General features: G+C 37.9%; 5 protein-coding genes across 6 annotated transcripts in view; 2 read left to right on the top strand and 3 right to left on the bottom strand.

Moving 5' to 3' along the window:
• LOC125254260 (E3 ubiquitin-protein ligase TRIM35-like) overlaps window positions 1-4,968 on the bottom strand; it is a 12,760-nt gene extending 7,792 nt beyond the window's left edge. Inside the window, exons 1-5 of the mRNA XM_048168810.1 lie at window positions 4,344-4,968; window positions 4,151-4,246; window positions 3,430-3,660; window positions 3,330-3,352; window positions 3,130-3,248 (exon numbers count right to left, since the gene is read on the bottom strand). Coding sequence (XP_048024767.1) covers window positions 3,130-3,248; window positions 3,330-3,352; window positions 3,430-3,660; window positions 4,151-4,246; window positions 4,344-4,739 — 865 coding nt within the window. The 5' untranslated portion in view covers window positions 4,740-4,968. The remainder of the gene's footprint in view (window positions 1-3,129; window positions 3,249-3,329; window positions 3,353-3,429; window positions 3,661-4,150; window positions 4,247-4,343) is intronic.
• A 6,017-nt stretch (window positions 4,969-10,985) lies between these two features.
• On the bottom strand, window positions 10,986-16,533 carry LOC125254271 (zinc-binding protein A33-like). The gene is made up of 5 exons (XM_048168823.1): window positions 16,069-16,533; window positions 15,030-15,260; window positions 14,930-14,952; window positions 14,730-14,848; window positions 10,986-12,088 (listed from the first exon to the last, which is right to left on the bottom strand). The coding sequence occupies exons 2-5, from the start codon at window positions 15,135-15,137 to the stop codon at window positions 11,619-11,621; spliced, it is 720 nt and encodes a 239-aa protein (XP_048024780.1). The 5' UTR covers window positions 15,138-15,260; window positions 16,069-16,533; the 3' UTR covers window positions 10,986-11,618.
• Window positions 16,534-20,018: 3,485 nt separating this feature from the next.
• LOC125254253 (gastrula zinc finger protein XlCGF26.1-like) lies at window positions 20,019-28,273 on the top strand. Of its 2 annotated transcripts, none has more exons than XM_048168801.1 (3): window positions 20,019-20,080; window positions 20,618-20,747; window positions 24,713-28,272. In XM_048168801.1, the coding sequence occupies exons 2-3, from the start codon at window positions 20,663-20,665 to the stop codon at window positions 26,203-26,205; spliced, it is 1,578 nt and encodes a 525-aa protein (XP_048024758.1). In that variant the 5' UTR covers window positions 20,019-20,080; window positions 20,618-20,662; the 3' UTR covers window positions 26,206-28,272. The 2 variants fall into 2 exon arrangements, with proteins under 2 accessions (XP_048024758.1, XP_048024759.1); XM_048168802.1 differs by having other exon boundaries at window positions 20,026-20,080; window positions 20,623-20,747; window positions 24,713-28,273.
• A 12,458-nt stretch (window positions 28,274-40,731) lies between these two features.
• stac3 (SH3 and cysteine rich domain 3) lies at window positions 40,732-53,554 on the top strand. Its single transcript, XM_048168817.1, has 13 exons — window positions 40,732-40,919; window positions 42,578-42,638; window positions 42,718-42,796; window positions 42,863-43,019; window positions 44,152-44,249; window positions 44,348-44,408; window positions 44,950-45,047; window positions 45,141-45,207; window positions 48,334-48,380; window positions 51,638-51,729; window positions 51,868-51,919; window positions 53,075-53,212; window positions 53,346-53,554. Exons 2-13 carry the CDS (start codon window positions 42,622-42,624, stop codon window positions 53,442-53,444), a joined length of 1,005 nt encoding a protein of 334 aa, XP_048024774.1. The 5' UTR covers window positions 40,732-40,919; window positions 42,578-42,621; the 3' UTR covers window positions 53,445-53,554.
• Window positions 53,555-58,262: 4,708 nt separating this feature from the next.
• Window positions 58,263-60,191, bottom strand: LOC125254275 (CD209 antigen-like protein 2). The gene is made up of 4 exons (XM_048168828.1): window positions 59,261-60,191; window positions 58,995-59,122; window positions 58,792-58,898; window positions 58,263-58,693 (listed from the first exon to the last, which is right to left on the bottom strand). The coding sequence occupies exons 1-4, from the start codon at window positions 59,373-59,375 to the stop codon at window positions 58,561-58,563; spliced, it is 483 nt and encodes a 160-aa protein (XP_048024785.1). The 5' UTR covers window positions 59,376-60,191; the 3' UTR covers window positions 58,263-58,560.
• Window positions 60,192-65,244: the final 5,053 nt, after the last annotated feature.

Below are 65,244 nucleotides of genomic sequence, written 5' to 3'. Positions count from 1 at the left end.
GGTTCGGAATTAGGGTACCATTCACAACTTTTGACAATGGAAACGGCAAAAATTGCGTACCGTACCGTACCGAACCGAACCGTACCGCTCAGTGGAAACGAGCCATTATATGTTTATGTACATTTTCTATACAGAGGAGTAATATTTATTCAATATTTATTGTCATCACTATGAGTGCTGGATACTGTGCTTTCAATTCATACTTGCAGCCGGAGGGCGCTCTGTACACCTTTAGTCCACAAATTAATCTAAAGAAGAACAGGAACCAGCAACTAACAGCATGTCTTCTAGAGGTCGCTAACCATGGCTTTAACATCCAGATAAACACTTTTCAAGACAATAAATACACGATTGAGATGATGTATACAAGTATTGCCTCAGAATTTGCCTCTGAATAGCGCTGGCTCCGTGGGCGTGGCCGCATTAGCGGATAATGAACTGAATCACAGACTTCTGACATGGCTCTCTTCATACAGATTACATAAACACAGAATATTTGTTTTTGATTTGACTTGCACGATTTAAAACCTGACATTTCAACGTTTCTTTAGACACAAGTCTAATTTTTGTGATTAGTATTCACTAAGTTACAGTTAATTTTCTGAGAACTATCAGATTGGACTTCGTTCAGAGGGAGACGACAGATCACGCATCATGTTTGTTTTCTTTATTTTACAAAAAGCACAACATTGTGTTTTTACTCTGAGTGTGCACAAATAAAAGAAGACATTCCATAATTTCAATTGATATATTACTTATGTCTCTATGACGGAGTATTTTAAGTCTGTTTTGCCGCAATGTGAAAAAATCCTGCAAAACGCACCGACGCGTTACCCGACTCCAGAGAGTTAATGGAGAAGGCAGTAGGGGACATGAATCAGCTTGAGGTACTTAGACAATCTCATAGTGTTCAGTAAAACACTGGAAGAACATGAGGAACGTCTGTTAAAAGTGCTTGATAGACTTGAAGAAAGTGGTTTAAAAGTCTCACTTGACAAGTGCCAGTTCTGTCAGCCTTGGGTAAAATATGTGGGGCATATAATCTCAGAGAAGGGTATTGCCACCGATCCAGCTAAAGTCGAAGCTGTGACCAATTGGAAGCAACCCACTGACTTAAAATCACTCAGATCATTCTTGGGATTCTGCAGGTACTACTGGCTCTTCATCGCTAATTACTCCGCAATTGTCAGACCCCTTACTGAACTTACCAAGGGATATTTACCTACTCAGCATGGTAAGAAAGCTGTGAAGAACAAAGGGATGTACTTCAAGGAGTCTGAAGCTTTTGGGGATAGGTGGACAAAAGAATGCACAGAGGCATTCCAGAAAATCATCCAGTGTCTTACTAACACCCCTGTGCTGGCAGGGATTGACAAGCCAGAGGGCTAATCATTTACGTGTAAACGATTGGCTGATGTTTTTAAGGCCCTACCTCGTGCACAGATGATGTATATTAATATTATTCCTTTCAGTGCACCTAATAAATAGTCTTTTATCAGTTAGTAAAGACAGTTTCAAGTAATATTGCAAAAATATATAAAACAAAACATCCTCTTTAGCACCTTTAACACCTGTGAACATATACATTTGGTTTATTTTATTTTAAATTTTCCTTTAAAAAGATTGAATTGTATTTATTTTGGGTTTTTTTTGCTTTATTATTTGTTTCCATTTCAATGGTTGTCTATTTCTACACCTGTTACTGAGGTGTGTTAGTGGCTTTATAAAAAGCATATCCAAGTGGGGCGCTTTGATTCATCACCTGTGTGCATTTTGTGTGGGCAGAAAAGGTCTTTCGGCTAATTTTTTCCTGACGCATTCTCCTGGGATGTGTGTATGAAGTGACGAGCACAGATCTGTTTTATAAACCTGTTTCATGTTGCTGGTTCACCATCTTGTGAACAACTGTGTGGATGTTGCGGTTGTGAACCGCTGATTTACAGAGTGTTTTTTAAGATTATTCTGCCCAGTTGATCTGTACGATATATTTGAGTAAGCACTTGGACATTTGTCTTTGGTGCAAGTATATTAAACTAACATGCTTAGTATTCTTGTACAGTGAAGCAGTTTGGACGATTTTCAAATATTAATCATTAAATACCTATTGATTTTTTTGGGTGTTTTTGTATTTTTTTTTTTTCTCTTTCTTTTTATTTATTTTTTTACAAGTGCCTGTTACCATATATATCCACATGTGACTATCTGATGAGCTATTTTGAGGCTTAATAGAAGGGGAGAGTATATTTGTCTTTTTTTTTTTTTTTTTTGGTTTTGTCTTTTGTTTTTGGTTTATCACTTGTTTTAAGAATTATGCACTGATTTGCTGTGTGGTTTGTCCCTTCTGTTAAAATGGATTTAATATAGTCTCTATTAATCTATTAATTGTGGATAAATAACTGGTAAATAAAAAAAATTTAAAAATAAATTTGTACTATTTTGTAAAGTCACGTCTCTGTCTTTAATCCCATCCGAACCAGCAGGGTCCTTCATATTATTGTAATTTCTTTTGGTTTAATTATTTTGGGGGTTTTATCTGATTTTCCTGGGTGAAGAAATATCCTAGGTGGCGTAATCGGCTTTTTCTTCCAATACTTTTAGCCAAAGGTTACATGTGTCTGATCTTCAGCAGCATCGGATCATCTCCATTTTATTGGCTCTTATAGTCTGTGTATTTGTTTAAAATATTTTTTTCTTACTGTCTGTTGTGTTCGACTAACTAATTATGATGGCTTGAGAAATTATTATGATTCTGAAATTCAATTTTTTAATTATAACTCTTCCTAACAACCACCAAACTCAAACCCTCAGACTGTTCTGACTCGGGTTGCTTTATCTTTTATATCTGATCAGACTTACGGTTTTCCTAAAAATCCCACAGACTGTCATTGACAGAAAGTTCAAATGAGACAAAACTGTTCAAACTCCAACTGACAAAAATTAAAATCTAAACTGACAGAATCCCATTAGACTCAATTAAACTGCCATTATATCTATCTATCTATCTATCTATCTATCTATCTATCTGTCTGTCTGTCTGTCTGTCTGTCTGTCTATCTATCTATCATGAAGCACCTCTAACTCTCCACCCCTCCATTATTTCCAGCTCAGATCTTCTGCAGTCAGACTCACTGTTTTGGATGATGTCCTGCATCTTCTTCCAGACTCTGAACGGTAGGTTGCCCAAGTAACGTGGCACATGAATCAAAGCTCCAGAAGCCATCTGTGGATCCGGCTGTGAGCTCTGGACTCTGGAAGAACATTCAGGAGTCAGAACTGCAGTGGCTTTGGATCAGAACCAGAGAGACCAGAGACAGGAGCAGATCACTCACCTTTCCTTTGAGACTGGAAACTCCTGCAGAACAAACACACCATTTATCATCAAGAACTCAATCAATGAACCAATGATCAACCAATGATCTGAAATCAGACCTTCAGAAAGCAGACGTCACTGGCTTTCATCATCTCCTCCATGTCTTCGATTGTGTGTGAAAGAGCTGAGATGTGTCTGTTCATCTCCTCCAGCTTCTCCTTCATCATCTGCTTCTTCTGCTCCTCTTCCTCCCTCAGTGCAGTGATTGTAGCTTCTTCTTCATCTCTGAGAAACTGATGAAGCTTCTCAAACTGCTGTTTAATCTGACGCTCTGTGTGCTCAGCTTGAGACTGAAATCAGATCACATTCACTTCAATCATCTCAAAGACCAACTGATTCTGGAGCAGCATGAAGAGTGAGTGAGTAAATGTGGGTTAGTTCACTACAACTTTAATTTCTGAAGCACTAGTGCTGTAGTAGTAGATGTTCTGTGTCTGTAGGGTGAAAATACACATTATCAATCACATCCTCAGGCAGATTCATAATGTCAGCAGTTCAGTTCAGGGCTCATGAATATTAATCACTTTGTGTTCAGCCAAATGAAAACACAGAAGGTGAGTGCTAGCCAATGGGATTAGGACTGACATATTATTCCCGCCAACTGCTGAATAACCAGCTGACAGAGATATACACACTTGATCACCGATATACACGAACGACTGTGTGTGTGTGTGCGTGTGTGTGTGTTCCAGTCAATAAAGGAACATGTAATTATATCACACAAATCAATTTAGCTCTTCTAATCAAACTCTTGAATATGTCAAAAGAATCAATCCTCACCTTGATGTGTTGAACTGTTTTCTCAAACTCTCCTTTAATGTTTTCATTGTGTTTAAGTTTCTCTTGTAAGGACTTCAGTGTTGTATTGAGATCCTCCTAGAATTTAAAGTGAACATCTATAAAACACCAGAGATTTCTGTAATATGTTCATATATGTAATACATAAGCTGAAACAAGTGTTTATCCGTCTTACCTTATATGATGAAACCACTTCACCGATGGGTCTGAATTTATGATTGTCGTGTTGTTTTGAATCTCTGCACACTAAACACACAGGCTGTTTGTCCTCCAGACAGAAGAGTTTGAGTTTTTCACTGTGTAAACTGCAGATCTCCTCAGATCCTGATGAACGCCTCTCATTTCTCTCCTTCAGGATCGACTCACACAAGTTCTTTAACGCAAGATTAGGTGGAGGTTCTTCTTTTGAGGATCTTCTCCTGCAGACAGGACACTCCCGAGTTTCCCTGATTCTCCAGAACTGTTGAAGACACTCTTTACAGAAACTGTGACTACATGATAAAATAACAGGAACACTGAAGATTTCATGACACACGGGACAAGAAAGATCATCTTCAGATAGTGAAGCCATTTTCACTGTTTGAGCTCCTGCAGTCTAAACTTTACTTTCACTTTCTGAATGATGGTTTCAAAAATGAATAACCTCAAAGATCTGCTGTCTGTTCAGAAACAAACTTCTTGAAAGTTTTTCTCTTTGTTCTTCATTAATAGCCGATTCTTTTATGCTTTTGTTGAGATAAAGTCAGTATGACAGAAAGGAGAAATAACAAGTCAGTCTCTTCCTGGTATGTGTTGTAAGAGGGTGGAGATTCTGATCATGTGGGTGTGTTTAAACAGGGCAAAGTACAATACAAGGGTTTTTTCCAAGTACAGGTCTCTGCAGGACATTAATGATTGATGGGCAAAAGGGCATTTTTGAGAGCGTTACCTGATTTGCTTGTGTGGGTAGGGTTTAGGGGTGGGGTCGGGTGAATGGGTTTGTTTTCACTGCATGACATATAAACACCCACCAGTTTTGAAAACACCCACAAATACAGAAATGCCCACTTTTGTTCTGCAGAGACTTCATACTCATTTTTCAGGTTAAATTTAAACAAAATGCATTGAAGCTATCAAATATAATGCTATAAAACCTGAAGTTCCAGTGATAAACACACGTCTGATCATGTTGCTGATCGTCAGTGTTTGGAGACGTGAGTAGAGGTGGGTAGAGAAACCTGAAAACTGTACTCGAGTAAAAATACAAGTATTTAAAGAAATACCTGTGGATCACACTGAAAGATGGCGCCTGTGAATGTGGCATGCCGTCTGTCGCTCTCTATCATGTCCTGTATGTGGTTATTAATATGCTCTCTCTTGCCTTCTAATTACGTTGAATCTCTCGTCTACGATCGTCAGACCCTTCTTGGCATTTGCAATAGCTACATGGATGTATTTGAAGCGAAAATAGGAACTTTCGCCGACTACACACAAGGGAGTATCTTACGCGATATTCCAGATTTTCTTCGCCGTCAGCCGTTGGATATTATCCCGAGAAAACGCCGGAGACGACGTGGGAAACGCGGCGGAGTGGTCGTCAGATTAAAGATCCACCTGCGCGCTGGCCTTCCACTCAGCTTCACTCAGGATCTGAGCCGCTTTGCGGCCTGGTATTCGCCGATCCTGTCATCTCGATGTCTTACATCTATTACATCTATTCCAGCTGACTATCCTGCTCCTCCCGATTCTCCAGTTCGACTTCTACAGGACTCTGTTTCTTGGATTGTCATTCGACCTCGTCCGGAGGGAGTAAACACTGCCAATCTTCGCTTTCTGAGCAAAGCCCCGGTCTCGCGCAGCACTCTAACGTTACATTCTCCAAAAATGGCGCTGATAAACGCTCACTCCCTGGTTAACAAGACTTTTATTCTCAACGATTTTATCTCTTCTCACTGCCTGGACTTCCTGTTTATCACCGAAACCTGGGTGAAGGTAGGAGATTTAAGCCCTTTCTCAGAACTTGTTCCTACTGACTACTGTTTCTATAACTCTCCCCGTCCTGTTGGAAGAGGTGGAGGTCTAGCTATAATCACAAAGAAAAACTTTAGTTCCCGATGTCGGACGTTGCCGTCCGCAAATTTCACGAGCTTTGAAGTCCAGCTATTACTACTTGATTGGTATGACCCCATTGTTTTAGCTCTGATATATCGGCCACCGCATTCAACTAAAGGCTTTATAGCAGAATTCACAGAGCTTATAGGGGATCTCATCACTAATTATGATCGGATTATTTTACTAGGTGATTTTAATGTCCATGTGTGTTGTCCATCGAAACAACTAACGTCAGAGTTCTTGAACATCATTGACTCTTTCAGTCTAAGACAATGGGTTACACTCCCTACACATACCCAAGGTCACACTCTGGACTTAATTCTGTCTCTTGGCCTGTTGATAACTGACAATGAAGTGATTGAATCTCTCATATCTGATCATTTTCCTATCATATTTAAAATGTCTCTTCCTGCCATCTCCAATAAAGCAGCATCTGACACAAGACAGACCCGTGTTTACTCACCACCGTTCTGCGAGGATTTTACTAAGCTTTATAATGAAGCCAGCATTTCTATGTCACTTGAATCCTCATTAACTGAACTAGATGCTGAACAACATTATCAAGTTTTAAACACTGTATGGCTGGATGTCTTGAATGTTGCTGCTCCTTTTAAGTCTTTTAAGCCAAAACCTAAATCCGAGCCATGGGTTGATCAAAATATTCGCTCTCTAAGACAATCATGTAGGAAAGCTGAAAGAAAATGGAAAAAGGACAAACTGCAAATTTCATTCGATATTCTTAAAAACTGTTTGACTTTGTATCAGTGTGCTGTTAAGAAAGCCAAGTCTCTCTACTTTTCTAACTTGATTGACAAACACCACCACACTCCTAAAATTCTTTTCTCTGTTATAAATTCAGTGTTAAATCCTCCTGTAAACACTTTTCAAAATCCTACCTCTGCACTCTGTGAAGGTTTCTTAAGACATTTTAGTGACAAAGCGATGAGTCTGAGGGCCCAGATACAAGCAACTGATCGTGAAATCTTGACGCTTGAAAACCCACCTGCCTTTTGGACTACTTTTAATGCTGTCTCTCTACAATCAGTTAAGGAAGTAATTGTAAAACTTAAACCTTCCCTATGTCCCTTTGATACAATACACCCTCGTTATTTGAAGCAATTGATTGACATTATTGGACCGGGACTGGTGTCCCTGTTAAACAAATGTCTGCATTCAGGGTCTGTCCCGGACAGCTTAAAAATGGCCATGGTCACTCCAGTTTTAAAGAAACCTTCACTGGATGCATCTGTCTTAGCCAATTTCCGGCCTATATCTGTTTTACCATTCATTTCTAAGGTGATGGAAAAAATTGTGTTTTTACAGCTCCAATCCTTTTTAGCTAATAATCACATTTATGAGACATTTCAGTCTGGGTTCAAAACAATGCACAGTACCGAAACTGCCCTTGTTAGAGTCCTCAATGACATCCTCATGGCTACTGATTCAGGCGATTCTGTTATTTTAGTTATGCTTGACCTGTCCTCAGCCTTCGATACTGTTGATCACGAGATTCTTGTCTCTCGCCTGGAATCCTGTGTCGGGCTACGGGGGGAGGTCTTAAGTTGGTTTAAATCTTTTTTAACTAATCGAAGCTTCTCAGTTAAAGTCGGTAATTTCACCTCCTCCTTAGGCAATCTAAGCTGCGGTGTTCCTCAGGGTTCTATTTTAGCTCCCACCCTCTTCTCTCTTTATTTACTTCCTTTGGGCTCCATCTTTAGGAAACACGGCGTTTCTTTCCATTGTTACGCAGATGACATGCAAATCTATCTGCCTGTAACAAGAAAAGAAAAATCTGCTCTCCATACTCTATTAGCGTGTCTGGACGATGTTAAATCATGGCTTTCCAATAATTTTCTTTTCCTGAACTCAGATAAAACAGAAGTCATTGTCTTCAGCCCCTCTGACTCCAGAACACAAAATCAAATTGATCTTGAGTCATTAAGTTTGTTTATCTCTCCCCAAGTGAGGAATCTGGGAGTGGTTATTGACAACTGTTTGAAATTTGACAAACAAATAAGTACCGTTGTTGGTTCAAGTTTTTTCTATCTTCGCTCTCTCTCAAAAATTAAATCCTTCCTTTCGGAGGGCTCTTTAGAGACTGCAATCCATGCCTTCATTACATCACGACTGGACTATTGCAATTCCCTGTATTACGGGATCTCAAAGACCCAAATCTCTAGATTACAAGTAGTTCAAAATGCTGCAGCTAGATTTCTGAAGAGGCGTAATATATTCGATCACATTACGCCCCTCCTGAGATCTCTACACTGGTTGCCTACCCAGTTTAGAATTGAATATAAAATCCTACTACTTGTTTATAAATCTTTAAATAATCTAGCTCCCTCCTATCTGACCAATCTTCTTCACCCTTACACTCCTGTGAGAGGACTGAGATCGGAGGGAAAACTACTCTTAAAGATCCCCAGAACCCGTCTAAAGACAAGGGGAAATCGAGCTTTTGAAGTGGCTGGCCCCACGCTCTGGAACAATCTTCCAAACTCTGTCAAAATGGCTTCCAGTTTATCTGAGTTTAAATCATGCCTTAAAACTCATCTTTTCTCTCTTGCATTTGGTATATAATATGTAGGTATTTGAGTGTATTTATGTATGTGTATATGTTTATGCATGTATGTGTATGTCTATATATGTGTATATAATGTGTATTTATGCATGTGTATGTATGCGTATGTATATATCATGTATGTCATACATGTGTGTGTACGTGCATATATCTGTATATATATACGTAGGTGTGTATGTATGTGTATATATATATGGATGTGTATATATATGTGTATATGTAGATATGTGTGTATATAGTGTCTATATTTCTCTGCCTTCTGTTTCTTTGTCTTTTAACTGTTTCTTTCATACTTTATGTACACTCCTCTTCTAATTGTTGTACAGCACTTTGGTCGGCCTTTGGCCGTTTTTAAATGTGCTCTAGAAATAAACCGAACTTGAACTTGAACTTGAACTTTTTCATCCAGAAGTGAAAGTAAAAATGTTAATAATTACTTGAGTAAGAGTAAAAAGTATCCAATGACTGATCAAGTAGCAAGTTTCTAGTTGTGATAGATGTGATTCAGATCAAGAAAGATAATGATGGTGAATCAATGAAGCATGTTTAACAGTATGAATGTTTTCTCCCTATAATGTCCAAGTGTGAGAGATTGTGTCAAAATATTGCTGTAATTTAAAAAAAACCTTACAATGCCATCTGTTTGTCAGTAGATAAACATCAACATAAATATCATTTTAGCCATTTATCACAGTACAGACATAATAAATGTGATAAAAGTATTGACAGTGACATTTAGCTCCAGATAAATTCTTTTTTTTTTTTTTTTTTTTAGGTTTTTAGTTTTTTTTTCTTCAGTTGTGTTGATTCACATTGTTTCTAGATTATTGTTCAGAGAGATCAGACACATTTTAAGTAATTGCAAAAAGCTTTAAAAATTAACTATATCACACAAAAAAAAGAAAATTTCACTTATATTGTCAGCACGTGAATGAACAGTATTCAGTTAAAATCACTCTATCATTCTGACTGGATTATTAGAGCATAGCGATTGCTATAAAAGGAGTGAAGAAGTGCTTTCAATCATTGTGTTCTTGTGTTAGCAATGGTTCCCTCCAAAGAAAGACATGTAGCCATCATCACTTTGCATCAAAATAGCCTCACATGCAAGGAAATTGCAGCAAAGATTATTGCACCTCAAAGAACCATTTATCGGATCATGAAGAACTTCCATGAGAGAGACTCAACCTCAGTGAAGAAGGCTTCAGGACGTCCCAGCACCAGGACCATCAGCTACAGAATCGAATCTCCGCCAGTGGAAAGGTACTCAATGTTGGCAGCAGGTCATGTGATGCATTTGACACACAGTGAGGTCAAGACTTTTGGACAACACTACCATGAGTCCTGTGTTGAGCCAACAGTAAATCATCCAAAGTCAACACTTTAAATACTGACTCTCTGCATATATTGAATGTTTTTGCCAATAAAAGCCTTTAAAACCTATGAAATGCTTATCATTGTTTTCCAGTGTACCATAGAAACATTTCAGTTGGATCACCTAATCATCTATAAGAGCCACTGGGCCTTGGACAGTGATGACTGATTCTTGAGCTACATCCATATTTTTATCATTATTTTATTGCCGTTGCTGGCACTCTTTTTCTTCCTGTCACTGCTTTTATCGTGTGTATTGATGGTTTGGCAATATCATACAAATAAATGTACTTTATTTGTATGATATTTATTTGTATAAGATTTTCATACTTTCATACTTTTCATACTGTAAACTTTGTTACAAATTATATTGTTATATTACAACACTTTTATATGATGTGCAGGGAATTAGGTTGTTTTATTGTAAATAAAAAATCATGACAATAACACAGCTGAATAGCCTATCTTAATTATTATGATATTTTGCCACATTTCTTACTGACACGCCCCCAACTCATAAAGTTCAGGGCTTAAAGGGAAATCCTGAGCTTTCCACTCGTATTTGAGCTCATGGTGGCGTTCATGTGCGTTTAATTTAGCTTATTTGTTGCGATGATACAAAAACCTATGGGAAAATCCTGTTGGGTTTTTGTTGAGGGAACCAGCGTGATGGTAACTGCTGATTGGCTACAAAATGACGTCACAGTCCCACCACTCTATTCTCAGTATTTATAGTGGTCAAACATTACCTGTACACAATAATGTTAAAATAAATTTTACCTACAATATGGAAACTTCAACTTTGCAAAAGCAAAATATTTTATTTTGCATATGTTATACAGTCATACACATATGCACACATAAACGTGTGTATTACACACACACACACACACACACACACACACACACACACACACACACACACGGTGTACAGTGCATAAACACACCTGAATAAACTTTCTGTGGAGAAGTGATCATCATTCTCTGGCTCAGACAATGTTTGTGTCGTACAATCTGCTTAAAAAAAACCTGTGCTTTGTTTCAAAACACAGTCCCTATACATGGAATAAATCTGAACAAACTCCAGTTTTCATTGACATTTCCACTGATTGTCTTTCGCCATTAAAACATACAAGGAATTGCCTGATGCTTGTTCTTCTGGTCTTCCCACTTGTAGGGAAAATTAAAGTAATTGTTTACTGAACTGTTCAAGGAAAGATATATTAAAGTCAATAAGAGAGGGTGAGTGTTGCTGTAGTGCTGGATATCAGTCATGTGATCGGCTGTGGACCAATCACAGCCACTGTACTGATATTCAGATCAACAGCACTCTTACTCATGTGATCTGGATTAAATACTGGAAACATGATGAAAGCAGAAGATCCAGACCTACAGGAGTGACAATTACTGACTATTGACCGGTAAGATCCTCAGAGAGCCAAAAAAATTGAAGAATGGAAAGAGTGTGTGAGTGAAGGTGGTTGTGAGTGTGTGTAGATGTGTGTTAGTTACAGGATCAGAGAATGACACCGTTCCTCTGTCATAGTCCAGATTCACTCTCACACGATCAAGCTTCTGATCAAACTGACTGTGCACCACAAACCAGACATTATCAGTGTTATAGAAATCACGTCCCTTCCTCTGGTTTGATGCTGTAGTTACTCCAAGAGTCCAGTCTGAACTCTCTTTAACCTCCACATCCCAGCAGTGTGTTCCTGAGTTAAATCCCTCTGAACCCAGAACACAGGCATAACTGTCAAATCTCTCTGGATTATCAGGAAGAGGTTGATCGACCCCACTGAATCTCACACTGGTCAGATCATCAGACAGGACAAGACGTGGATGAGCCGTGTTTGGATCCAGAATCACAGGAGCTGATGAGACACAATCAACAGATGCTTTTATTCTGATGTTCATATAATGATCAAGAGTGAACCAACACAGATTATTATGAATTATGACATTGTTGATCAAACACACTTTCCTCTGATCACTGTCAGTGCTGTTATCAGTTTCACACTCATTTTATCATCAACTACAAACATTAAATGTGTGATTCAGACATTTGTGTCCATCAATTAAAATCACAATAAATCAATGAGATCTGATGAGATTTATGGGTAACACTTTACAATAACAGTACATGAATAACCATAGTTAAGATATGAACTAATGAGGAGTGATCCTTAACTACAACAGGAGTCATAGGGATTCATGCATGAAAACAGAAGTCTTAACTATGCGTTAATACATGTTTGATAATTAATGCATTAATTAACATTTAGGGTAAACTAAATCAAACAGTCTCTATAAGAAGGAATAATACATATTTGGACTTTGAAATAAATTTAAACAATTTATTATTGTCAGAATTTAAACTACTGACATCAGCAGCTTCATTATAAACATTACTGAAAGGCACATGATTAGTTTGTAATTATTTTCACTGACCCTCCTTATCAAACATATAAAATACTAAATACACTATTTAAATACACTATCTTAAAAGGTCTTAATCTGTTTTGTGATATTCTTTTCTATCAAACTAAACTACTGTGACTAACATCAGTTCCTGAGGAATCGGTTCCCAAAAAAATAACCAAACAGGAAACATGAACTAAGGTCAGGGAGCGTTTGCTGGGATCAGATTCAGAAGTTCACTCTCCATCCAGACGCAGGCCGTGATCATATACTGTACCTCCATTCTCTGACTTTTTGAAAAGTCACACAACATCACTTAACTGGGCTGAATACTTATATAGTTGTGTTAGTACATGTGTATTTGATAGTAAGTTAATGATAATCATGAGCTGAATTTGGTAAGTAGTTAACAGTGAATTAATTGTGATGTGCCCCCTCAAGTAAAGTCATGACATAAGTATACATTAACAAACCATTAGTTGATGTTAGTATATGCTTAGTTAATAATGAGTTAATTATGATTGTGCCCCCTCAAGTAAAGTCATGACATGATGCACATATCACACATCATTAACTAATATATGAATAAACACTATAGAGTGCCATCCTTATTCCTTTACACCCGGTACACAAAAACTAAAATAAAAAGTATTTGTATTTTATTTTTATTTATATAATTAAACATATATGGACTTGAAGCAAGCCATAAACATACCTGTAAAGACACACATAAGGCACATTTACATGTAAAATAGCGCACGTCCACAAGCTAATGCTAATCAAAGCATATACATTTAAACGACAAAATACAAATACAGTTAATAACTGCACATAACCTCCTGAAAACCCCAATAAAACATACATGTAAATATGTCTTTAATTATTAATTCGGCTTACCAAAGCAGTCAACATTTATTAGTTTAAAATGCCAGCAACACAACAAACGCGCCAAGAGAACACCTAGCGTGCGCCACTAATGAGTGTCCCACCAGAAACAAACCCTACATACTTTAGTTCCTGGAATAAACTATGACTATTTAGCTATGACTAAATATAAATGAACTGTAAAAATCAGAAAACAGTTTAGATCAAATTAAATTTATTAGTGGTAGTTAGTCTATTTTCCACATTTGATTAGACAGATCTATGTAATTAATGGCTAAATAATCATGTGCCGTTGCAATTATTTGTCACAAAGCTGCAGATGGCAGATTATGATATTACAGTGTAAATTATGACAGTATTAAATCATGTTTAATTCAAATTCAGAGTACTTCTTGTTTACTCTTATGGAGGCTGATTTATTTAGTTTACCCCTAAATGTTAATTAATGCATTAATTATCAAACATGTATTAACGCGTAGTTAAGGCTGCTGTTTTCATGCATGAATCCTTATGACTCCTGTCGTAGTTAAGGATCACTCTTCATTAGTTCATGATTAGTTCATATCTTAACTAATCATGAGTTCAAGTGGAAGTAACTATTAATTTAGGTATTAGTTCATGGTTATTCATGTACTGTTATTGTAAAGTGTTACCGATTTATGCTGTAGATGAAAAACTGTAAGTGTGTGTCTGATCTTCAGCAGCATCTGATCATTTCATTATTCTCACTGTCTGTTGTGTTTGACTAACTATTTATGTTGGCTTGAGACATTATTATTATTATTATTATTATTATGATTCTGAGATTAATTTTTTTTAATTGTAACTCTGAACAACCACCAAACTCGACTCTGATCTTCAGACTGTTCTGTTCTGACTCGGGTTACTTTATCTTTTATATCTGATCAGACTTACGGTTTTCCTAAAAATTATGATCAAAACTCTGAAAAATCCCACAGACTGTCATTTAAAAGAAAGTTCAAATGAGAAAAAACTGTTCAAACTCCAACTAACAAAAATTAAAATCTAAACAGACAGAATCCCATTAGACTCAATTAAACTGCCATTATCTATCTATCTATCTATCTATCTATCTATCTATCTATCTATCTATCTATCTATCTATCTATCTATCTATCTATCATGGAGTATCTCTAACTCTCCACCCCTCCATCATTTCCAGCTCAGATCTTCTGCAGTCAGACTCACTGTTTTGGACGATGTCCTGCATCTTCTTCCAGACTCTGAACGGCAGGTTGCCCAAGTAATGTGGCACATGAATCAAAGCTCCAGAAGCCATCTGTGGATCCGGCTGTGATCTCTGGACTCTGGAAGAACATTCAGGAGTCAGAACTGCAGTGGCTTTGGATCAGAACCAGAGAGACCAGAGACAGGAGCAGATCACTCACCTCTCCATCGAGACTGGAAACTCCTGCAGAACAAACACACCATTTATCATCAAGAACTCAATCAATGAACCAATGATCAACCAATGATCTGAAATCAGACCTTCAGAAAGCAGACGTCACTGGCTTTCATCATCTCCTCCATGTCTTTGATTGTGTGTGAAAGAGCTGAGATGTGTCTGTTCATCTCCTCCAGCTTCTCCTTCATCATCTGCTTCTTCTGCTCCTCTTCCTCCCTCAGTGCAGTGATTGTAGCTTATTCTTCATCTCTGAGAAACTGATGAAGCTTCTCAAACTGCTGTTTAATCTGAAGCTCTGTGTGCTCAGCTTGAGACTGAAATCAGATCACATTCACTTCAATCATCTCAAAGACCAACTGATTCTGGAGCAGCATGAAGAGTGAGTGAGTAAATGTGGGTTAGTTCACTACAACTTTAATTTCTTTAAAAATGCATTAAGAGTCCATTTTTTTCTTATTTTGTAAAAAAAAAAAAAAATTATATATATATATTTTTTTCATTTAGTACTGCCCTTCAGAAGTTCTTTTAGTACTGCCCCACTGTTCCTTCTGGAGCATCAGTGAATGTCTGAACCTTTTGTAATAGTTGTGTTTGAGTCCCTCAGTTGTCTTAAGTGTGAAAAGATGGATCTCAAAATCATACAGTCACTGCTGGAAAGGGTTCAAATACACAAAAGATGCTGGAAAACTGAAGAATCTGCAGGACCTGGAGGATTTTTCTGAAGAACAGAGCTCAGCTTAACTGCTCAGAACAAACAAGAGACTCATGAACAACCATAACAAAACAAAAAAGCAGTCATGGATCATCCAGGTAACCACACATAGTATGAAGAATCAAGGGTTCCCAAACTTTTGAATGGGGTCGTTTTAATAAATTCAGCTATTTTTTTTGTCTTTTGGATTATATATATAAACATATTTTTTGTAAAATATCTTACTCAGGACAGGACTAAATAAAAAATAACATGCATTTTGTATGATTTCTCTTATTTTGATAAAATTATTCACATTTTCACAGATTCTGCAAGGGGTTCCCAAAATTTCCCATGCCACTGTATATCACACAAATCAATTCAGCTCTTCTAATCAAACTCTTGAATATGTAAAAAGAATCAATCCTCACCTTGATGTGTTGAACTGTTTTCTCAAACTCTTCTTTAATGTTTTCATTGTGTTTAAGTTTCTCTTGTAAGGACTTCAGTGCTGTATTGAGATCCTCCTAGAATTTAAAGTGAAAATCTATAAGACACCAGAGATTTCTGTCACTGCTTTTATTGTGTATTGGTGGTTTGGCAATATCATACCAATAAATGACATTAACACTGAAAATGTAAATACATAAAGTCATCTAAAACATGTATATTATATAATTACACCAGTAGATGGCGACCAATGACTGTGTTTTGAATATGATGATCTGATTCAGCTGGAGGAGCACATCCTTCCTCTGACATCAAATCTTTCACGAACACAAAGGAAGATTCAGTAGCAAATGTGAAATATAACAATTTATTGAGAAAAGTCCAAGCAAGGAAGAGAGCAAGAGTCAGATGAAACATGTGACAGGTGATGAAACTGATCAGGAAGATTATTTATAAAGCAATCTTTAGTGGTAGAAGTGATGGCTCTACCATATTTATGGCTGGATGGTGGTTTTGCAGCCCTGGCTAAATGTAGTATACACAAGACTAAATAATGATCTGAGATGTCGTCACTCTACTGCAGAATTTCAACGGCATCAATATCGATTCCATGTGACAATATTAGATCTAAAGTATGATTACGACAATGAGTGGGTCCTGACACGTGTTGTCTAACACCAATAGAGTTTAGAATGTCTGTAAATGCCAGAGGGGACTGAGACTATGGATTCCAGACTTGGAACAATAATTGGTAAACCTAAACTACATTCAAATGGAGAGAGGCACGTGGACAACACTGGTAATAAGTTATGTGTGTACTCAAATGAGAGTTGCTGGCTCCAGGAGGAAGGATTCTGTGACTCCAAACATCGTAACACTCTCTAAAAGGTCCTGGTTGCCCCGCTCAGTTTGGCCGTCGCTCTGAGGATGAAAACCAGAGGACAGACTAACACTCGCCCCGAGTAAACGACAAAACTCCTTCCAAAATTTGGAAACAAATTGGGGTCCCCTGTCAGAGACCATGTCCATCGGGAGGCCATGAATGCGAAAGATGTGATCAACAACAGTAACCGCTGTCTCCTTAGTAGAAGGTAATGTAGGCAAGGGAATGAAATTGGCCGCCTTCAAGACAACCGTATTGCCCTGGGAGGGTGGCGACAAAATCGAGCGCAATGTGGGACCAGGGTCTCGAAGGGATAGACAGCGGTTGAAGTATGACCCCCACGAAAAACGTAGGACCGTAATCCCTCTGGCACAAATAAACGACCCGGTGGGAAACCGGGCGAAGGCATTATCCCTTCTAAGGCCGTGTGGACCTTCGACTTGACCTCCCATGTGAGTGTGGAGATCACGAGTCTCTCAGGTATAATACAAACGGGAGTGGATGGGCGCTCAGAACGGTCAAAAATATGAGACAATGCATCGGGCTTGATGTTATTAGACCCCGGATTGTAGGACAGCGAAAAGTCAAAATGACAGAAAAAAGTGCTCACCGAGCCTGCCTGGAGTTAAGTCGTTTGATGGATCTAATATACTCAAGGTTCTAATGGTTGGTCCAGACAATAAAGGGTACCCCCGAATCCTCTAACCAATGACGCCACTCCTCCAGCGCTAACTTAACTGCCAGCAACTCTCTGTTACCAATGTCTTAATTAAGTTCAGCGGAGGACAAATGATGAGAAAAAAACGTGCAAGTGTGCATCTTGTCATCAGAGGAAGAGTACTGGGAAAGAACCATGCCTATCAGCACCTCTGACGCATCAACCTCCACCACAAACTAATACCCAGAATATCAAAATCAACTGAAGGCGGCAGATCCTTTTCCTATTTAGCATCTAAACTCTGGAACAATCTTCCTAGCATTGTTCGGGAAGCAGACACACTCTGTCAGTTTAAATCTAGACTAAAAACACATCTCTTTGCTCTTGCATACACATAACACATTATCAATACATTGACATTTTTCAAATCCGTTAAAGGATTGTTACGCTGCAATAATTAGGTCGGCCGGAACCGGGAACATTTCCTATACACTAGATATACCTGTACATCAGAATAAGAATGGCATCTACGCTAATATCAGTCTCTCTGCTTATCCTGAGGTTTGCCGGGTGCTGGATCCAGGCCGTATCCAGATCAGATGGGGAACCTGTGTCTGGACCTGACTACAACGTAGCCCAGGAGACAATGGGCCTACAGATCCAGTTCTGGCTGCATCTATAATTCAGATTTTTAATCTCCGTATCCGCTTACATATATTTATATATAATCTATTTTTAATCTCTATAATAAAAATGTATAATTCAGATTTGGATCTCCATATCCATTTACATATATTATATATATATCTTCCAAGGGTTTTTTTCCCTCCTAGGACTTTTTTCCCAGTGTTAGCACGCTGGGTTTTTCTCCTAGGTGGTTTTTTCCACCCCTGGGAGTCAGCCGACATTGGCTTAATGTAGCACCATCTTGTATATGTTACATATTACCACGCTTGCTTGTACAGCTTATTTATAACCCCTTCTCTTTTTTCTGTGCTTCTAACATGCAAAGCTGCTTTGAAACAATTACCAATTGTAAAAAGCGCTATATAAATAAATTTGACTTGACTTGACTTGACAAACTGATGTGTAGGATCAGGGGCTATGAGGATGGGAGCTGAAACAAAGCGGCTCTTGAGGTTGGCAAATGGCACTGGACCACATGAACGTTGTGTGTAGAGTGGCTAGTTGGCTGAAATTGCGAATAAAACACAGTAGAAATTGGCAAACCCCAGAAACCTCTGCAGGGCACACTTCTCCACCTTGACAAAGAGCCCATTCTCGAGCACCCACCTGACGTGCTGAACATGTTCCTGAAGAGAAGAGGAAAATATCAATATGTCATCCAGGTAGACATATATGAACTGATCAACCATGTCTCTCAGAACGTCATTAATGAGTGCTTGGAAAACAGCGGGGGAGTTGGACAGTCCGAAGGGCATAACGAGATATTAAAAGTGCCCCTCTGGGGGTATTAAATGCGGTTTTCCACTCATCCCCCTTCCTTATGCGGACCAAATGATAGGCGTTACGCAAATCCAATTTGATGAAGATGGACGCTCCCTGCAACCGCTCGAAGGCATCAACAGAAAAAGGATAAGTATTCTTTACCGCGATGTTGTTCAGCCCTCGGTAATCAATGCACGGTCACAGGAAAATGAAAGTATCATTTCCCCCCGAACATTTCTTACAATCCCATAACATTATGTAATGCAGCTGTATTTTTTTTTTATTGTAAATTTGTAAATGATTTAATTTGATTGGTAACAGCCCTTAGTGTCTTTTTCCAATTATAAGACAAAGCTGCAATATTCTGAAAGGATATTGCTTCAGAAATTTTAAATTTATATTTACACCACACAAAAAAAAAAAAATCCAATTTTTTTTCCGGACAAGCAACTGTTTTCTTCGTACAAGTGAATGACAAGGCTTAATGTTGAGCCCTGTATGAAGTTTTAATGGGCCTCATTTCATATAGTCTGACAACAAAAACAGAAAAATATATAGATAAAACAATTTTATTGGGAATTTGGCTGTATTAAAATATATTATGTGAGCAAAAAGGGTAGCAGCAGAGAGGCAAACAAATTGTTGCATGACGGCATCTATCGACATTTAGCGACATTATATATATATATATATATATATATATATATATATATATATATATATATATATATATATATATATATATATATATTATGTGGCATTAAAATAAAAATTAAAAGGCATTAAAAAGCATTAAATTAGATTTGATGAAACCTGGACAAGGTTAGGACAAGAATTTGCACTGAATGTCTCTGATATATATTTTACTATTTATATGAAAATTTCTATGCTCTTTTGTGACTTAAGACACAGCAGTGTGAACAGGACTTTTATTTTGGTCTGGCTATATGACATCATAAATCTGCGCCGCGCTTTTGCGCCTGTTATGAATTGGCTGTAAAAGGTTTGTGTTTTTACACGTTTAAAGTGTTTAATTCAATACAAACCTTTCTATTAATTACTGTGGAATAATTAAGCTGTTATCGTTTTAAATATATCGTTTTATAGCAGTACTTTTTAATGCGTTGTCCAGCGGTATTTTGTGAGTAAAGCGCGTCACACGCGAGTACGTTAGATGTGTTGTGTCTGATTTGCTCCATATATAGTGAATCAGTTCATCATAAACACGAACTCGGTCTCTGGAGTAATAATGAGAGAAACGGATATTTTTTAAACAAACTCACATGCAGTTGAACCGAAAATGATTCACAATGCTGCTGGTCAAACAGTGAAACTGTAACGAGAACACAAACATGACTACTTTAACAAACCAATAACAAATGTTATACATTAATTTGTACCACTAGTTTTGAGTTGTTTTTGGCTAACCAGGACGTTATCAATCAATCTGACTTTCTTTCCAGTTATCTGACTACAAACCAATTAAGTTTGGATTTATTTTTCTTAATTATGCTCATCTTAAATATGACTTTGTCCAAAGTGCAGGAAAAACCCACCTGAGATCTGGTGACACACTATTATAAAGATGGCGTTTATTAAAGAGGAGAGTGAAGACATACAGATTGAAGAAGCATTCGGTATGAAACATGAAGATACTGAGGAACAAACAGGTTAGTTTCATTGTCAAAGCTGAACTCATTTAATCCTTACAGCACAGGTGTGGGTATTCTGCAGTGGCTATGATCAGATCTCAGCTCATGTACAAGGTTTTGAGTTAGTGTGAACTTTACCATTACAATTAGAATGTCATATTAAAATAAATTACAATTAATGGGACCCACTAAACATTTTTTTTCCCCAAGGGCAGCTTTATATGTGCAAGTAGCAGCATAAACTACAGAACATGAGGATTCAGGGCTCCAGACAAAAAAAATAAATAGATAAATAAAAATATTATATATAATTTATATATAATCCTTGTTTTACTATGCATAGCATCTGCATATCATTTCCATGCATGTTCCCATCTACATGACGGCATGTTTATTGGTACAATACATTAGGAAAATATGAGATAAAGACTATGTGCCGCCACATTACATTAATAAAAATCTTTCAGTATTCTTGCCTCTTTTTAAGAATAAATCAAAATTTCATAAAATATATTTCAGAGAAGTGTTATTCTCCATCTTTTCCACTGGCCAAATAGTATTTTTAATTGCTTTAAACAAATCAAATTTATGCCGTTTTGCCTATAAGGTAAACATATATTTAAGGATATTTTAATGGAAACCGACAGGCCTTACTTATTGCAGTGAAAATAATTGTGTGACTCAGCTCGTCACTGACAAAACATTTTAAAAATAAAACATGCATTTATTACCATTTCGAAGTTGAAATGCTGATTGAGCGATCTGTCAGGCCACATTAAAGAGCGCCAAAATGACATTTATTGCTTGTATTTCATGATAAAATCGACAGAATTTGAAAGCTGAAAGTTTTTCTTTACTAAAGTTATCAAACACGTTAAAAGTGACACATTAAAGGTAACTGTTAATTACAAATCTTACTGCTATTACGAATGGCTGTGCTACAAATAATGTGACCTTCACAGAAACTGAAAGATATCGAGAATAAAAAGCCATTAAAAACATGTTGTTAACGATTAGTTCGCATCCACACAACTGACGTTTGGAGTTTATTTCAATTTTGTATCTTTTAAGGTACTAATTAATATTTATGCATTAAATCTAATATTTTTTCCCCTGTATAGCTTATATAAAGAGTTGTGAATTATATAGTTGTTTTTAGACATAATTACTTTCTTTTTTTAGGTTATGGATATGGATATATATTTAGACACTCAAAAACTACATTTTGTTAAGCTTTAGATATTTTTTATTTGAAATGCTGATTTGAAGTGTCCATTTTCGCTAGACTGGGTAAACCCAGCCTGATCTGCCGGCGATTTGATTTCGCCCGGCAACTCAGTCTGGAAACCCGTACATTCATTTCTACTGCTTCTGTTACACTTTTGCGGGAACCAATCACAGACTGGCTTATCCACCTTTCTCGCTATTGGCGGGTATAACACGATGACGATAGAGAAGCGACGGCAAGCAGATCGTGTTCCAAGTGCGATATGATTGTTACACACCGATTGCAAACTCTATCTGATCTACTTGTCTCTCGCACAACCGTCAATCCAATTCCTTTTAACCTCTCGACGATGCTGAATGACTTCTTTAGTTTAGCAAACAAATCGCTCGACTGGGTGTAAATACCACTCACTTTCATGTTTTTTTTGCACAACCTGCAAAAATCGCTCAATGCCATTGCTGTTTCTGCAAACCGCTGATCAATGCTACAAACCAATACAAACTAAACCTGTCTGGAGTTTTAGTGTCGCTCTGCAAAGTACGTCACCCGGATCGTTGATCTGATTGGTTGAAGGACTATCCAATTGCGTGAATAATGCTCATTGATCATGCCTCTTGTGCAGTAAACAATACATACAGACTCCCCAGACCAATGTTCAGTTTTAAATTGAGCTTGGTCTGGTGATAGCCAGACAACATTTTTGCATTAATTTCACTACAGTCAAACCTGAACACAGAGAAAGACATTTTAGTGGGACAATACTATACCAAGTGACAAAGTTTTCAAGAAATTGATTTGTACCACTCTGATAAAGCTTACGACTTTTAAAATTCAAAACATAAAATTTATCAGTCAAAAGTGACAAACAAGCTAACTTAATTTTACTTACACTGAAGTTATTCTGTTCATATCATACATTTTTCATTGGCAGCATAAAAAAGTCACCTATTGGAAATGCAAAAATCTTAAGATATATATAAAGTGGCATGCAGCAAAGCCAGTATTTGCATATATAGAAATGGCAGAATTATTTGTATTTCTGTCTATTCAGATAAAAAAAAAAAAAAAGTGGGCGGGACATAAACCATTTGTCTAAACAACATAAAAAGCCCATTTTATGTGTCATATCTTCTATTTGCATATAGGAAATATGCCTTGTATAATTCATAAGTGTTTTCTTGTTTATTACAAAATTTCAAACATTTTAAGAAATTTTAAAATTCAACTAATATCATATTACATATTTGATATATTTTAAAACAATAATACTAAATGTTAAATAAAGTAAATTGTGCCTTCCAAAACATGCAAGCTGCCCATACCATCAGAGATGCTGGCTTTTGAACTGAACACTGATAACACACTGGAAGAGATGTCTAAAAGTTAATCATGTTACAGACCTGATATTAATTAAATTAGTTGCTAGATGTTCTCCCAGCTGAATCTTTTCAAAATCTCTTGCTTTTTCAGCCATTTGTTGCCCCCCTGCCAACTTTTTTTTGAGACCTGATACCAAATTTGAAATTAGCTAATTTAGTGCATTAAAGTGTAAAATTTCTCTGTTTAAACATTTTATCTATGTTCTGTTGTGAATAAAATATTGGCTCATGTGATTTGAAAGTTTTCATTTTATTCAAATTTTAAAAATGTCCCAACTTTTCAAGCTATACTGTTTAACAGTGAAAACACTGAAATTTCTGTTAATGGCGGGAAAAGAAGTAATATACTTTGATAATTTGGAGAGTTCTGCAGTTTCTTCAGTATGTGAGGAAATATATCATTGGCAGGGAAAGAAAATACATAAAACCTAAAAAGTAAAGGACCCAGTACTGAGCCCTGTGGCACTCTGTACTTGTTTAATGAGTTGTCTTTATTCACACAAACAAAGTAGTTTTGGTCTGATAGATGGGACATAAACCATGCTAATGCATGTCTTAGTGCATATCACCATGTATAGAGGTATTGTGAATTCTGAGTTTATACAGAAAATGTCCAGTAGCAACCTTTTAAGATCAATGATGTGTGTGATGAGAAGATGTTGGTTTTAATATATGTGACAAAATAAACAATTAATTGTTATAATAATGTTTTATAATTATGAAATGTTTATAATGCTATATGTTGCATAATCTGTGCTCACTGGAGCCTCATCAAAAGGGTAGAAATACCTCTGAAGCTGAGAGGCAAGTAAACTTCTTGTCCGTATATATACCCTGAAAGTAACAGTTTTTGGAACTGGAAGTTGAGTTTATCTGTTTAATTATACGTAAACTTATCTGGGTATGTCATAATCTACTTTCTGGAATACCTCGCTGTCCTGAAGAGTTAAGCTCCATCTCTAATCACATAAATCTAACTTAATTGTTCCGGATTGTTTGAAAATTACTGACAGCCATAGGTGTGTTTGATTAGCGATTCAACTAAACTCTGTAGGACAGTTGCCCTCGAGCACTGACAGTGCTCCTCCCTTGTTGTTGTTGTTGAAAAATCGTATACCACTAGAAGAGATGTAGCCGTGATCATATACCAAAAGCATAACTTTTGTAACTTCAATAACCACTATTTCTGTGATATGAAAGTATTTCAAACAAGTCCTAAAGAAAGCCAAGAATTAACAATATTGAGAAGTTGTGATACTAGTTAAGTGAGTGTTGGATCTAGTATATTCATTGGTTTTGATGCTTTACATGTCTAAATGTTTTGATGTTTGTTGCTTTATGGCATTCAGCTGGGGTTTTGTCCTTTTTCACCTTAGACCTGAAGGCACTGAAAGAAGAGAGTGAAGAACTGAATGAAATGGAAGAAAACAACCAGAATAAGGAAAAACATTTCAGTTGCTCACAGACTGAAAAGACTTTATCACAAGAAAGAGGTAACAATTCTAAAGGTAATTTCACATGCCAACAGTGTGGAAAGACTTTCAATCAAAGTAGAAACCTTAAAGTCCACATGAGAGTTCACACTGGAGAAAAGCCATTCACTTGCCAACTGTGTGGGAAAAGTTTCACTCAAAAAGGAAGCCTTAAAGCCCACATGAGAGTTCACACTGGAGAGAAGCCATTCATCTGCCAACAGTGTGGAAAAAGGTTCAATCGAAAAGCAAACCTGGCAATCCACTTGAGAGTTCACACTGGAGAGAGTCCATTTACCTGCAAACAGTGTGGAAGAAGTTTCACTCAAAAAGGAAGCCTTAAATCCCACATGAGAGTTCACACTGGAGAGAAGCCATTCATCTGCCAACAATGTGGAAAAAGGTTCAATCGAAAAGCAAACCTGACAATCCACTTGAGAGTTCACACTGGAGAGAGTCCATTTACCTGCAAACAGTGTGGAAAATGTTTCACTCAAAAAGGAAACCTTGACGTCCACATGAGAATTCACACTGGAGAGAAGCCATTTGTATGTGGTCAGTGTGGAAAGAGTTTCAGATTTACTGTAACTCTTAATCACCACATGAGGATTCACTCAAGAGAGAACTGTTTTATATGCCATCATTGTGGAAAGACATGCAAAAACAAAGCCAACCTTGAGGGTCACTTGAGAGTTCACACCGGAGAGAAGCCTTTCACCTGTCAACAGTGTGGAAAAGGTTTCGCACGAAAAGCAAAGCTTGAAGTCCACATGAGAGTTCACACTGGAGAAAACCCTTTTACCTGTCAACAGTGTGGAAAGAGTTTCACTCAAAAAGGAAACTTTAATGTCCACATGAGAATTCACACCGGAGAGACCCCATTCACCTGCAATCTGTGTGGGAAGAGCTTCTCACGAAAAGACCACCTTGGGATTCATATGAAAGTTCACACTGGAGAGAAGCCTTTCACCTGTCCCCAGTGTGGAAAGAGTTTCAAAGACAAAGCAAGCCTTGAGATTCACACGAGAGTTCACACTGGAGAGAAACCTTTCACCTGCCCTCAATGTGGGAAGAGTTTCGCACGCAAAGGAAACCTTAATGTTCACATTAGGCTTCACACCGGAGAGAAGCCTTACAAGTGTCTTCAGTGTGAAAAGAGTTTCACATATCACAGAGACCTGAAATGTCATTTGCAAACTCATTCTGGAAAGAAATTACAAGCTTTTGAGTGTGGTAAGAAGCTTAAAATTAAGAACAATTTAAAATCTATGAAAATTCATACAAATGTAAGACCATATTCTTGTTCTGTTTGTAGAAAGAGTTTTAAATGGCCCAGCAGTTTAAAATGGCACCAGAAAATCTGCGTGAAATCAAATATACGTTCACACCGCAGGTGAATGTGGCCAAAATATTTTAGGCCTAACTTTTTAATTTCAAATACTCATCTGAACAGGTGACATTCCTACAAGACTGATTTGTCCATGTTTAATTATTTTAGTTGCATCCTGCACTTTTTTTCTTTTTTTCTTTTGTCCTGTACATATGAATGTGTGTGGCCATACTCCAGTATGGTTTAATTCAGACAGGGGTGACATATGGAGTTTCCTTTGTCTTTTTTGTCAACATACTGTATATCCAACGTACTGTATTTGAGAGTAAATCTAATTATTTTGTAGTTTTAAAAAAAAAGATTGCAAAATTCTTCTTAAAAGTTGACACCTTCTTAAAAGTTGACGACAACATTATTTGCATTGTGTGTAAATCTTTGAATTTTTCTTTGTGCACTTCAAACACTTCATCACAACATCTTAAAATCTTTTGGGAGTAAAGCTGCCTCTCAGAGGGTGGTCTCTACCCACCAGAATAAGTCATTTTTCTATTGGTCACTATCGATTGACGTGACGGCATGGCCACGCCCACTATGTTTTCCCACTAGTGCCACCACTTGTCCGAGGCGACATCTACATTAATCCAGATACATTTTAAAACAGCGTTTTCATTTCAAAACGCTCTGTCCACACTAGCTTGATCGTTTTCTGTCCTCTTTGCAGGACTGTGTTATGAAGAGTGCAAAGTAACATATTTTAGCAACTGTGTAAAAGTCAAGTTAACTTTGTCATTTTTAGCACATTACATGCCAATAGTAAAAAAACTAAACAGTTCCTTCAGGGAACAATGGTGACACACAAGGACTAAGAAAAGACAACAGTGAATATAGACAATAAGTATACAGAGAGGAGTTAAATAATACAAATGCATAAGGCAGTTTATTGTTGTATTATATCAAGAAAATGCAATTACCCTGCCTCCTTGTTTAGATTTGGATGTCTGTTGCTACACATTTGGCCAATGTATTAAATATTATTCATTGCTTACAATATTATTATTTATTTTTGTTTGTTTCTAAGAAATGTATGATACACATGGCCAGAGATGTACAGTTATTGTTAGATATGTGTGTGTGTATGCCTGTCTATGAGAAGGAGGAGCAGAACTGGACTGCTAGCACACAGAAGTGTGTGCTGGTCTATGTGTTTGGTCAAGGACACAGGAAACTGCGGTTATGCTCCTAGAACCTTATAAGGACATCAGCCATCTTGGCTGAGTTTACTGGAGTTCAAGGACACAGAAGCCAGACAGCGTGCACCTGCATGGCCTTTCCAGAAGGATCTGGAAACTTTGGGAAAGTTTCAACGTACGTCAATCAAGAAGATAACCTAATGTCTGTGATAAACAACACGAGAATAAAAGACTGATGAGTTGTTTGCCTCTTCGGAAACAGATATGTCAGTACCCCCAACACCTAGAAGCCCAGAGCTGAGGATAAGAAACCCCAAGCTGAAGATGGGAAGCCCAGAGCTGACTACACCTTTGACTCAAAAGAGTGATTACTGTGTTTTATACCTTAATGACGAAGTTTTATTTGCCTTTAAATTTGTTTATTATAAAAAGAAAAGTAACCAATTAAAATAAATTTAATTGATTACAAAAGCTGCCTACCTTGGCTTGATTTAGAGTGTTTTAATACTTTGAACAAGAACATATCACAGAGGAGTCTTCTGACCAAATTGCAAGTAATTTTAAATGCTTATAATTTAGGCCAGACACAACTTACTTTACCTAACCTGAGAATAATAAATAATAAGTTTAAAGCTGTTGCAATTAAAATACACACCACAGAACAATATACATGAAGTGTTGCAGCATTGAGGTAAGGGTTGTAGTGTTGAAGTATTAGGTAATAAATATTTATATACAGTATCTCACAGAAGTGATTACACCCCTCACATTTTTTGTAAATATTTTATTATATCTTTTCATGTGACAACACCTAAGTGGAAATGTCCAAATTGGACAAAGTGTCAATATTTTGTGTGGCCACCATTATTTTCCAGCACTGCCTTAACCCTCTTGGGCATGGAATTCACCAGAGCTTCACAAGAGTCCTCTTCCACTCCATGACGACATCACAGAGCTAGAGACCTTGCGCTCCTCCAGCTTACGTTTGAGGATGCCCCACAGATGCTCAATAGGGTTTAGGTCTGGAGACATTCTTTAGCAAGGCAGTAGTTGTCTTGGAGGTGTGTTTGAGGTCATTATGTTGGAAAACTGCCCTGCGGCCCAGTCTCTGAAGGAAGGAGATCATGCTCTGCTTCAATATGTCACAGTACATGTTGGGATTCATGGTTCCCTCAATGAACATATAACACTTTGAATGGAGAGTACACCAAAATGAGGGTAACGCTCATTCCACAAAGAAGAAAAAAAAAGTGACAGAAAAAAAAAAAATTAAACACCACAAAGAAAACCACAAGAAAAATCTTACACCACAATACAACCAGAAAAATATAAAAAAGAGTGTATATCAGTGTGAAAGTCCAACTGTATTATGTATAAAATTGAATATCTCACCGGGGAATGTCCATGAATGAATGAATCTGCTCTCGGACATTCATTCAAAGCGACAACCGAAACTGTTAAAATCACATTTTAAATGGAAAATCATCCACAAGCAAAAGTGGCTTAAATTTCCATTTGTTTCATCCCTCAGGATTATAAATAACAAAAAATGCCATTTTTGATGCATTATGATAAATTATTCAAAGACATTTAATCTTCCCATTGAGCTTTTTTCTGTTTATCATCTCATACTATGTAGGCAAACGTCTCAGGTTACGCATGTAACCATGGTTCCCTAAGAAGGAACAAGACGTTGTGTCCCCTAGAGGGCACTATGGGGGAATGTGTGGCTATGACATCAAAAGCAGGTGCGGATGAGAGTATAAAAGGGCACCTGAGAAATGCCCTTCCACTTCTTGTCTGAAGGAGACGTGCAGGATTACCTGAAGCATGGTAAAGGGACGCAGTGTCTCGTTCCCCTTCTCAGAGACCTATGTTTACATGAGTAACCTGAGATGTTCCCTTTTGAATGGGAACTCATGCTGCGTCCCCTAGAGGGTGCAATGGGTAACCCTATACCCACGTCGCCATGCAGAACGGATGAGTGCCTTATTGGCTGAGCTAAGTCAAAGACTCAAAGTATTCTTCACACCTACACCAGCAATGTCGTAGACCGGAGCTTCTTAATAACGGAGACCTCAACAGGATGCCTTCAAGAAGAAGCCTAACAACCTCTTATTCAGGCCAGTGTCCAAGGAGGCTCACAGAGAGACTAACACTCAGAGCTAACTGGCCTACAAAGCTTTGTAGAGTGGAGGCCTCAAACAACACTTTCAAAATGAGAGGTGGCCTAGCAACAGACCACACTAAGGTCAGTAGCCAAGGAGACTCCAGAGAGCTTATCAACCTAGCATACTAGCCCAGTGTCTAGCCGAGCTCTGGGAGTAGAGGCCTCAATATGAATGCCTAACTATGTCTCACACTCAGGACATCTAGTAATGAGACTCAGAGTGCCTACAACCCACTGATGTTGTCCTAGCGGAGCTCTTGCGAGCAGAGGCCTCTATGAGGATAACTCTCCATAGTGAGAGGAGGCCTGACGACGCTCGCAGTAGATGGTCGAGCTCTAGGAGCAGAGGCCTCAGCATGACAACTTTCTAAAATAAAAGGAGGTCTAACCTTGCCCTACGCATAGGATACCATGCCTGGAGGCTCACAGAGAGCCTACAACTCACAGATGCTGTCCTAGCGGAGCTCTGGTGAGCGCAGGCCTCACTGAAGGAAGCTCTCTGTAGTGAGAGAAGGCCTGACGGCACTCACAGTAGATGGCCAAGCTCTCGGAGCAGAGGCCTCATCATGACGACTCTCTAAAACGAGAGGAGGCTTAACTATACCCCATGCATAGGATACTGTGCCAGGAGGCTCACAGAGAGCCTACAACTTACAGATGCTGTCCTAGCGTAGCTCTGGTGAGCACAGGCCTCAATGAAGGAAACTCTCTGTAGTGGAAGAAGGCCTGAGGTGCTCGCAGTAGATGGCCAAGCTCTTGGAGCAGAGGCCTCATCATGACGACTCTCTAAAGCGAGAGGAGGCCTAACTATACCCCATGCATAGGATACATAGTGCCAGGAGGCTCACAGAGAGCCTACAACCTGCAAAATGATGTCCTAGGGGAGCTCTGGTGGGTGGAGGCCTCAATAAAAAGACTTTCTGTAGCAAAAGGAATCCTGACGATGCTTGCAGTAGCCAAGGAGATTCATAAAGAACCTAGCAACTCAGCGAGTAATAACCAAGCTCTAGGAGCAAAAGCCTAGAATAACGACTCTATAAAAAAGAGAGGAGTCTCACGATACTCCACACTCAGGAAACCATGCAAGAAGGCCCACAGAGAGCCTACTAACCGCAATGCTATCCTAGTGGAGCTCCAGGGAGCACAGGCCTCAGTAAGATAACTCTCCAGCAAGAGGAGGCCTAGCAACGCTTGCAGTAGACAAGGAGGCTCACAGAGAGCCTAACAACTCAGCACCACTGTGTGATGAACCTCTGAGGACAGAGGCCTTACATTGACAAGTCTCTTAAGCGAAAAAGCCTAACTATATCCTAAACACAGAACGACTTATCAAGGTGGCTTACCGAAAGCCTAACGACTTGATGGCACTATCAGAGTGGAGCTCCTTACTGAACCTACCTTTCAACAGAACATGAAACCCAAATGGCCAGGTCAGAGCCTTTAATGAGGAAGCCTTAACCACTGAAAAACAATAGAAAGGCCTTGACACATTTCCAATTATGGAATCCCTTATGTTCTTCATGCCTCAGCATGGAGATCAAAGGAAAACAGAAGACTAACAGGAGTAGGCAGTAAGTAGATCAAAATTGTTTTACACAAAACCTGTCTCGTGCAGCCAAAATAGATAGTCTCTAATATCTCAGAATTAGGCACATGAAGAACAATAGTGTTATTCGAGTCAACAAAAAAAGGAAAGCTTCCTGTTTGACTCCTCCATGCTCTGCCTACAAACCCCGCACTTAAACTCCTTCGAGAGCTGCATGCACTCATGCGAACACCAACTATTATCCCTCAGGAGAGAGCAGAAAGGAACAGTTCTTCACTTGTCTCTTGTAGTCAGTCTCGTGAATGCATCATACCAAGCGAATCCAGCTTTGCCCGAAGAGAAGACGGCATTCCAACACATGCGTTCCACATCCCTTGAGAATAGAGATGGTGCAAACGAAGCTAAACTTGTGTGCTCCTAACTCATGTACAAACAAACAGTCTCTTAAAGACAAGAAGAGGATGACGTCTTTCTCAGGTGCCCTTTTATACTTGCCTGCTTTGATGTCCTAGGCCAGTGGTTCTCAAACCTGTCCTGGGGACCCCTTACCGCTGCACATTTTGTATGTCTCCCTCATCAGACACACCCAATTCAACTCTTGCAGTTTCTACTAATTAGCTGATGACTTGCATCAGGTGTGTTAGATGAGGGTGACATGCAAAATGTGCAGTGGTGGGGGGTCCCCAGGACAGGTTTGAGAACCACTGTCCTAGGCTGCTACCTGCCAATGTCTAGACTCATGTTTCAGACAACAGTCATGCCTTAGGAATTCCTCCATAGTGCCCTCTAGGGGATGCAGCAAGAGTTCCCATTCGAAAGGGAACCTATGATACTTTTTTTTACAGTCCAGGGAATCAGTGGCGACTTGTCTCAGGCCAAGTCTGATGTTGGTCCTGTTAGGGCTTACAGTGATGATAGTTGCAGAGACAAAATGCAACTGTTTCTTCACCATTGCTCTTGATTGCAAATCAGCTGATGCGGTCAATGTCAACACAGGTGTACCTAAAACACATAAATGAAACCCATCAGTGAGCAGCAATGGAAGTATCTAAATATTATGTTGAAAAGGACATGAAATGTAATTGTGTTTTTTCTGATGAGTGGTTGTAGGAGTAAGGGTGGGGGAGGTTATCAAGGGAGAGGAGGTAAGCACCCCGAAAATGCACAGCAGCTTTGAATGGTTAGTTTACATAAATGTTTTTACTGAGACAATACATATCCAGTGACATGTTACACACAGGACAATTAGTATTGTTTTAATTACCTGGTTTGACAATAGACCTAAGTTCCCCCAACCTGGAGAAGCTCTCTCTGAATGCTGTCTGTCCTTTTGCATCCGTTCCCCAGGTTGAGAAATATCGGAGCTCAATATAAATTTACACAGCAGTCTAACAAAACTGTATTTTTAAATCAGGGACATGAGTGCTGACTTGACTCACGTGAGATGCGATCTGGTGTGAGTCAAGTCAGCACTCATGTCCCTGTATAGGTTGACCCTGTAGACCTCAGTGGCTAGCATCTCACTGCATTTTCGGCTTAGCCAAGACTCCAGACTGCCGAACAAAATCTGGTATTTGCCTCCTCTGATTAAAATCCTCCACCCCAGAACCCAGCTGTACAGCAGAAATTCCAAGGATGGTTGCCTCCCGGACCTGGTCCTCCATAAACGCGACCAACGGTGACACGACCACAACAACGGGGTTTGAGCTGAGCTCCATTCTTTTGGCCACCAGCGGGGCTAGCTGGTAAATTAGGCTTTTACCAAAGCTGGTCGTTAGTATGGCAAACACATCCTTCTTTTTTTATCAATTGTTCCAGGGCAAGTCTCTGTTCCGAAAAGAAATCTTGCCTTTGAAATCTTTTAAAACAGCACCGACAGCGGCATCAACTGGTTGCTGCGCTTCAGTGGCCGGCATGTTCAATGTAAACAAAAAGCTGCTTGCCATCGCTTCTCTATCGTCATTGTGTTATACCTGCCAATAGCGAGCAAGGTGGATAAGACAGTCTGTGATTGGTTCCCGCAAAAGTGTAACAGAAGCAGTAGAAATGAATGTACAGGTTTCCAGACTGAGTTGCCGGGCGAAATCAAATCGCCGGCAGGTCAGGCTGGGTTTACCCAGTCTACCTTCTCCCCCCTGTATGAAGGAATATTGATGCTGCTAATTGTTGTATGCCTCTAATATTAGATTCAAACTGAAATCCTCTTTTGCTTTTGTGTGTGTGTTTTTTCCTGTGTTGTAAAATAGGCCTTCAGCTGATGCAGATGAGAACTGGAATCCGGAGTTCAGTCCTGAGCAACGGAAGAAACCATGGCAGTCATCATCATCTGCATCTTCATCTCCATCTGAATCTGCCTCAGCTACAAGAGGTAGAGGTAAAGGTAAAGCCAGAGGTAGAGGTAACGGGAGAGGGAGAGGAAGCCAGTCAGTGCCTGCTGTGTCCCCTAGCACCTCACAGGAGAGATGGCACAATGTGGAGGATGATGACACCGCACTGCAGTTGTTTCAGCTGTTCTTTGCAATGTCTGTGCTGCAGATCATTGTTCAGCACACAAATGCCTATGGGGCCAAAAATCAGCAGGAAGGAGGCAAGCCATGGAATAACATCTCAGTGGAAGATTTGAAGTCTTATCTGGCGCTTATTGTATACATGGGTCTTGTGAATGTCTCTGCCTTTACTGATTATTGGAGGAGGTCCCAAATCTACAGTGTTCCCCTTCCTGCAGAGATCATGTCCTGTAGTAAGTTTATTACCATCACAAACGCGCTTCATCTTAGCAATCCTCAGGATGATGAAGAAAACGAAAAGGGGTAGGGAACAGCAGCTCTGGGGAACAACCAGCAGAACAACCGCTTGGGGAAGATCAAGCCTCTCTTTGACAACATTAGGGATGCCTGCAGGACTTTTTTTTTTTTTTATTCAAATCAGAACATCTCCATAGATGAGAGGATGGTGGCATCCAAGGCGAGGTCTGGACTCAAACAGTACATGAAGAACAAATCCACTAAATGGGGCTACAAGCTGTTTGTCTTGGCAGACTCCCTGTGTGATTACACCTGTAAGTTCTTTGTGTATGAGGGTAAATCCATGCCATCTCCGAATGGGCTGAGTTATGAGTCCGTCATGGCGCTTGTGGATGAAATGATGTTGGGCACTGGTTACAAGTTGTACGTCGACAATTTTTACACCAGTCCCAAGCTTTTCAGAGACCGCCTCTTTAAGAAGATTTGGGCATGTGGCACAATTTCCCAAAGTCAATCACCAACAGACTACCGCGGAATGCTCCATGAGGGTCCATGCGATGGTTCAGAGAGGATGAGCTGCTGTTTGTGGAATGGAAAGACACCCGGGAAGTGCTGATGTGCTCCACATTCCACAAAGCATATGAAGGCGACACAGTGCAAAGGAGGGTGAAGGACAATGATGGGCAGTGGTCTCAAGTGCATGTGCCTATTTCCGGTGCTGTGCTGGACTACAACAGGTTCATGGGAGGAGTGGACCTGTCTGATGCCCTCATTGGATTCTACAATGTGCTCCACAAGACACGGAAGTAGTACCAAACCTTATTTTACCACTTTGTGGATATTGCTGTTGTCAATGCCTTAATTTTGCATCAGCATCTGGCCAGACCAATTAAGGAAAAACCCCTGACCCAGAAAGCATTCAGGGAAACGCTTGTTCTGGAACTTGCAGGCTTGGAATCAAGAAAAGCTGCTCCTCAGGCTTCAAATGTTCCTCACCACAACTGAAGTATATTACAAACATAACAAGTGCAGGCTCTGCTATCAGAAGACACCAGTCATGTGTGCAACATGTGAGGTGCCACTGTGTTTTCTGCCAAAACGGGACTGTTTCAATGACTGGCACAAGCAGAGTGGAAAATATTATTCATTGTTTATAATTATTATTATATTAATGTTCATAATGTTTTTATTTATGGTACATTGTTCAAATCATTTGATTCTGTTCCAGAAATGTTTCCAAGTTCTGGTGGATTTGCAGTTCCATGGAGGGAGAGAAGCCATCACTGGTGTGAGACAATTATGGTTAGGGATGCACTTACACTTACATGACAAATAGTTTTTCATCCTGTTTCTTTCTGTTATTGTGGGTTATTTTATTCATATGCACACATCTTTCCTAGACTTGAAAAACCCTTAGGTTAGATTTATTCTCTTTGTTTGTTCTGAGTCAGCGCAGTTGGAGCAAATGTGACATGCTGGCGTAAGGCAGGGCTAGGTAAGTACTCTCATACACATGAATACACAGTATTTTACATCCTGTTGTAGTAAGTGAATTCACTGTGACAGTGAGCTATTATCACAATAAGTTTTTTTGTTTGTTTGTTTACAGTTGAAACTGAAGATACTTCTCTTTGAAATGTTATTTGTTCTGCTTACACACCTTTTCTCTCTTTCTCTCCCCTTCTTATTTGCAGTGGGTGTCTTCAGAGTTGACACAATTGGAGCAAATGGTATGTAAACACACATGCATACATATTGTTGCAAATTTTATTTTTTTCTGCTTACACACTTTCTCTCTCCTGTCTTTTAGTGACTTTGGTTTCCAGTTGGTTAGAGAACAAATCTTCTTAGTGACTGCCTTGATCAACATGTCTTCCTTCATTTTGTAAATACTGTAAACAGTTGCTTTCGTTTTTCAGTAATTGTATATTCATTATAATTAGCAGTTTATTGTAATTTATTTGAATGAAAACCTATCATGATTACAAATGTTCTAAAAAAATGTTTTCTTTTCATCTTTTGTTTTCATTATTTATGAAAAAATCAATTTTGGAATGTCTATACACACAGTGAGATATTTTTTTTAATATTTATTTTTTATATTTATGGTATTTTTAGGCCCTTAACATCAAAGTCTCATGCATTTCTCCCTAAGTGAATCTCATTAAAAAAAATCGTCAGTCACTTTCATGTATATTTTACCTTGTTTTACTCTGTTCCTATACTACTTAGAGTGATTATGACTCTTGGGTAACAAAATTTTCAAAAAGACCAGAGTTATGAATGTAGACCATAGGGTTTAGGAACTACAGACATTTGAATTTGGGTATGTCATTTTAAGAAAATTATCATATATATATATACAGAAGTTTCGTCTGCTAACCAAGACTGCATTTATTTAATTAAAAATACAGTAAAAACAGGAATATTCTGAAATAGTATTACAATTTAAAATAACTGTTTTCTATATGAATATATTTTACAAAGTAATTTATTCCTGTGATGGCAAAGCTGAATTTTCAGCATCATTACTCCAGTTTTCAGTGTCACATGATCCTTCAGAAATCATTCTAATATGAAGATTTGATGCTCAAGAAACATTTCTGATTATTATCAATGTTGAAAACAGTTGTGTACTTTTTTTTCAGGATTCCTTGATTAATAAAACGTTCAAAAGATCAGCATTTATCTGAAATACTAAGCTTTTGTAACATTATACACTACCGTTCAAAAGTTTGGGGTCATTAAGAATTTTTATTTTAATTTTTTTTAAAAGAAATTAAAGAAATGAATACTTTAATTCAACAGGGATGCATTAAACCATTCAAAAGTGACAGTAAAGACATTTATAATGTTACAAAAGATTAGATTTCAAATAAATGCTGTTCTTTTGAACTTTCTGTTCATCAAAGAATCCTGAAAAAAAATATTGTACTCAAATATTTTGTACAATTGTACACAATAAATGTTTCTTGAGGAACTAATCATCATATTAGAATGATTTCTGAAGGATCATGTGACATGTGATTCAGCTTTGCCAACACAAAAATAAATTATATTTTAAAATATTTTCAAATAGAAAAGTTATTTTAAATTGTAATAATATTTCACAATATTACTGATTTTACTTTTTTTGTAATTAAATAAATGCAGCCTTGGTGAGCAGATGAAACTTCTTTTAAAAGCATTTAAAATCGTACTCTTCCCAAACTTTTGAACGATAGTTTGTGTATCTATCTATCTATCTATCTATCTATCTATCTATCTATCTATCTATCTATCTATATATAATTAACCCCTTAACCTGCGCCCCTATTTTGGAGAATTTTCTTATGTATATATATATATATATATATATATAAAATATATCTTTTGATGATGTTTCACTGAAGGACATTTTCCGTTTTGAATGGCTGAGTGAACAGGGTTTATAGTTCACTCGTTTAGTTCGGTTGAATCGTACCAGAGTTCGTTTCCCCCTTTGGTACGGTTCGTTTGGGCAGGTGTGAAAGCAGCAATCGCACTCAGGTGCGCACCAAAACGGACCAAACAAGCGCAATGAGACCTGCTTGAAGAGGTGGTCTTGGTACGCTTTCAAACGAACTCTGGAGCGGTTCGCTGAGATGTGAAAGCAATCCGACCCAGTTAATGGACCAACGAACCGAACTATATCATAAACGGAAAATGTGATATAAAAAGCGGTAGTGTCTGATTCTATGAGTGAGCACATTATTTTCCATAGCTGAACACCAACAAGCGCCTCTGTTGTGTAATTTCACGAGTTCACATTTACATATAATTAAGTATGGTAAGGGTTATGCATATTTGGCATGCTGTCCGGGGGGGAGGGCTCCGAGCTCGGAAATTTTGGCCCGAACCCAGAGTACTCCCCCAGATGCAAAAGAGCAAAGGACAGCCGCTAGACCAAATAACCCCCCAAAAAACCTTAAGATTGGCGAGCTGGCGTTTCGAGAATTGCTGTGAACAGAGAATATTGTGATTTAGAATGTAGAAGAAGATTGTAGGGGAGAGAAGCCTGGGCTGCGACTGTTGGTGGAGGCAGCCTCACGCTTGAGTCGGCCTGTGGGGCTTGAGGAGGAAATTGGAGAGAAGAAAAAGAGGGAAATTGAGGGAAAGACTGAGATGTGTAGGCCTGCGATGCAAGCGGAGGCAGCCTCACGCTTGCTTGTGCTGCTGGAGCTGCAGGCCACTGAAAAAGGGAGGGGTTTGCGGCAATCGCAGGAAGGTGATGGGATGCTTGAGCCGTTAACAGAGGCAATCTCACGCTGGCATCAACTACGGGAGCTAAAGGCCACTGCAAAGGAAAGGGGTTAGAAACAGCAGGAGGACAAAACTGCGAGGCTGAAAGAGGGCCGGCGGGCCCGGCTGCGTGTACTGCGGCGGGAAGAGCCGCGGTGAAAAGCTGCTCCAAAAAGGGAGGTGCACAATGCCTTGATGCTGCAGAATCTGGGACGCGGCCCAGGCTCGCTGAAGGCCCGGCACCATGGCCCGACACACGCAGAGCGCCGGACCTCGTGTGGGAGGGAGATGGTGGAGTTGGATGAGGCGATTTCTGGGCATCACGGGATTTAGTTTGCCTGTTGGATGCCTTGGAGGCTGGAGTGGACTTAGGTGAGAGGTTGGCTGATTGCAAGGTGACATACAGCTTGTATAAATCTGGCTTGTTCATTCTGCGTGACGGTTGCACATCAGAATTAATCAGCGCTTCCCTCAAACTCAAAACTGTCCACTTCCCAATAGGTGTAATCGTTGGCACGGCAGAACGATAGGAGGACGCCGGAGAGAGAACTGGGATTCTCTCAGGTGGAGGCGATGGTAGGCGTCGGCGTCTAGGTGAGAGGGAGGCTGATTGTGCTGGCCGGCGGCCACGCGAAGAAGCCTGGGGTTCAGGTGTGATGTCGGGTAGAGGAGGAGTGGTCCTGGGGCCGGCAGTTGGCGGCGCGGGATCCGGAGAGAAGTCGGACTCGTCGACGGATGGGAAAAGCTGGAGCTGAGACATTGTAACAAGATGGTCAAACCAAAATGCTGATGAACTGTCAGACGAACAGAGGTAAGTCTGCTGTATTTATACCTCTTGTCATGATTGCATTGATTAACTGAATGCTCTCCACATGAGCTAGTTAGGTTAATTATCTGCACCTGTTCCTCCCGAACCTTGTTTAATAAAACATCATTTCATTTCTCCATGTGAGAATGCTGTCCTGACAAAGCCTTGATTCCCGCTCTGCTTCATTATAAAATTCATATGGTCTCTCTCGACACACTGACAACAGTTCGCCTACTAGACAGCGCTGGGAAATCCAGAGACAGAGAGAGAGAGCGTGTTTGAATTTGCCGCAGCATTAATATATGTAGTATAATTTAACAGCGGGAAAGACGGCTACATTTATAAAGTGTTTGCGTGTTTCTCGACAGTTACAAATAAAGCCACAATAAGCTCATGGAGCAAACTTGTCAATCATTATTTTGATGGATGACACAGAGAAAACGCAGAGGACAGTTGTACTCGCATGTGACTTGCCTAAATGCATTTTGGTACGCTTTGAAATGTTGCCATATAAAAGTGAATTGAACCAAGAAGAAAATGCAACATTGTAACAAATTTAGTCCCTGTTTCAGAACAAAACAAACGATCCATAGGTGTGAAAACACCCACAGGCTGAGCTAAACAAGGTAATGAGGAACGGCTGTAGACAATCATGGATGATGCACCCGGGCAATGAGTTATGGGTAATGTTGATGGAATGACAATAGTCTGGAGTGGAGTGTCTTCTGATGGCTATGAAGGGCACTCTGGCTGGTGATTGTGACACAATAGTAGGTAGGTTTTTCTATTGGTACATCAGACACTTTTTCATCAGAATAACATTCTAAAAAATGTCTTTTATCAGATGTTTCAAATGAAAGCTGAAACAGAGCTTGAGAAGCGTACAATGACACTGTTCGTCATCAGGAGGGAGGAGGATCCTCTCCAGCCACCACATGAAACTGGGATTGTAATCAAGATGTGGAAGATCTTAATGATAAATCATTAGTGGCACATGCATGTGCTGTGTTATCAGGCCTCATCTATGCTCTGCACTTGAGTTATCCAAGTGAGCTCAAATACACTTTTGATGCACTGCGAAAAATATTCTTGTAGACCAAAGGAAAAGACATACAGAGTGTGCACTCTGAATGTTAAGCTGGAAATATTGGATTAATCAACAAAAGATATTTGGATACAGCATGTTTTGTTCTGTTTTATAGCTGAAATACATCCCAGGATAATGAAATGAACTTTTTCAAGTGTTGATATGTAAAACACACTGGCTGCAGAAATTCTGGGAGTTATTTATTTATTTATTTATTTATATTTTATGAAAAGCTGATGCATTTTTGAAAAAAAAACAAACAAACAAACAAACAAAAAACAGTAAGCATTGTCTTTCGAAGAATATATACAAAATAATATATAAATAATAACAAAATATGTAATAACAAAATGTTTTTAGTATTATGTTTTATAAGTTATAGTTTTATGTTTTGAAATTTGAACTTAAGATAATTTAGCTTTTTTACGGTGAAATTTCAGTTGCCGTAAATTATTTAACATTTTGGCTTGAGCGTAAAGAGCATATATCGATGAAGGTATAATTACAAATTGAATCAGAAATTTAGCATAAGTTAATAAAGTCGGAGTCAATAGCCTCATGGGCAATGCAAACATTCTCAGTTATTGTTCTGGTCTCTCTACTACAGTTCTGGTCATGGACTCAAACTAACAGGCCTGCAGTGAATCTGTGAATGACTTGAACAAACTACATTTGTGCATGTCTTTCAGAGAGAGAGAGAGAGAGAGAGAGAGAGAGAGAGAGAGAGAGAGAGGCTCTTATTACTCTTCGTCATCTGCCAGCTGTTTAAAACACTCACAGTGACACACACACACACACACACACATACATGTACAAGTGTTTGTTCCTCAGCTCAGACCAGTCTGGTTATTAGTGAGTTAAGATTAACTTATAAATCTAATGCAAACACAAGCATAACATGCTGTAGGACAACATCTCATTGGTTGAAAACTCATTGAAGACATCAGATTATAATAAAGCAAATCATCATTAAGAGGTATGTATATTTAATCATCTTAGTTTAGATCACATGCTTCACTCCTCTTATTGAGAATGTGTGCATTTATATATGACAATACTGAAATATATTTGCTATATGCAACCTAGAAAACATTCATCATAATTCCTCTGTAACTCTGCCTTATGAGAGATACTAATTTTGTTGACCTCAGATTGTGTTTCCAGCCCAGAAATAGAAACTGTGAGTGTGTGTATGAAAATAAAAATGGCTTAGTTGGTGTATTTGATTGGACATTTCATATTTCACTGTGCTATGATAAATAAACTTCTGCAATATGCTGAAATAGTTGTCTATACAGTTACAGAAGAGTGTTGCAAATTAATGCTCATGTACAATAAGTGTGAAGTCTTCTTTAGAAGCTGTGAGGAAAATCGTAACGTAATGTGATGCTTAACAACTAACAATTGCCACACATTTTATGGCCAGAAATGCAATTACAATAAAAAGGTTTGATTGAAAACTTAAACATAATTGTTACTTGTAAACCATTATTGTAAGCCAGACTTTAGTCTCCTGTTAGACAATAAAGTTAAATCACTTTGTAACTTTACACTGATAAACTTCCCTGATTCCCTGATCTAAAAGTTACTGATAATTCAATTAAAAATAACAAAATATACCATACAGTATTTAAAACAATGAAAATTTGTGGTGACAACATACATATAGTATAAACATAAAAAAACAGATGGGGCAAAACGTGTTAAATTTTAAGATGAACTTAAAATCCTAAACTTTTATGTAAAAGTGCTATAATTCAAATTCTGCTATGGCAACATGGAATATGCACAAGGTACTAATTTTCAATATTTTAATGCTAAAATAGCCTGTACACTAAACAACATTCAAACATTAAACTTTATTAGTATCTTGTTATTACCCAGTTATTATAATTACTATAATAAGTACATTGTATGTATATGTGAAACAGGACTGTAAAATAAAGTGCTACCATATATTTTTCCAAATGTACACTTAATGCATGAATAATAATGTTTAACTCACAGTGCTCTACTGCTGACCATATGAACATGTTTTATTCAATGATGATATTTCATGCCTGCTGATCTTCACAAATGCTACCACACAACAATTGCATTGACTTTTCTTTTATTAAATGTAACATATTGATTTAATTTATAAATTAGCCATGCTTTTACTCTGACTAAATCGCATTGAAAAATGAAGCAGCTGATAAAAATGACAAATTAATATGAGACTTGTGCAAAAATATATTTAGTGCTGCTAATTCATTTCAAACAGCCTTGTAATCCACTGCTTCTATGTTTTACATATAGCTACTATACAAAACATATGCATTTACATTTTAACATTTGAAACATATACACAAATTAGAGATTCAAACATCTATTTAATAAATCATATGAAGGGGTGATGCATGTGTTCCTCAGACCTCTCAATCCTCTCTCAAACATTGCCATGTTTGAAGTTTGTAGTCATTTGAATGATTAGGCTCCTCACAAACCTATGTTTAGAATGTCTTTTATTAGAGTAAAAAATATTATAGTTTGCTTTGGAATGTAGAAAATTAAAAGTTTTAAATATCTGAAAAAAGTACAATTCAAAATGTACAATCCAAAGATAAAATCAGTCAATGTGTCATGGTTGTTTAGGTGCTGAACTCCGCTGACTGACTGCGGTTGAAGAGGCTGTATTTATGGCTCAATATGACCAGTGAGTGTTTCCAAAGATTATATTGTCTTTCAGGAACATTATATAAGTTACAACTATCCAAATGCTGATTGTGTTTCAGACTCGAGGATAAAGATTCGCTGGATATTCATGATAATCCTCCAGCGCCAGACAATGTCGTAAAGGAGGACGACAACACTGTACGTATGTCAGCTCGTCTCTGTGTCTGTATTGTGTGCACACAACTCACTCTCTGTCCTCCTCAGGTGTATTTTGTCTATGATGAAGAGGTGGAGGAAGAAGAAGCTCCTCCTCCTCCAACCCCTGAGCCAGTAGTCCAGGTCAATGACAGACCGCACAAATTTAAGGACCACTACTGCAAGAAACCCAAGTTCTGTGACGTCTGCGCACGAATGATTGTTCGTAAGTTCATCTTTGCCAGAAATTTAAATATTCCCCAACAACAAGAAGAAATTTTATGTGTGTGTGTCCTTCCTATAGTGAAACATCTATTTTCTGCTTCTACTGGAGTCATTAAAGCAGTAGTGTCTTCATCCAATGGGATAAAAGTAATGTATGTTAACATGATTACTTATACTTTATGCCATAAAGTCGGTGTAAAGTCGGGTCCATGTCTTTCCATAAACGTCTTTTAGCAAATTCTGTCAAATTGAAACTGGTTTACCAAAGAATCCACTTGGACTTGAGACATTCATATAGTTGAAAATAAACTGCCACTTTCCTAAGATTAGGATCCTTTGGAAGGTAATGTTATAATGTAGTTATCCTCTATCAGTCGTTCTGTCGAGGCAGTGATGAAGTAGGCATTGATCTGTGTTTGTGAAGGCAGTCTGATGTATTCATCTCGATTTGCAAATCATTTTTTAAATTTGATTTTATTTTTTTAAATATGCACACAATTTTCCACTTTTAATTGTATGGCTAATATGTCAAAAATGGCTCTGTTAATGTTTCTTATCTCATCACAATTAATTATCAGTTACATATTTTCAATTCAAAATGTTGCAATTTGACATAAAAGTTGAGAAGTATTAAATCACTGCATATTTCTGCTGGCCATTTAACATGTCAATTGTAAAACAGTGGTCAGATATGAAATCTTACCTCTCATTATTTTACTGTTAAAACTAAAGCCTGCTTTCTTTGATTTTATTTGGCCATCTCAATCATTTCGACATTGACAAGCGCTGTTAGACTGCTGAAGCAGACCATCCTAAAAAAATCAGAATATCAAATAATGGGGGACAAACGTGGCCATATCTGATTATTGGTCTATCATAATTACGGCCCTGGAATCATGTGTTAGATGAGGAAGACGGCGGTGTGGATCTCCACCTGCACTGCTGCTTACTATTTACTACCTCGGTCAATACGCCTGTAATAGCATGCTAGCCAATTTATAATCATTTCCAACTGTTTTACTTTCTCTCATATGAATAAGAATCATGCCCAATGTCAGTGTTGTGATTTGTGATTTGGAGAAAAAAAACATTTAATTTGCTCTACTAACTGATTTCTGTTCCTTTACTTTCAGTCAATAATAAATTTGCCTTGCGCTGCAAAAACTGCAAGACCAACATTCACCACTCGTGCCAGTCATATGTGCAGTTCCAGAGATGCTTTGGAAAAATAGTGAGATGACATTCTATATGCATTCATATATGTTCATAAACAATATACAATTACATGGTCAGATTCAATGTTTTCATTAATATCTCACTTCCTGTCAGCCTCCTGGTTTCAGACGGGCATACAGTTCTCCACTCTATGATCAAGAGATCAATAACCCTGGTGAGTAGGATCTATTTATAAGTTAATTTTTGACAACATGAAAAGACTCTTTATGATAATTAATTAAACAAGCAGTGTTCAACAAAGAAGCTAACAGGGAACGTTCTCGGAATTTTGGATAATGGTTCTTAAAGTTATGTTACTTTCAGTAACGTTAATAGAAAGTTAGTTCACACATTTGTTCAAATAATTGTTTTCTGAAACATTTTAGTTGAACATTCATCTAACATTTTTTAAATGTTACTACTTGTTTTGGAATGTACCTAAAATGTTTAAAGAATTTCAAAATCTTACTATTTGACTTATATGGACATATTGGTTGGAAGACATGTTGATTATGTGCTAGGCAGGAAGTCTAGAATGTTGTTGTAACTCTTTGGTTACACATAATGAAATATAAATCAATTATATGTCTGATAAAATAATGCATGTCTATATTTCACAGTGTTTGAAGATTATTGTGAAGTAAAATGCTGTTAAAATGACTGAATGATCAAATGTGTAAAAATAAACTGAACACGATAAAATTGCATGTGTGTAGGTCAGCAGAACCGCACTGATCCGGTGTTTGACACACTGAGAGTGGGTGTGATCATGGCCAATAAAGAGAGGAAGAAAGGGTCCGAGGACAAAAAGAACGTGAGTGACCAAGTTCTGCTTTTAAGAATTATCCAGCATTTCCTGAGCTCTAGCTTATATGAAGAATGTAATGAACATCCTTCCTTTCATAAGATGATGATGATGATGATGGAGGAAGAGGAAGCTCAACAACCAAAAGAGGATGAAGAGGTTGGTGAGGGTAAGTTATACCAGGAGTTTGTCATTGTTTGTTAACTCTACAGGGAAATGCAGTCATCTCATTAGAAATCCACATGAATGGGAATTAAATGCAAGGTGAAAAATTTTCCCATGGGGATGTTGCATCAGATTCAAGTTTGCTAAAATTTTAACATGCAAATTTGCTGCATTTACCCAAATATAGCTGCTTGAATTGGTTTTGATTTATGCATCACTACACCATTGACAATATACCTACTTTGAGAGCAAAATTGTACTGAAGTCAAGTCAAGTCAAATTTATTTATATAGCACTTTTTACAATTGGTAATTGTTTCAAAGCAGCTTTACATATTAGAAGTACAGAAAAAAGAGAAGTGGTTAAAAATAAGCTGTACAAGCAAGCGTGGTAATATGTAACATATACAAGATGGTGCTACATTAAGCCAATGTCGGCTGACTCCCAGGGGTGGAAAAAACCCCCTAGGAGAAAAACCCAGCGTGCTAACACTGGGAAAAAAGTCCTAGGAGGGAAAAAAACCCCTTGGAAGATATATATAATATATGTAAATGGATATAGAGATCAAAATCTGAATTATACATTTTTATTATAGAGATTAAAAATAGATTATATATAAATATATGTAAGCGGATACGGAGATTAAAAATCTGAATTATAGATGCAGGCAGAACTGGATCTGTAGGCCCATTGTCTCCTGGGCTACGTTGTAGTCAGGTCCAGACACAGGTTCTCCATCTGATCTGGATACGGCCTGGATCCAGCACCCGGCAAACCTCAGGATAAGCAGAGAGACTGATATTAGCGTAGATGCCATTCTTATTCTGATGTACAGGTATATCTAGTGTTATAGGAAATGTTCTCGGTTCCGGCCGACCTAATTATTGCAGCGTAACAATCCTTTAACGGATTTGAAAAATGTTAATGTATTGATAATGTGTTATGTGTATGCAAGAGCAAAGAGATGTGTTTTTAGTCTAGATTTAAACTGACAGAGTGTGTCTGCTTCCCGAACAATGCTAGGAAGATTGTTCCAGAGTTTAGGTGCTAAATAGGAAAAGGATCTGCCGCCTTCAGTTGATTTTGATATTCTGGGTATTATCAACTGGCCTGAATTCTGAGATCGCAATAGACGTGAAGGACTATAATGCACCAAGAGCTCGCTTAAATATTGGGGAGCTAAACCATTTAGAGCTTTATAAGTAAGTAGCAAGATTTTAAAATCGATACAATGTTTAATAGGGAGCCAATGTAATGTTGACAGAACTGGGCTAATATGGTCATACTTTATTGGTTCAGTAATGTGGCTGTGCATTTACACTAAACAATAAACTCAGAAAAACCCCAGGGTACTCACTGCAGCTAAATATGCTTGTCATTCCTCTACTGAGTGCTTAAACCTGCTCTGAATTTAGTAATTTACAGGAGTGACAACCACATAACTGCTGAAGCTGTGGTGTCTGTGGCAAATGAAATCAATGTTGTTTTGTGAGTTTCACAATGTAGAATTTCTGTATCTTTGAAGTAATTTATATGCTGGTATACTCTATCGTCCTGGAAAACGGACCCAAAATATTGTGGACTGCTAGGGCAGTTTACACATTTTTGTATAATGACAGTTGTCCTTTGTTGATTTTATACATTTTTCCACAGACTGGGGAAGTTCTCTCAAAACAAGACATGTCTCTAACACGTCCGAATTTCCTTAACAGATTAAAAGGCAACAAAGCTAACATTGAAGTTTTCAGTATGTATTGTGGGAATATACGTGGTCTGTAACTATAGTCTATAGCAGGGGTCTCCAAACTCGGTCCTGGAGGGCTACTGTCCTGCAGAGTTTAGCTCTCTTTCTACAAGCTCTTCTGCAGTTGACTGGCAGTGCTCTCTCAGTGTTCCTTCATCCTCAAACAGTCCAGTTCTTCTTCTCTGATGCACCTCTGGCCACCTCAAGCCTTCTTGCTATTTCCCTGGCATCTTAGTTGAATCCATCATTTTGAAATTCCTCCAGGAATTCTTTCTCTGTCTAATTTCTTTCCTTACTCTTTGCAGTAAATATTTGGGACTCTTCAGGATCAATGGTACTTACCACAAAAAGCCATCTCTGCAGCTACTGGCAGATCCTTCCAATTCTACAACCTTCCAATTCTGCATCCCATTTCTCTGTGGCCTGCTCATTTAGAGCAATCAATAGCTTTAACCCTACACTCCCATGTAGTTGTTGGCAATACCTTCACTATAATGTTCTTTACATATTCTGTGAGAATGGTCAAATGGAGCTGAAATGTTTGCTGCGAAAGACTATTGCAGTTAAAAGCAAATAATTTTAAAAATATAAAAGGGTCAAGAGCCCAACTAAAGCAAACACTGACCACCATGATGGTGGCATTATTTTTTGACCAATAAAACATCAACATCTAAACCTCTGTTTATTCTCAACAAGACCTTCTGTAGACATGTGACAGAAATAAAGTCAGTCTGGTTAGTAATAAGTGAAGCTGGTAATGCTGTTTGTGGAGTTGATTTGATCTAAGGATGTGGCTGGAAATCAGTTTTAGTTATTATGTTTCTCTTTTCTTCAGTGATTCTTGTTAACAGCAGGTGTTCATCACTAATGGTCAATCATTACTTAATTAATCGCTTCATTATCTCTTTAACTTTAACTCTGCTTCAGTCTTATTTTAACACTGTAGAGTGGGACTATATGTACTTTGAGTAGAGTTTATTTAACTCTGGGGACTTTTTACTGTGTAGCACTTAATGGGCATGTGTTAGTGCTTCAAACCAAAGAATTGTTGTCATCCTATAGGGCTTCAGACCACGTGACCACTGCTTCCCATTGCGTCATTGACAAGCATTAAGCTCCTATGAAAAAGAACACTCAGTCTGTTGAACTCTCCAAAGCATGTGTACCAAAACAGGAAACAGCAACATATCACCAGTGTAGCTGCTTACTGATCTCTTGAAACTAACATACTTCTCACAACATGAGACTGGCCTGTTAATTCTGATATTTTGAGGGAAACATAGGCAGTTTGCATTTGAATCAATCAACAGTAAATTGGCTTTTTATATCCATTAACTCAAAACAATAAGACATGTTGAATGGGCACACTTTATTCTTTATTGTTAGGAAAGCAAGATGGAGACAAGAAAGACAAAACAGCAGCAGATGACAAGGTAAAATACTGCTGTACTAGTGTTCATGCAGTGAAAAGTGTTGCATGGACAGGAGCACAGGTTGCATGGACTGGTTTGTCAACTTTATGCAGCATTTTCAAAGCTTGTAGTTCCAGCCCTGTCCAGAATATTGAATATTATTATTCCCTTGTAAGTTTGGGTGTGTATGTGCCCTTCGGTTTGTCTTGTCATTTGGTGTTTGTTGGGTATTTTTTTGTCACTAGTGGTGCTTGTTAAAGCATGTATCACTAATGGGTCATATGACGGGTTAAGGATTTGAAAACACCCCTACTACTGAAATATAGTGCATAACTCGTCCTACAACATTTGTGCTATGGGCATGATTTGTACCTAAAATGTGTGGCTTGTTGAAGAGAGGTGTGCTATTTCTTTGAAGTGATGAAGTGAGTGTAAAAATATACATGAGCAACATATAAAGACCAGAATAATTCACCCAAAAATTAGAATTCTGTCATCATCTACTCACCATTATGTTGTTCTGAACCCATTAGACTTTTGTTAATCTTTAAAACACAAATTAAAATATTTGTAATGAAACCTGTGAGGCTTTGAAAGTCCAAGTAAGCAAAAGCTAACAGATCCAAAAAGGTTATATAGGCATCGTAAAATGAATCCATATGAATCGAGCAGTTTTATCAAAGCCTTGTGAATATACACATATGATCACTTTATATGATGAACAGGCTGTTAATTACAACTAAACATGAACGACACACAAACATATAGCACATCACATATGGTAAACGTGTGTGTGTGTGTGTGTGTGTGTGAGAGAGAGAGAGAGAGAGAGAGAGAGAGAGAGAGAGAGAGAGGTAACTGAGAAGCTTGGGACCAACCCCACCTAGTGGTCAAAGACCTGATTACTTTGGCATTTGGCCAAATTTTCATTTAACAGTTTTATTATTAATTTTTTTCCTCAGCACCACTATCAGTGTGACAACCATGTCATAATCTTCTGACCACAATGCAGAGGAAGAAGAAAAATAACAAAACAAGTTTTATAGACTGATATATTGGGATGTCTTTAAAGGTGCCCTAGAACGCTTTTTCACTAGATGTAATATAAGTCCAAGGTGTCCCCTGAATGTGTCTGTGAAATTTCAGCTCAAAATACCCCATAGATTCTGAATGAGTTTCATAGTATGCTCCATGGCTAACAGGGTTAACGCTAACATTATACACTGTTGGAGAGATTTATAAAGAATGAAGTTGTGTTTATGAATTAGACAGACTGCAAGTGTTTAAAAAATGAAAATAACGACAGTCATGTCTCCGTGAATACAGTAAGAAACGATGGTAACTTTAACCACATTTAACAGTACATTAGCAACATGCTAACGAAACATTTAGAACGACAATTTACAAATATCACTAAAAATATCATGATATCATGGATCATGTCAGTTATTATTGCTCCATCTGCCATTTTTCGCTATTGTTCTTGCTTGCTTACCTAGTCTGATGATTCAGCTGTGCACATCCAGACGTCCTGCCCTTGTCTAATGCATTGAACATGGGTTGGCATGTGCAAAAGTTGGGGGCGTACATATTAATGATCCCGACTGTTACGTAACAGTCAGTGTTATGTTGAGATTTGCCTGTTGTTCAGAGGTCTTTTGCACAAATCAAATGTACAAAATAAGGAGGAAACAATGGTGTTTGAGACTCACTGTATGTCATTTCCATGTACTGAACTCTTGTTATTTAACTATGCCGAGGTAAATTCAATTTTAAATTCTAAGGGCACCTTTAATGTTTCCTTCATAATTAATCAGTTAAAGCTAAATACATATTTTGATAGGTCAGTTAAGTTTGATAGCATTGTGTAAAAACAGTAGACACACCTCACTATTACAGACATCACTTATGCAGAACAAATTGGTGATAAACATCACAGATATATATATATATATATATATATGAAGAGTTCAGATGCAAAAGCCGCTAAACGCCATCTCTGTCAAAAATGAGATAATGACATTGAACGAATGCTTACGGCACGTAGTACACGTTCAACAAATCACGTGCTTCAAATCCTCTAAATCGCAGCGTCAGCCCATTCAGAAATATCGGTTTGTTGGCAAAAGCCTCTAGACGCCACTTCCCTTTGGCAGCAAAAGCCGCTATATTCCGAGAACCAATCAGAAGGCGCGAATCGAATCATATGATTCCGAGCGGTTTCAATATAGCGGCGCTGAGGAGATTTTTTTAGAGTCAAATTCAGATTGAGATTTTTAAAATAAAAGATGGAGTACGATGAAATGGATCAGCCTGTCCTACTAATATTGAATGGCAGAAGAAAACGTTATTTACCTCAAAACTCCGCCTGTCATAAGGCAAAATAGCCTACAGTGGAAATGGCTTGGTCGCAATTGTATCATGCACTCACAACAGTTCTTCATGCAGTGCCGTTACTTTGAAGGAATCGGATTTATTATACATCAAACAACAGCTCTATTTCGCCAAAGTCAAACAAGATGGAGTGATGCTATTCTTCTGTCTCATATGGAAGCTGTGCCATATAAACGGAGGAGGCAAAAAGTGGAGGCTGAATAGAAGAGACATGTGTTAGATCCCTGTGTAAAGAGGTTTGTCTACTGTTTAGTTTTTAAGTGATAAGTGCTCTCATCTTTTTCAGGGTTTTTAGTTGCATCTTTAGTGATTTTTAAACTATTTACCATGTCTTGTCCCAAATAGGTAGATTTAGAGGTTTTTGCAAAATAAGCACAAGTGGATTTAGCTGGTTTTGACGCGAAAGAAAATCTAACTTGTTAAAAACCAATAAATTGTCTAGAGTGACATTTTTGAAAAAAAGTTATTTTATTCACTAGCTAATAACCTTATCATTACCTTTAAAATGAAACTCCTGAACTTGATCGTAAAAGCCTGGTAAAAAATGCTCATTTTAAAGAAAAGAAGTCTGATGGATTTAGAGGGTTTTGCATCTGAACTCTTCATATATATATATATATATATATATATACTTAATAAGATACGTCTTAATTTCATTAATTTCAAAGATACGCTTAATTTCATTCCTTTCTTGATTTTTGTTTCAAATCAGATTATTTTAACACCAAAGTAACTTTGTTGAACATTATGCTCTGGCATGTAGTGCACACACTTCAACAGGTTGTAACCGAGTCTGAATCTGGTTCCTCATCTCACCCCAACTTCTGTCGCTGTCAGTAGAAGAGGCAAATAAAACCCTCTAACTGACTGTATTTGATTTGCAGAACAAGAAGCAGCAGCAGACGTTCAGTCAGTCTCATTATTATATGGCTCTGTATCGCTTTAAAGCCATTGAGAAAGATGACCTGGACTTCCAGTGAGTCTATTCACATGTTTATTAATATTTCAATTTAGTCATTGTATTCATGCATATAGTCATAACCATCAAAATTGAATTATTCATTTGTTTCATTTCTAAACCTGATCAGGTGTGATGTGTGTCTTTGTGTTTCAGTCCAGGAGATCGCATCACAGTGCTGGATGACTCTAATGAGGAGTGGTGGAGGGTGAGTTCATTGTGGTGGAGTTCTATAAGAAGTTAAGGTTAATACAGGAGTACATTACTAAGTCAGGAGTACAGTGTTTTCTCTTCCATACATTTCACAGTTCACACTTACATATAATCAGATAGAGTAAAGGTGCTGTATGTAAGATTTTCACTTGAATAAAGCATAAAAATACCTCAATATGTTTGCAGATATTTAGGAAACATGCTAAGTTCACCTACTTATTTCTCAGAAAAACATTGCTACAGCCAGATATTCTACTTTCAAATGTGCGTTCCGTGTCGGAATGTCTGTCTTTGTTTTGATCTATGCGAAACCAAATGATGTATAGTATTTCGACATCACAGTTTGCCAGTTAGCCGAAAACACAGCATATTGCCATGGAAACCAGCAAATAAACTGGGTCAGAGAATCACAGATTCTACCTGACCTAAAAAAAAAAACTCTAAATCCATCTAAAAATCTCTATGAATGACAGCATATTAAAACAGATAAATCAACTCATCAGCTTACAGTGTGTACCTAAATCTCCTCGGCTTTCATTGTCAATTGTGCTTGGTCTCGTTGCATGTCCTTCAAATCCATCTCCTGTGATCACTTATGTATACACTGGATACTTGAGTTGGTTTCCTTATGGGTTGGTCTTTTACTAGATGTACTTGAATCAGACACTGGCCAAGTCAATGTTTGTTTATGCAGAAACAAGCAGTCTTGTGTCCATGTGCATCTGGGTCTATGCTCAGGTGGCACTTCCAAACCCGAGTGCTGTCCCCACCGTTCTCTCCTTCCAAATAAGAGTGCGGGTGTGGCCGCTTATAAAGGAGACCCCTGTTTTTGTCGCAGGTGGAGGAGACTAAATAGCCCCCTGTGTTAACTTGCCCATTACCAGTTATTATTAAAGTAGTTGTTAAACCTACTTTCTTTGATACCGCCCAGGGTTGTGTTTCCCAACTATGGTCACAAGTTCTGTTAAATTGTGTTGGTCATGATGGAACTCAGAATGTATGACTTCCTAAAGTGTCTGAAGAGCTTGATTAGGGGTGACGCTAAACTCTGCAGTACATTGGGTGTCTAGGAGCAGGGCTTCAGACCTAGACTTTAAAGTAAACACTAGCCAACATATTCTGTTTTAAACTGTTTATGTGTGTGTCGTAGGGTAAGATTGGTGAGAAGACAGGCTACTTGCCCATGAATTACATCATCAGGGTGCGAGCAGGTGAGAGGGTATATAAAGTGACGCGCTCCTTTGTGGGAAACAGAGAGATGGGCCAGATTACCCTGAAGAAAGATCAGGTCAGTGTGTGTCTGTGTGGTGAGGACTGAAGAGAGACGAGTGTTGATACTGATGTCTTACTGTAACTGGGGGGTGTGGGGGTGGGGGGTATTGACTGATTTTTCCGATTTATAACTGTGTTCTGCTTTGTAGATTGTGGTGAAGAAAGGAGAAGAGGTGAATGGATATCTGAAAGTAAGCACTGGACGTAAACTGGGCTTCTTCCCTGCTGACCTACTTCAGGAGATCTGAATGACGGAGATTCATTCAGAAAATAAGTGAAGCACAAGAATGGACAGAAAGATGACAATATCTGACCTCGCTGGCTCTGTGAAAGAAATACAAACACATGTGGCCATGTACACAGGGTCTAAATTTAACTTTCACCAAGCACTATATGTATATATATATATATATATATATATATATATATATATATATATATATATATATATATATATATATATATATATTAGGGATGTAACGGTACACAAAACTGATGGTACGGTTTTCTGAACAAATTGTATCTCTGTCTTTAAATAAATTAAATTACAACTAAAAGGTTCTTAAGGATAAAAAATAATCTCTGCTAATGCTGTAAACTATATAGGGAGCCCTTATGAACATTACAGAGCCCAAACTATTAGCTTAAATTCAATTGCTATTTATTTTTAAATATAATAATCAACACTCAAATAACAAATTGTATGCAAACATGTAAAAAGTTTTTGCATTAACTTCTAAATCTAATTGTAAAATTGTTTTTACTCCAATTCGTTGTTGAAAATCATTTATACACAGTGGCTGTCATTTTCATGACAGATTTATTTAAACATACATTATAATCAATACATCACTAACAGGTTAAGTAAAATTTAATGAATATATAGGGGAATATAGTGCAAATATTAAGAGTTTCTCTGGCGAACTAAAAAGCTGTGGACACTGAATGTCTTTTTTGAGATACCTAAATGCTACGTGACATTGTTTACAAGCTGTTTATGTCTTTCCGCTGTTGAAACACCGATTGAGCGATTACATGAGATATGATACATTTCAGTAAGTTGTTCTGTATCTTTCAACATACCTTCAGATGTTCATTCATGTTTATTCTGTAACTAGTATTAAAGAGAAAGAGATGACTGTGTTCACACATGCTCCGCCCTGCCGCTGAGGCGCCTATACAGAGATCTGCCAGGCCACATTAAAATGCGTCAAAATGGCATAAACTGAATTTTTTGATAAAATGGATCGAATTTGAAAGATTACACTTTGTTTGTTATTAAAAGTAATGAAACGCAGAGGTTATTGCGATTATCGTGATTAATGGTGGTTAGGCTATAACTCTGTACTCGTCGTGTACGGTTTTCGTCTTATCCACCTGTCTTTGTCAATTGTCATAATTCACTGGAAAACAAAGTGTTCCCAAACAGGAGACATCAATGTTGCAATGTAATACATTCACTACACACGTGCATCATACCAAAAGCCCTGTACCGAAACGGTTTGGTACGAATACATGTAACGTTACACTCCTAAAATTATATATTATTTGTGGCACCATGCTCACATTAACAACAGGTGTAACACATAAACAAATCAATGCAAATCCATAGTAACAAACTGAAAACCAGGTCACAGAAATAAAACACAAAGTAATCCCAGACAAACCCTTATATATACACCGATCAGGCATAACATTATGACCACCTTCCTAATATTGTGTTGGTCTCCCCTGACCTGTCGAGACATCCTCTAGACCCCTGAAGGTGTGCTGTGGTATTTGCACCAAGATGTTAGCAGCAGATCCTTTAAGGCTACGTTTACACGTGGGCGGCTATTTTCATAAACGGACATTTCAACCTCTCCGGTTTCAAAAATAACATCGTGCACACATGTCAGTTTTCAGAAAAGTGTTCATTTACACGTACCCGTGTACATATGACGTCAAGAGTGTAACGAGCAGCTCAAGCCCACGTAAGCCAATCAGAATCCCGAAAAAGAATCCCGAAATCCTCTTGAAGTGATTCGAAGTTGTTGCAAAATTGCTGATCTCAGAGCACTCATTCGTCTCTGCTCCTCGACATAATGGAGCAGCTGTATTTGCAAATGCAAACACACGAGAAGAGTTTGCACCAACATAAATGCGACTGCTACTCTAAACCTTACGCTCCATGATCACATGTAAACATAGGTCGCACTTTTGACATAGGTGCGAGCTCTGGCGCATACTGTGACGTTGGCTGCCTAAACACCCGTTTGTCTCAGTTTACATGCAAACGTGCAAACGAAGATTTTCAAAATCTCCACTCTGGCCGGAGTTTTTAGAAAGACTCATTTTCAGAGGTGAATTCTCCGTTTGCGTGTAAACGAAGGGCGCAAACGAAGGGAAATGTCTCCGTTTTTCAAAATAACCATGTACGTGTAAACGGGGCCTAAGTCCTGTAAGTTGTGAGGTGGAGCCTCCATGGATTGGACTTGTTTGTTCAGCACATCCCACAGATGCTCGATTGGATTGAGATCTGGGGAATTTGGAGGCCAAGTCAACACCTCAAACTCATTGTTGTGCTCCTCAAACCATTCCTGAACCATTTTTGCTTTGTGGCAGGAGCATTATCCTGCTTAGGTAGGTGGTACGTGTCAAAGTAACATCCACATATTCGTGGGCTAAGATCCACAGAACCAGCATTAACTTCTGGAGTAATCTGATCTACAGTAGCTCGTCTGTTGGATTGGACCACATGGACCAGCCTTCTCTCCACACGTGCATCAATGAGTCTTGGCCGTCCATGACCCTGTCTCCGGTTCACCGCTGTTCCTTCCCTGGAGCACTTTTGATAGATACTGACCACTGCAGACCGGGAACACCTCACAAGAGCTGCAGTTTTGGAGATGCTCTGATCCAGTCATCTAGCATCACAATTTGGCCCTTGTCAAACTCGCTCAAATCCTTACGCTTGCCCATTTTTCCTGCTTCTAACACATCAACTTTGAGGACAAAATGTTCACTTGCTGCCTAATATATCTACCCACCAACAGGTGCCGTGATGAAGAGATAATCAGTGTTATTCACTTCAGCTGTCAGTGCTCATAATGTTATGCCTGATCAGTGTATATTGTGTAGGAACACCAGAGTTTTTTTACACAGTTAAATGAAAACAGAAAGCAAAGTGTGAACATACCATGTGATATACAAAGTTAAAGAAACAGGTTTTTAAATTTATAATTTATTGTAACAGTATACAAGCTTACAAAAATGTCTCTGATATTCTTTAACATGTTATGACCCAGAAAACTACTGTATGAAAAATCAATAATGTGTTTTGTGTTCACAGGTAGGATTGTATTATTGAGTACTCTTTTCAATGGTTGTCAGAACTGCTGAAGTGATGTAATGTGTGGAGAACAGTAGTGATGAATAAACAAGATGGATGAAGTGTGCTTGTTTATTAACTCCTGACAGACACCACAAATTGACAATGAGGATTAGGCATTTTTCACTATCGTTGGGCACAAAGATTACTGTTGCTAAGATGCCCTTCCTGTTTTTTTTTTTTTTTTGCCTTGCCATGGTGAGCCTGCTATGCCATTCAGCACATGGCTGTGGATCATTGAAAATTACCTACAAATTATTGAAAGCCGACTTTGTGACACAAGCTACCATAGCGTTTACAGAAGGCATGGCGTTCAGCTACTGTCAAGCGCCTCACGAGAGTTTGTTGAGAGTTGATGTTTCATATGAGTTTGGTGCCAATACTGATGACATGATTTTTGATCAGTTAGTAGAGAATGTGCTTAGCCCACGAATATGTGAGGGACTTTTACTAGAAACTGTTCTCACACTGGACAGAGCTGCTGTTAAGCCAGATTAAATCTGCTGCTGATCAAGCTAAATCTAATTCAAGTTCCCACCAAGTAACTGCCCCCGTTCAAGCAGTGCAGCACAAAGTAAAACGCAGAACAATGGGAAAAACGTCTCATGCACATCTTAAAGGAGACATAAGCAAAATTCACTTTTATAAGGTGTTTGAACACAGATGTGTGTCCACAGTATATGTGGACAACCAGCCTATAATGGTAAAAATCTTCCCAATACTTATTTTTATAATCCCCATTTATCATTTTCAGTCTCTCAGAACATGCTGTTTCATATTTCCCCCTTCTCCTACGTAAGAGTAGGCAAACCCCGCCCATGACTGGTGATGATCTGTTTACGCACTGTATCCGCTAACTAGAGGATTACGATTACAAAACTTCATATCCAGAACAAGTATGGCACTTCATATTTTGTGAATGTTTGCAAATTTCCTTTCTGCATGAGCTTTCTAGAATGCTGAACGGCTAATGTGGATAAAGTTATCATAGTCTCTGACTATATTCAGAGACTAACTTAGAGGTATTTTGTTAGTTTTATCCCGAAAACGCTCTCCATGCAGCATATATTCTCTGGCTCTGTGGGCATCCTACTACAGTTCCCACACAAGCACCTATACAAAAATGTATAGATTAACATGACAGCACATGCTTGTCAATGAGTTGAATCAACGTAACTCCACGACAACATTCAGAAATGTCACAAGTAATTTCCATTGTTTTCTAATTTTTAGAAAAGAATGAAAGACTTACTACAAAGGATATTACCAAGTGTAAATGATGGAGTCAACCAAGCAACAAAATGTTATCCTTGTTGATAAAAAGAGCATTTACATGTCAAACAGACCTAAAGAAGCTACTGTACATTCAGCTACTGATATGATTGAGTATTCATCTCATTTTTCATCAATATTTTTTTCTTTGGTAAACAAGTAAACTTTTAATAAAAACATTTTAGGGATTAAATTGTTCATCTGGGGGAAGTTATGACACTGAGGGGTTGTTTAATTAATGAAAAAACAATTATAATGCAAAAATATTTGCATACAATAAAGTTAGAAAATGTTTGTTTACTATATTTCACTTAATAAAAAAAAATGTAATAGCATTTATGATGTTTGTTTATATTTTCAGATTAAAACAATCAATACTGTAAAGTCTGAAAATGCTTGAAAGAAAATAATGGAGGCATGGTAGAAAGTTTCCAAGAAAGTTTTAATGTGACCTTCATATAACAACAAGACTTTATAAAATAGTTTTAAAAATAAAAGAAAAGCGGATGAAGTTGAAGACATTTCTATCATCATCATTTGAATGGACTGAACTAGGAAATGACTTCTTATTTCTAATCCCATGAGTGACACAAAGATATTGAGTATCTCTTCTTGAACATTGAACACATGCAGTTACACATGGCAGACTGTAAGAAGCAGCAGACGTCTGTCCTAACAGCCATTAAAAAATACCTTTATGTATTTTTTGACATAAATATGATTCATATAATGACCTTCTCACAGACCCATTGCATAAGATGATTACATGGATAATCAGCCCATCCTGGTTCATAATTTACAGCACAATCTTCATTGATTCCACCATAACTATTGGGCTCTCCAGACGCCCAGAACCTGAAATTAAAGATCAACATTTACTTTCTGTGTGATACGATACTGGTGTTGATAATCATTTATTAGACAATAATCAGTTCAACTCAGTGATTTCTCACCCAGCGGTCAGTGTGCTGGAATCAACCCATTTCCATCTGCCCTCCACATCTCCGTCAGTCAGACCAATCCAGACGTTAACACCAGCAGATATTTTCTTAACAAAGCCCTGAGAAAATTAAACAGTAACACATTTAGGTCTTAAAGAGAATTAACAGTTTTCTTCCTATAAACTCTCATCCAGTTAGAACATTAGTTTACTCACTTGTTCTTCTCTGTTGTTTATGATGATCAGATCTGCTCCTCTCTCTGTACAGTATCTTCTGCTCTCAGTCCAGCTCTTGTTTTCAGTGGAAATGAAGTAAAGACTGGATTTATAGTAAATCCATTCATCTGTAAACACAATTTAGGTTTAAGCACTTTATTTTAGTTATTTTAATCCATTAATCCACCTAAATAATTAGTAATGTATCCTGTAAAAAACTAAACTTGTTTGTTTGTTTACTTAGTTTTAATATACTTAATGTTTACCCATTTCTTGAAGACTTTTTGACAGTTCATTTTTCTCCTTATTTAACTGGTCTCTGTGTTTACTCAGGTCAAGGTTAGTTGATGATAATCCATCCCTCTCTTTTGCCAGTTGCATGTTCTTGGTTAGTAGCTCGTCTCTCTCTTCTGTGAGGCTGGTGATCTTGATTTGTAGCTGGTCTTTCTCATTTTGTTGCTGATCTCTCTCTTCTGTGAGGCTGGTGATCTTGATTTGTAGCTGGTCTTTCTCATTTTGTTGCTGATCTCTCTCTTCTGTGAGGTTGGTGATCTGGGTTAGTAGCTGATGTGTCTCTTCAGAGCAGTTTGTGCTCTTTGAATGGATGAGGACACACAGCACTATGACTGCAGTCAGCAGAAGGACACACAGCAGCACCAAACACACTGAAGATGCTCTGGAGCTTCTGTTCCTCACAGTATCACTTCCTGAACACCACACATATGAAGATAATTGTTAATTGCTCATATGACTCAAATGTGTGTGTTATAATGAAGAGTCTCAGTACCTGTGTGTTGAGGTGTCTGTTGTCTCCTGGTGTCAGAGTTCTCGGTTTCTGTCCTGACATCAGAACAGTTTATAGGATCCACATTAATATAGATATTCATCTCTTCTTCATCTTCTCTGTCCATCTCATGTTGAATGCCCATATTACCATTAGACATTTTCAGTCTGTTGGAGTTAAATGTGAGATTGTTAGATGCTGATACTTCCAGTGGGTTGCAATGCTGTGAACTTCTGTTTTTGAGCATTTATTGTCAGAAGGTACCACTGTGGTCAAGAACATGTGATATCCAGTTAGGGGGATAAAACTCTTTGCTAACTATTGACAAATAAATGTGTTTTTTGTTTGTTTGTTTGTTTGTTTGTTTTTTAGTAAAAAACTACTTAAGTGCATTCTTGTCTTGTGTCTAGATCCATGTATATGATGTTGTCCTTATACTTTTTATTAATATGGACAAAGCATGTTTTCATACAGTAGTTGACTGATAGACCTTCACAAAAACTAGAACTTGTTTCAACATCTAATTAGAGATGAACTGACTTTTACATTCATTTTGACATCTTTACTACAACAAGTACTTATACTTGTAATATATGCACAAAATTGAGTATTAAGTTTTGGAGGAAGATGTGTGGCATTTTTAAAAGAGATACACGTAAAACATAAAATGTGTGTCTGCAGACAAGGCTCTACTGACACATGCAAATTAACACACTCGCTTTAAAGCGTGAATGGTTTTCATTGTGATTATTTCGCACTGTATGTCACACGGTATGTTCACACATAAACTTCTGCTTTGTTCTAACTGGTGTTAGATAATGATAAGAAAAAGACCAGAGCTGCCGACCTAAGCAGACCTAAACACGAACATTGAAATTCAGCATTAAATAGAAAAGTGCTTATTCAAGATACCCAATGCAACTAGTCTCAACTAATGTGTTTGTTATACAAAGTCTGAAACTGTAGTGAAGGAGTACAATTATATGAAGAGTAACATTTCATAATGAACTACAGTAAGAAGAGTTTCTGTCTTTCCTTAGTTGGGAACACATGATTGACTTTAAATGCCACTGAAGTGCTTTTAAATGTGCAGCATTATTCAATATTTTGTGATATAATTTCCACTGAAACATGAAGACAGGGCAAAAAAAAAAAAAAAAAATAGCCAATAGTGTTTTGTTTATCACAGCTCAGCCAGAGCCTTTGAGCTGGGCAAAGCCGCATTTGGCACGTCCTGATATTGCTGAGTTAGATGCGTTCCTGGGTCACCATATTTTGTTGATCCTGGAACAACATTCTAGTCTGAAAATTTAGTCTTAACCCTATTCCTACCCCTAAACCTAACCCTACCCATAAGTTATCCCAAAAATCAGAGGCAAATGATAGATGAATAACACTGATGTAGAAGCAACAATTCATGATTTTAAGCCTAAACTTGACATAATCTGTAAACTTGTCCCTCAAATCTTATTTGTTTGTTTTTTTTTCAGGATCAACAAAAATGTTCATATAGGTTTTTAGATGGATTCAGAGGCTTTTTAGGTCAGGTAGAATCTGCAATTATCTGACCCAGTTTGTTTCCTGTTTTCCATGGCTGCAATACACAGTGTTTTCCGCCAACTGGCAACCTGTGATGTCGATGATAACTATTGATAACTAATGATAACTATTGGATAAACTGGCAGCACATGGTTTCGAACAGACCAAAACAAAGACAGACATTGTGACACAGAACATACATTTCAAAGTAGAATATCTTTTTCCAGCGAAGTCACTATCAAAATGCACAGAAATTTGTCCCTGTTATTGATATACAATTATAAATAAACTTCTTTGATCTTAATTAGAAAAAAAAAAACTGCGAGGACGGATTCGAAACGCTGATAATTAGAGAACGGCTGAACTTCTGACTCTATTAACAAAAATTCTACCACGAGACCAATAGGGAATACGAAAATTAAGTGCAGATTTGTCCAAAATATAATAGTAGTAAGATACTAATATTGTAATGCGGCTGTAAGAATGAAACTATAACATTTAAAAAAAAAAAAGAGTGGGGGAGGGGGTGTTACTGGGCACCCACCGGCAGAAACATAAATCGGCTCCTATGGATCGAGCCATGAAGCAAATCCATGGAATAGAATTTTTTTTTGCTTCTTTTTTTCCTCTAATTGTAATTTAATACTTTATTACAAATTACATTATCGACCTAAATGTGTGAATACCATCATGTTGTGAGCTTCAGTGGAGTCAACCCAGCAATATTACTCTTCTTGATATAGGAGCATTTACATGTCGATCAGAGCTTTTGTGTCTAAGGAAGCTACATTAAGCTACTGATATGACTGGAAAGATTATTAAAGCAGAACTAAGTAACTTTTTTTACCTTCATAAATAGTTTTCTAAGTCCTCACGATGGTTAGTTGACTTGTAGTGGTGTGTTTGAGGTGAGCACTAACCCCCTCTGGCACGTCTACGCCAGAAAACAGCACTTGCAACTTGAGCTGCAGCGACCCGACACAATCTCGCCTCATGTTCACGTTCACGTTCACGTTCACGCGAGAGTGACAAAATGCTTTACGGCAATTCAAAAACAATGTATACATTATGACTTTATAAGACAATTTCGAAAATTACCCACCTCCTCTTTCTTGTACTGTATTTGCAAAACTACTGCGCTGGTGAGCGTTGTAGTCATTGTAGTCCAGAGCTGCACTTGGAGTATTTATGACAGTGTGATTCACTGAAGGAACCTGTAAGGGGAGCTTCGCAAATCTTACTTAGCTCCACTTTAACACATCAAAATTATCATTCTTTAGATACATTTAGAAGAGGAATATATTACAAAGCATGATGTGCTTTAAAGTTTCTGCTAATGCTGAATGTCATTCCTGTATACTGTAGGTCTGTGTAGATTGGCAGCTTTGCTCTTTTTCCCTGTTCTTAACACCAGTTTATCCGTACATTATCTGCATTGGTTTGGATAATAATCTCCTCTCCATCTTCTCTGTTAATCTCTTGTTTCTCAGCAGAGGATCTATAAAATAATCCTCTCAGAAATCTTCAGTATATTTGGATCATTTGATTGGTAAATGTTGTTCTGTGTGGTTCTGTTCAGATGGATTGCACTGCTCTGAACTGCAGTTTTTAGCTGTCCCTTTGTGTCTAATTGTTAATGACATACAACGAGAGATAGAACAGATGACAGATAAGAGATACGTCTCTGATGAACGTTAAAATACACATATCTGAAAGCGCAGCGGAGATGGATCTCTCATCTGTATGTCACAACCTGCACCTTCTCACTTTATTAACTCAGTAAACTCGATAGCTTTATGAGCTAAGCTTAAAGGGTTATTTCACCCCAAAATAAAATTCTGTCATTTAGTACTCACCCTGATGTCATTCAACATAGAAAGCAACATAATTACTGTCATTCAAGGTTTGAAAAAGTAGTAAAAACCTCATTAAAATAGTCCAGGTGACTACAGTGGTTCAAACTTAATGTTATGAAGTGACGAGAATACTTTTAGTAATACTTTTACAAAATACTTTTTCAAAAATAACATTATTTAACAATATCTTCTCTTCTGTGTAATTGTCCTATGCTGTTTTCGTCCAGAGCCAGAGTATTTTTACCACATATCTGTACCTTGAATTATGGTAATTACGTTGGTAAAACCTCTTGGATTTCATTAAAAATTTCTTAACTTAATCTTAAAATCTTATGGGTCTGGAATGACACGAGGGCGAGTAATTAATGAGAGAAATTTCATATTTGTGTGAGATAACCCTTGAAATGACAAGCTCAAAAACATAAGTGGATGTGGCAACGCTGCAAGAGCGCTCTCTGTGAAGCATAAACAAAACACGATGCCTCCGATGAGTGTGCTTTAGTACCAGAACATTGCTATGATGTCAATGTGTGCGAGTCGTGATCTGTACACACGTGGAAGGATAAATCATTCCCACATTTTTAATGCAGTTGTCTCTCATGAAACTTTACAATGTGTACTGTATGGAGCTGAAACTGCAGTAATAATAATAATAAAAAAAAAAAAAAATATATATATATATATATATATATATATATATATATATATATTGAATGTTGCTTCAAGCAAACCGCATTGCTCTTGAATATACTGCTTTTGCTGTGGTCATGAACTTGTGATATCCTGTTAAGATGATAAAAAATGATTTTTTTTAATAACTGTACTGCTCTGAACGTCTGCTTCTTCACTTCTGCTTTTAAAAGAAACCACTGTGGTCAAAATGTCTCACAGCATTTCAGAAGAACCCTTTTGCCTGTATTTTAGTTGATGCAAAATTATGGAAGACACGCAGCAACTTGAATATTTAAATTAAGTAGAGCACGATATCATAAATTGTGGATACATTTTTAATGTGTGATGAGAACTTTTTAAATATTTTTAAAAATGTGTTTGGTGATGGAAATGACAGGGCGGTGGTGGAAATGACAATGAATGAACGTTAATGTAGAGAAACAGTAGATATATTTATTAGAAAAATTCTTAAACTCATCACACTCATTAAACTCAATTCACAGAGTCATTAAAAATAACCACACCTTTTTTAGTGTAGTGCTGAGTTTTATGTATAAAACTGATTTGTCTCACAGATGAACGGTTACAGTGCATACTGTAAAGAACTGACACAACTGATGGCAAGGCAAAAATATAAGCAAAAGATGCATAAAAATGTCAACACTGTGAGATAATTATGAGGCTATATAATTGTGAGAGTTTGATACTGAAATGTTCTTATTGGTCTCTTAAATGAACACCCATCTTCTGTAAAAAGTAACTGTAAAGAACACCTGAAACTGTAACATTTAAACAGAGATGTGGAATGTGGAAAATTGAGCACCTTGAATGTGTGAGTGTATGTATGTTTGCATGTGTGTGTGAGAGAGAGAGCGTTTGCTCATGTGCGCGCGTGTGTGTGATGTGATTCGAGGCCACGTCTAATTAAGTGTTTTACATATTTCTTCCCAAACAGACACAATAATTTCCTTGTGATGTTTGGTCATTGGTACAGGCTCAGGGATTAGGCCTATGATATTCTTGGTTTGGTACCAGATTATGTCATCCCTTAGAGGCCAAAAAAAAAAAAAAAAACCATTGAGACCAACACGGCTCATGGTTTTAACCAGAGCACCACTGTAGACATCAGTATCCTGTATGATGCCAGGATAAATATCTCCATCATACTTCACAGCACACCACTGACCAACGTGTCCCTCGTTCAAGTCCACAATGTGCTGCAGACCTATTTGAGGTGTGTCAGGATGCGATGTACTGGTTGAGGGGGAAGCTTCGTCCCAATGCTGGAACATGACTGTTTCTGGATTGAAACATTTGCAGTCATGAGGTGCAGAGCAAAAGCAACTGAGGATTCTCCATGACATTTGGCTTGGGCTAGGAGAGGTTATCTGAAAGGAGA

The sequence above is a fragment of the Megalobrama amblycephala genome, linkage group LG19, assembly GCF_018812025.1.
Source record: "Megalobrama amblycephala isolate DHTTF-2021 linkage group LG19, ASM1881202v1, whole genome shotgun sequence".
In the NCBI taxonomy this organism is placed as follows: Eukaryota; Metazoa; Chordata; class Actinopteri; order Cypriniformes; family Xenocyprididae; genus Megalobrama; species Megalobrama amblycephala.
The sequence above is the reverse complement of the archived record's forward strand: the minus strand, read 5'-3'. Positions and strand labels throughout refer to the sequence as shown.

Bases quoted from the DNA above. Each gene is read 5' to 3' on its own strand.
- LOC125254271 (XM_048168823.1), bottom strand. From the start codon at position 15,137: ATGATGAAGGAGAAGCTGGAGGAGATGAACAGACACATCTCAGCTCTT. The intron at 14,953-15,029 runs GTCTGATTTCAG...TTTGTTCTGCAG, and splicing joins GTGACGTCTGCTTTCTGAAG to GAGTTTCCAGTCTCGATGGA. The intron at 12,089-14,729 runs GTGAGTCTGACT...GTGTCTCATCAG, and splicing joins GCAGGACATCGTCCAAAACA to CTCCTGTGATTCTGGATCCA.
- LOC125254253 (XM_048168802.1), top strand. From the start codon at position 20,663: ATGGCGTTTATTAAAGAGGAGAGTGAAGACATACAGATTGAAGAAGCA. The intron at 20,748-24,712 runs GTTAGTTTCATT...TTTTCACCTTAG, and splicing joins AGATACTGAGGAACAAACAG to ACCTGAAGGCACTGAAAGAA.
- stac3 (XM_048168817.1), top strand. The intron at 43,020-44,151 runs GTAAGTTCATCT...CTTTACTTTCAG, and splicing joins CTGCGCACGAATGATTGTTC to TCAATAATAAATTTGCCTTG. The intron at 45,208-48,333 runs GTAAGTTATACC...CTTTATTGTTAG, and splicing joins GGATGAAGAGGTTGGTGAGG to GAAAGCAAGATGGAGACAAG.
- LOC125254275 (XM_048168828.1), bottom strand. From the start codon at position 59,375: ATGCAACTGGCAAAAGAGAGGGATGGATTATCATCAACTAACCTTGAC. The intron at 59,123-59,260 runs GTAAACATTAAG...TTGTGTTTACAG, and splicing joins AAAAAGTCTTCAAGAAATGG to ATGAATGGATTTACTATAAA. The intron at 58,899-58,994 runs GTGAGTAAACTA...TAATTTTCTCAG, and splicing joins TAAACAACAGAGAAGAACAA to GGCTTTGTTAAGAAAATATC.